Genomic DNA, 72,089 nt, shown 5'->3' with positions numbered 1-72,089 from the left:
GACAGCACTCCACACCAAATTGCAGAGCAAAAGACCAGGATAGGGGCATGGGGCACCCTGGTCCTACCTGGACAGGGGTGCTGGGTGCCCTGGTCCCTGGGACAGAGGCGCTGGGTGCCCTGGTCCTCCTGATAGACAGCATTTTCGATAGTTTTCCAGAGTGCAAAACGGCAATTTCAGGTGTAGTTTCTGGGATAGAATCAGGACAGTGGCGCCTGCGCCCCCGTCCCAAACATTTTCAATCAAATTTTGACTCCGAGTATGCATCTGCATTCTTGTCTTGTCCTTGTGTTTGTAGCTTTCCATTGTTTAAGTTCAATTCTGCAATCTTATTATTAGTTCATACTTGCATTTTAGGGTTAGGAATTGAACTTGCATAATCTTACCTTTCAATTACAACAAAGGAATAGAAATCCTAATAGGTAGCCCATGGCTCTCTCTTTCACAAAAAGAAGTAGCCAATTGTGTGATACCTCTAGGCTCTTTCATATTCCGTAATGTGTGTCAAAAGGTAGGATTAGGGCATGTTAACCTAGTCTTCATTTTCTCCCACACAAAAAGTAATACAAATTGACAATGTCTTTGCACTTACAAAAAATATTCAAGATTCCTATTTTCCAATATGTCTCATTTCCTCCAAGAGAATTCTAATTCATCTCACTTTCAAGAGCCACAATTCCTCCTTTAATACATGTTCATATACTAATTTGGGGTTAACAAAATTGTTTCCCCAAATATTTCCCTTATCCTCCAAATTACGCCTTTAAACCTATTTAAAACCCTTTTGTACAATGTAAATATTTCAAAAATCCTTTTAAAATTTTTGGCCTTAATATTTCATGGCCCTCAAAGTCTCAAGCCCCTCTATAATCCCTTAAAAATCTGTGTGTTTTATGTCTTAAGACTTTTGAATGGCTCGGAATGCATGTATAAAGGTTTTAATGTTATTTGAGGGGTTTGGGCTAAGCCTGAGTCCCTTTGCAATTGGGACACTATTTGTTCACCATAAAACAAAATTGTATCCACCTTATATCCCAAAATCCATGCTTAGTGCATTGGTGGAAATCAATGTGTGGAATGTGGGGGTAGAGGGTTCGAACCACCTGACCCCCAAAATTGGAAATTTTCAAATTCAAATATAACACATGCCCAATATAGCATAAAGAGAATCGTGTGGCGTGCTGGTGAGAAGAAAATATAGGAAAGGTGAGGTTGGGGGGCTTGATTCCCCCAACCAACACTTTGATCAAACCAACCAAGCCACCTGCCATATGGGCTTCCATAGGGGTGCCACGTGGTGTCATTCTTTACCAGTGACATGTGTCAACCTGCTATTGGTCCAAATCAATAACTGTGTCAAGTCAATTTGTGATGACACATGGCACTTTGAGATATGTCCATATTAGTATGTTGTTCACCTGCCAACTGTACATGCCACATCATTATGCTGACATTAGCACATGTACTTGGTCAACCCATCTTTTGGAAACTTTGATTGGTCATAGCTCTCTCATATGGACTCCATTTGATGTGATTAAAGTTGCATTGGGATCATGTCGGCAAGCTTTATCCAATGATGTTGGTTTCATCGGATTCTGAGACTAAATTTTTAAGGTCTTCTAGATCCTCTTGAATCATCATCTCTTACATTTAAATTAATAGGATATGAGAATGTCCTATTTGGTGGGGATATTCAACTACTACATGGTCACCCATTTCTTCTTCTTGTTGCTCAAACTTCTCTTGTTGTTCTTCTTGATCTTCAAATAGTTCAAAATATCTCTCCTTATCAACACTAAGGCTTCAAACTTTGGTAGCTTGATTTTTTAATCCTTGACAACTGCACCAAAAATGATGGGTGAGGTCATTGATGTCACAACTTGCATCATTTAATTTCTCATTTATCAAACTGAGTGTGTCTTAGAGATGTATGTGATAAGGATGTATTCAAGTTGGGAGGTTTTGCACTAAAACTAGTGACTCACACTTTGATCATGCTCAGTTAGGAGCTCTCGAGATCCACTTCTTACAACTAAATTCTTCACTTAAGAAACTATTGTAACCTGATAGAGATTGAAACTTAATATGTAGAACCTATTCTAAAAGAAACCTTGGTGGTTTCAGTACGAGACAAGTAGAACTCAATTAAGTTCAATTCATGGAATCTCCTAGCTAATACTGAAACTAAATTGAATCTACAACACATGAATTCAAATTGTACTCTACTTTGTTGTAAATGAAATCTATTTTACGCTTGCAGAGAATCAAAATTCTATTCTAAAGAACATTCAAAGTAAACTAGATCCCATGAATTAACTTGATAAATCTTTTGTCTAATCACTACTTCCATCACCATTGTCACTCACTATTAAAATCAGAAACTAAATTGAATTTATTGATTAATCTTTTCTGTCAGTTCAAATTTAGCTAGATAAAAACATAAATCTAAACATCCATAAAGAATTAATTTAAAAGTACTATTGGAAATGATTTACGAATGAGAGCTACTAATTAGAAAGGATTTTCTATTTTCAATTTCACATATGAATTTGCAGCAGAAAAGTTAATTGAAAAACAACTAACAGACAAATAGAAATAAATAAACAACCTAGGGTCACCTCCCTTCAACTAAGTGGGACCTACTCTTCCTCTAGTGGGATCCTTCAACATTGAGATTATAAATTAACTTCGAACTTACATTAAAACTAGCTCCTAGAAGGGAGTAAAATAAAGTTTTGGAAATTAAAAAATAAATTGACAAGACTCACAAAACCGATGACAGACTAACTATCTTTATATTGAGAACTGAGGGATATATAGGCATATCCTTATTTGAATTCAAATGATGTGTTACCCACCTAGTTAAGTAACAACCATTAACTGAACTATAGAAAACTTAATGTCTTCAATTGCAATGTTTTATTTCTTTGTTGATAAAACTAGAAGTTTCATGAACAATCGATGAAGTTTGAACTTGGAGAGAACCGTTGCATCACCTAGCTCGATTGATCAAGAGTATGACCAAACATTCCACATTGTTGGATAGAGAGTTCATGGCTCCATGCCTTAAAACAACTTTACAAAATATATGAAACCATATCTAGTGTAAAGCGGAAAAATCGAACCCTAGTTGTTCTCCCCTCCCCAACTCCAAGGAGAGAGAAGGGAGAGTCACTAGGGTTGATGGTTTTCACTTAGGGGAGACTTTACATTCAAAAGAGGGGTTGAAACCCACAAGATCCAATCCCACGCAATGCAAGATTGGATTCTATATGAGTTTCAAGGGTTAAGACATCAAGGATACCCTCTTTTGTAAATAATGTAGATAGAAAGATTGAACTAGGAATGCATGTAAAGTAGGAAAGATTCGCTTATAAACAGAGATAGGGATATGGGATGAAGCTGCGGACCTAGAATTAGCAGTAAAATGTCGAGACGGTGCTGTTCTGCAAATTTGAGTGAAAGTTGACAGGACGATGGCGCCCGGCGTGCACACGGTCCTCCGATAAATCCGCGAAATGAAGGGGGATCTTTTCGTCTCTGCACAAGGATTCCAGATCTTCAATTACAGTCGCGTACCTGCAACCTACAAGAGAGGATGATTGGGGGGTTAGGGATGAGGGGTTTGCCTTTAGGTCAAACCCCGGTTTTGGAATTAACCAAGAAATGAGAATGTTGTAAATGTAAATGTTTGTAATGTAAACAAGTACTGATACCTTGTTGTAAGAATGTTTGTATTCTTACATGCGAAGGTGTAATGTATGTAGTATGTTGTATGTTGTATGTGATCTCCTCTTCAATGGTTGAATCCTTGTCTTAAATGCAACACTTAGCCTTGAATGGAGACTTGGAATGCTTGAATGCTTGAATGCTTGAATATCGTTTTCGCCTTTTTTCCATCTTCCTCAAATGGGAGAGGAAATGTAGTTTATATACTTGTCAATTAGGGTTGATAGACTGATTTTCCCGACCTTAGGCCAACCAGGAAATATTATTTTCCAATTTGCAAACATAAAGACTCAAGACCCAAAAGAGGCCAGGCCCAAAAATAGGGCCAGGGACCAGGGTGTTGGGCGCCATGGTCCCACCTCTAGGGGCAGCAGGGTGCAAGGAGGATCAGGCCAAGGTGCTGAAAAATGCAGTTTTTGATGTCATGAACAAGTTTCGGGGTCTCCATTTAGGTTTCGTGTTGCATCGCCATCGTGAAGACCCAAATTCAGTCAAAATTGCAAGTGTCGCAATTTTAGGATGCAACATTTAGCCCCCACTTTAGCAGGAGTATAAGCGTACGCTCATACTTTCAGTAAAGTACAAGGAAACAACATTGAAAAAATTTCACCATGTCAAGGAGGCAAGATACACCAAGCCCCCAGTGGACTAAGGATCTTATGACTTCGATTGACAAAAGAAAAGGGAAGATCACGAGGGAGAACCATGACTATCAGTAGTAAGGTTCTGTCACTATGAGTCATGCAAGAAAGATATCAAAAATTTTCAAGGCAAAGCTAAATTTGTCAAGAAATTTTCAAATATCTTGAAAAGATATGAACGGGATGTATGCCCCCCTATGTTAAAGCGATCGCACACGCCTCACCGGGCATGATTTCTTTAAGGTAGTGATACATATAAGAAATGAGAAAGGAGCACGTTATCACAAGGATTTAGCCCCCAAGTGTGAGAAAAGCCGAAGGATAATAGACACAAAACACGAAGCACAAGGTGACTTCACTTTTCCTCGGGGTCAGTATGCTGTATGATAATTCATGTATATCATATGTATGTATGCATAATTGTTCTTCATTCCCCAATCAAGGAAGGTCACCTAGAAGAAGGGAACACATGTGTCTTTTGAGTCAACATGAGAGAGACCAAAAGAGATCTCAATGTTTTGCATCGTCCTCAAGTAGACAACACTAAGGACAATGAATAGAAGAATGAGAATAACACATAGAAGAAGTAACAAAAGAGAGGAGGAGAGAGTCTGCTATGCTAATGAACTAGTCTAGCATGTCATCTACCCCCCAATCTTGCTGATCAATATTTTGGGAAGGTAGGAAACACGCTAGAGGAGGAACATCCAACACAGCAAATGGAGCTATCACAAGATCCAAACAAGGGCTATGTTCATGTCCCAAGCCACGTTGTTCTTGTCTAGGAGCTAGGATAAGTGCTTTAGAAAATGCGTTAGATAAATGGTTATCAACATCAACATATTCATATTCACTATCAAAATGAACAGGAGTAACATTTTCATCATGAATAACATTTTCATCTATATCATCATCAAGATTTATAAAAATAGGATCTTTAAATCGCACAGGATCAAGACCATCATGCATCTTATGTTTAGGAGATTTCGGCTCAATCGTCGGCTGAGAGAAAATGGAATAATACTGGCTGAAGGTGTTTTTGGGGATTGCAAATTTTGAGCTCTAAGACGACGCTTTCGTCGGCGTTCACGTGCAGAACGATTCCGTCTAGTCTTCGTAGGAAGTTGAGAAGATTGAGGAGGAGGAATGTTCTCATCCTTATCACTTGGGTGTTTAGGTTGTGGTCTCTTAGGTTGAATAATAGGAGAAGAGGAAGGTCTCTTCTCTCCATAAGAGGAAGGAGGAGAAACTGCTCCATATAAGGGAGGAATATTTGGTTTAGGAAGGAGACCAAGTCCATCATGACGAGGAGGTATAGGTCTACTTTTAGGAAGTTTATTAGATATAGGCATAGTCACATTCATAGGAATGGGTTGGGAATCTTCTTGAGGAAAGACATTAGTTTTATCTTTCAAAGGAAGAACTTCCTTCTCAAGAATGATAGGAATGTCAAGTTTGGGTGTTCTAGGTTCACTTAGAGATAGGATCATATCTTTTTTCCACTTTTGATAAGATTTAAAAAGATGATCACTTCGCGGAGGAAGAGATTGGAATTGTTTAGGCCAAAAGTAATCAATAGGAATGCTAGAAGTTCTTTCAGCTGGTTTAAAGAGACTATGATTGACAGTAACAACTTCACCATTATGGGGAAATTTCAAACACTTATGAATAGGAGAAGCAATAGCTTTCATGGAAGACAGCCAAGGATAGCCTAGCTTCACACGAAATTGTTCGGATGATGGAATAATAGCAAAGTCCACATCAAGGGATTTGTTATGGACCTCAATAGGTAATGTAATAGAACCAATTGCAGGAGAAGAAAATGCATCAAATAGTTTCACAACCACATTTGTTTCATCATAGATCACTTGATTCAATTGCAAAGTAAAAAGAAATTCTTCAGTAATGATATTAACCATACAAGAAGGATCAATAAGCACTCCACGGCAAGGTGTATTCTTGACTTTTGCAACTATATATAAAGGACCATCAGGTGCCCTGATAGTTTCACTAGAATCAAAGGTGATGGAAAGTTCTTTAGGGATTTTCTGCTGCTCTACAAAGTTAATCACATTCGGAGTCATGGACACAAGATCATCAGGTGAGACAGAGGAATCAGTAGTATCAATCGCATTAGAGGTATGAGAAGGTAATGGATCAGTAAAAATCTGAAGATTTTGGTTAGGAGGAGCTACAGATGTGTTGCCTTTATCATTCACACCAGAAACAGAGATAGTATTATTATCAATCAAATCTTGAATTTTACCTTTTAAAGCAAAACGTTTTTCAGTATCATGTCCAGGATGACGATGAAATTGACAAAAAGATTTGTTATCAAAATAGGGTGAATTAATCTTTGCAGGATCTATTTGCCTTATAGGAGGAAGAGTAAGCACATTTTGTTCCAATAACTTATTCATAATACTATGCAATGATTCATTCAAAGGAGTGAACTTTCTTTCTTTCTTGAAAAACTTAGAAATAGGAGGCACACCTGATGCTACATTCACATTGTTGTTGATGATGTGTTCATTGAATTTAATGGACTCTCTGTTCGGTTTAAACTTCCCAAATGGTTGTTGACTACTATCACCCTTATCACTCGGAGCCATAGGATTTGCTTATTCCATTTGACTCACAGTCAGTTGATAATTGTGAAGAGTTGCGCACAACTGTTGGAAAGAAGTAAACTTAGAAAATAGGAGTTTTTCTCTAATATCTTTTTGTAAATTAGAAATAAAGATTCTTTGAATATCATTGTCAGGCACTGGAAAAGAAATTTGAGCATACAAATGCTTATATCTACCAATGAAATCAGTCACTTTTTCTTTAACACCTTGTTTACAATGCATTAAATCAATCAAAGTAACTTTAGGACTTATATTGTTTTGAAATTGTTGAATAAAAGCATTTGCAAGTTGTTTGAAAGAAGAAATAGAATAGGAAGGCAACGAGCAATACCATTTTAGGGCTTTATCTCTTAATGTTCTAGTAAACAGTTTTGCAAGCAACCTTTGGTCATAAGCAAAATCAATGCATATTGTTTGAAAGGTCTTAACATGTGTTAGAGGATCACCCTTACCATTATAAAGCTCCAAATACGGAATTTCAACATGTTTAGGGGGGATAGCTCAAACAATATCAAGAGAAAGTGGGCTCGCAACATCAAATGTGGGCACACTAAACTTAGATTGATTCATAGAGGCAATTTGTTGCTGTAAAGAAGAGACAGTTTGTGCAAGATTGTTAATGGTCGCTTCAGTCGAAGAGTTCATATTAGACGTGTTAGATTGTGATGGATGTGTTATGTTATTGAAAGAAGGTAGAGAGTAAGGTGGTGGGACACTATGATAGTTAGTCATAGGAGATGATTGGAAAGGAGGAACACTACAAGGAGGAATGGAATGGTTAAATGAATTGCCCCCTTGCGTCATGTTCATTTGTGGAGATATAATAGGAACACTCATTGAAGGAATGAATGAAGAAGTTGGATTGAATGAAGGAAGAGGGTTGATTGAAGAAGAGGGATTGTCCCCATGACTGGTGATCATAGGAGGAATGTCTTGTATTGAAGTAGTCATTATGTTTGATGTAAAAGTAGGTATACTAGCAATAGGAGTTGTCAAAGGAATAGAATGATTAACTTGAGTAGAAGGTTGTGTATAACCTAAAGTTTCAGCACAACTCTTCATAGGCATCACATTCGAATCCACAATGTGTGCAATACCACACAAAATATCAATTCCATTCTTATCACTTTGAACCATACGTTTTAGACCCTCAATTAATGAAAGAGCTTCACTATCAGGGTATTCTTGAGACATCCATTGTCGAAAATCATCAAATTGGTTATCCAATTTTGAAAGTTATTCTACAGAAACCTCATGGAGAGCTTCTTCATCATTAAGAGGATTAGAGGAATTACCCATGTCCTCGTTAAAAAGGCCATTCAAATTAGGTTCCATCTCCTTGGTAATTACACCTTGGAAAGACTTAATTCTAAGGCTTCGTCTAACGGGAATAGTGTAAGTAGGACTTATTGTTGTAAAACTCATGCACTAAAGAGAGAGAGAAGATTTTGAATTTTAGAGGTAGCAAATTTCAATAAAATCAGCCAATCTCCTAGATTTAAGCTGTTAAATGCAATCAGGAGAATCTCCCGAAATTTCGGAAAAAATGTCCGGGACTGTGGCGAACGGAGTGCACATGGTCCTCGCAACTTTTTTTGAAATTTTCAGGGATGACAATTATGATGATTTTAAAGCTAATCTGAAAAAATTGAGTGATTTTACGATCTGTAGATAGGACAAATTAAAGTTGCAATTTCAAAATTGAACCCTACCAAGATTGTTGAAAAATGTAAAATTTGAATTTTGAAAAAGAGAGGAAAACTGAAATTTTGAATTTTATGATTTTTAGAAGGAATACTGAAAGCAATGCAAGTTTTGAAATTTAAAAGTTGACTCGATTTCAAGCAAAATTCAATTTTGAAAGTGGAAATCAAAGTTGTTGCAATTAAACACTTAATTTCAAAAGTCACAAATGCTAACACACTTTTCAGATTTAGGACTGTAAGAAACACAATTTTGATACAAATTTAAATTTCAACAATTTTTGAATGATTAGAAGCCTCAATCCGAGCAATCGCTAGACCAACTTCGACTTTAATTTTGAAAGTGTTAGAATTGATAAAATCAGCCAAAATTCTAGATTTTAGCAAAAAAATACAGTAAGATCTAGCTCCCAAAATTTTGGAAAAAATGTCGGGGACGATGGTGCTCAGGGTGCACACGGTCCAAAGTTACAGCCGATTTGGAGGTGTTTTGATTAGTGAAATTATCAGTCAAAGGTTGAATCAAGAAGGTCTTAAAAATTAGGGTTTTGACATTTAACCACTTAATTTTCAAAATTAAAGCACAAATATGAATTGACAATTTGCAATAGAAGGGTAGATCTAAAACAGGAATTAACAATTAAACGTTTCACAAGTTTAATTACTTAAAAGAAAATTTTAGGGTTTTTATGCAATCAACCTCTAAAATTTGCAAAAGATCAAACATGGAAATATAATTAGGAAAGCAAAATTTTCAGATCTAACCATGAATAATCAGAATGAGGATGTTCACGTCGGGTTCACCAAAATGTAAAGCGGAAAAATCGAACCCTAGTTGTTCTCCCCTCCCCAACTCCAAGGAGAGAGAAGGGAGAGTCACTAGGGTTGATGGTTTTCACTTAGGGGAGACTTTACATTCAAAAGAGGGGTTGAAACCCACAAGATCCAATCCCACGCAATGCAAGATTGGATTCTATATGAGTTTCAAGGGTTAAGACATCAAGGATACCCTCTTTTGTAAAGAATGTAGATAGAAAGATTGAACTAGGAATGCATGTAAAGTAGGAAAGATTCGCTTATAAATAGAGATAGGGATATGGGATGAAGTTGCGGACCTGGAATTAGCAGTAAAATGTCGAGACGGTGCTGTTCTGCAAATTTGAGTGAAAGTTGACAGGACGATGGTGCCCGGCGTGCACACGGTCCTCCGATAAATCCGCGAAACGAAGGGGGCTCTGTTCGTCTCTGCACAAGGATTCCAGATCTTCAATTACAGCCGCGTACCTACAACCTACACACATAAAAGAGAGGACGATTGGGGGGTTAGGGATGAGGGGTTTGCCTTTAGGTCAAACCCCGGTTTTGGAATTAACCAAGAAATGAGAATGTTGTAAATGTAAATGTTTGTAATGTAAACAAGTACTGATACCTTGTTGTAAGAATGTTTGTATTCTTACATGCGAAGGTGTAATGTATGTAGTATGTTGTATGTTGTATGTGATCTCCTCTTCAATGGTTGAATCCTTGTCTTGAATGCAACACTTAGCCTTGAATGGAGACTTGGAATGCTTGAATGCTTGAATGCTTGAATATCGTTTTCGCCTTTTTTCCATCTTCCTCAAATGGGAGAGGAAATGTAGTTTATATACTTGTCAATTAGGGTTGATAGACTGATTTTCCTGACCTTAGGCCGACCAGGAAATATTATTTTCCAATTTGCAAACATAAAGACCTGAGACCCAAAAGAGGTCGGGCCCAAAAATAGGGCTAGGGACCAGGGACCAGGGCGCTGGGCGCCATGGTCCCACCTCCAGGGGCAACAGGGTGCAAGGAGGATCAGGCCAGGGTGCTGAAAAATGCAGTTTTTGATGTCATGAACAAGTTTCGGGGTCTCCATTCAGGTTCCGTGTTGCATCACCATCGTGAAGACCCAAATGCAGTCGAAATTGCAAGTGTCGCAATTTTAGGATGCTACATCTAGGAAAATAGGACAAGACATAACAAAAAAGATTCTGGATAATAGTTGTTTCTTCATTAATTTAACCATTCAAGTAATGCATTCAACACAAAATATCATTTCTAATATATACCTTCTAATTAGTAAAGTATAAAAGAAAAAGAAGTAAACATGTAAGCATATAGTCTACAGTCAAACACATTAATTAACAAAATATACAAAGTTTTTAAGTATAAACTATGATTTAAAATGTTATTTTTGATCACTCATCAACCTCCCACTTTGGTCCCGAGAATTTTGCCCGATCTTCTAGTAGTGGATTCGATGTGTCTCCCTGATCCAAAAAATATCATGTTTGCCTATTTTAAAGTTGTAGGACCAAGATGACTTACCACCCTGGTCCTAACAATTCGGCCTAGATTTTTAGCTATGGGTCCTAATTCACTTCCTCTTCTTAGGTATTTGTTTGTGGCTTTGTTTGAAATCTAGAAAAATCTATTATTATTGTTTTAATCCAATTCTCTTTTTCTAGAACTTTACAATTCAAATATAATTTCAACTCTAAAAAGGGAAGCAAACAAACAAGTAAATCTAATTAGTATCTCAACCCTTTTGCTAACTAAATTATGGCTAGATCTATTGGATTTGCACCCCCCTTTTTAATGTATGGTTGATATTGTGAAATTAGTGGTCTTACTATCTTACTTGGTGAAAAAGTAATTTCACCACCTTACAACAACAAGAAGTTCATCAACCTCAAGAGTGGAACGATGGATCAATCAAATTTGGAGATGAAGGCTCTGCATAGATTTGTGGAAAGGGTACAATAATCATTCATGGAAATAATAAGATAGAGGGCGTTCTCTATGTCAAAGAATTGAAGCATAATTTACTTAGTGTCAATCAAATGTGTAGTAAAGGATATAATCTCACATTTCATTACAAAGGATGTGAAATTAGGAAGGCAAACTGTGGAAGATTAGTTACAAGAGGATCTAGGAATAAATATAATGTTTATCACCTAAGAAAGGCCAATAAGATCAAACTAGTGACATCTAGTTGTTGTACAAGAGGATGGAGCACATTAACTTTGAAAAACTTGTGAAGATCAACACTACACATGTGATAAGAGACATGCCAATGATTATCAAGTCTACTAACATCTTGTGTAAGGAATGTCAAATGGCAAAATAGACAAGGACAATTTTCAAGAACAAGTACTCTTTTACAAAATATTTGGAGTTGATACACATTGACTTGTGTGGACTTACCAGTACTCAAAGTCTAAAATTTGAAAAATATTGTATGTTGCTTATTAATGATTACTTTAGGATGACATGGGTTTCATTTTTATTTTTTAAACTAGAAGCACTTAACAATATTCTCAAGTCTATGGTTGAGAATGAAATGAATGATAAAATCAAATGTCTAAGATCTAATAAAAGAGGTGAATTTACTTCAAATGTGTTTGAGAAGTTTTGTGAAGGTTATGGAATTAGGAGACATTTGTCTACTCCTAGAACACCTCAATAGAATGGGGTAGTGGAAAAGAAGAATAGAGCTATCCAATAAATGGCTAGGACAATTTTGAAGGATGCAAATATGCCTAATATATATTGGAAAGAGGTGGTTCATACTTTTTTCTATGTTCTTAACAAAGGACAACTAATGGTCATCAACACTAAGACCCCTTATGAACTATGGAATGGAAAACCTATTACTGTCTAGTACTTCAAAAAAATTGGTAGCAGATGTTACATCAAGAAGATGAAGAGGACTTGGGAAAGTTTGATTCAAGATCTGATGAAGGGATATTTCTTGGTTACTCAACTAGAAGCAAGGCGTATAGATGCTACAACAAAAGGTTGAGGAAGATAGTTGAAAGAGAAAATGTTAAGGTTAAAGAAGAAATAAGTGAAAATACACAAGAACGAAAGGAATACGGATTAGATGAAACTTCCTCCATAGAAGAAGAGGAAGAAGAGACAGAAGAGAAGGAACACAAATTAGAATAGGCCTCTAGGTTTCCAACCAAGTATGTCTAGATGAATCATTTAGAAGATCACATTATTAGAGATAAGAATCAAGGAGTGTAGACAAGGAGAAGACTTGTAAAATAAAGTGAGCAAATGAATCTATATTCTATCAAAGTAGATCCTAAGACCTTTGTTGATGTCGGCAAGGATGAAGGATGGATACATGTAATGGAAGAAAAACTCAATCAGATTGAGAAAAATTAGACATGGGTGATGGTTCCTAGACCTATTGATAAAAATATGAGAGGAATAAAATGGGTATTTCAAAAAAAATTAAAATAAGATGGGGAAGTGATAAGAAATTGTAGTGTCATAAATTATCACTAGTCCAATTTACACCTCATATTTGTGCCCCTACTTTAGCATGTCCTATCCTCATCCCCTTTCTAGGTTTGTTTGTGTGTATTCTCCAATTTTGAGGCCATGAACAACCTTTTGTGGGTCCTATGATGGGATACCCACCCCATTTTAGCATTATTTTGGTCTTGATTATGATGGGACCAAGGTGTGGAGCACCTTGTTCTGGATCATGGCAGCCCAAAATGCCATGGTCTTGCTCAATCATGCCCCAATTTGAAATGGGATAGGGGCTATATCTCATCGATAATATTTGATCCTTGTGGCTCTGTATGACTATTGGAGATCGACCTAATTGGTAATTTACCTAGAAGCCCCTATATAAAGACATTTTATCAACCTATTTTCATCTAACAATCTAAGCAATTGGTGCAGGAACACCTTGTAGGATTTGAGGATCATTTGAGCCATGAAGGCTCTTAGAAGTGTTTATAGGTTCTTTGAATTCTTTTGAGTTGTAATAAGGTCTTTCAAGACCATTCATTTTGTTTTGATAAGCCATGTAAAGCTTTGATGTCATTTTTGTAGTGTGAACTTCCTAGGACCTATTTAGTCAACCATGGTCAAATGAAATCCAACATGCCTAAATGAGGAAAGAAATGTATTTTGACTTCTATGTGGCCTATTTTTCAGGTTTATGATGTGTCCTAATAGGTTAGATAGGCAAAAGTAACATAGATTGTGAAGTTTGTGCAAAGTTGTCAAGTTTGATGACAACTTTTGTTGTCAATTTGTTGTCACTTTGTAACTAATCTCCCTCCAATGGCTAACTAATTAAAATTTCAGTTGGAGTCAGTTGAGGAGGTTGGATAAACCTTTTTTAAAGCCTTGGAGTTCAAAAATAATTATGATGATGAAGTTTGGATGAAAACAGTGATCAAATTTCAATAAACACTCAAAAATTTCCTTAATTTGTTGTAAAAGTGTCATGTATGGTTATTGTACAGATTCCATGTGTAGTCTAAATCATTTATTTGGATAGGCATATAATTTTTTTTTCTTTTGGTTTTTACTTTCTCAAAGAAGACTGAATAACAAATGAGATATCTGCATTTTGGTGACAAGCGGTCTGAAAACCATCCAAAACCAAGGTTTATAAGGAAATGTCTTCTTAACCCCACATTCCTCTGGCCAAATTGGCTCAAATTATGAGGAATGGTAGGGGATAAAATTTAATTTAATATTATTTATGTTTCTGCATGGGTCATTGAATTGGTGGAGTTTGGGATCAAGCCCTAGGCTAGGCATCCTCATGTGACTAGTCTCTTTTAACTGCTAAAAATTGTGCAAGGGTAAAACTAAGTCTGTTGGACCCTATATGACTGTGGATTTGGATTTTTTGGATGTGTGAATATCTTTTCCATTAATTTATGTCTTTGGATCAGATCTTTGGATTGTAGTTTCTTTGTAAAAGTGGCCTAAAAGCCCTATCAGGTCTCTTGTAGTAGCAGTGTTTGACCAAGTTTTAATGCAAGAGTTGGGTTCTAAGTTTTGGAAGAGTTTTGTGTTATCAATGGAGGCATAAAAAAGTTTCAATATTTTGTGGTTTCATTAGGAATATTTCTTATTTCTACCTTAAAAGTTTAAAACAGGGCTACTAGGAGTAAGCGTCTTGTAGAGGGCAGTCACCTTGATTGCATCTATACAAACAAAAGGGTGTTGTTTTGGTTGTAGTCAATATTTCTAGGGTTAGACAAAAGGTTCTATAGGGTCCATACCTTTTCTAAAATTTTGGTTGTGTTGTAATCCAAGTTATCCATAGGTGGCTATAGGAGAGTTTGTGTCAATAATAGACTTGATGTGAGAAGTTGTATCTCCATGAGTTGTTCATGGGTATAGTGGGGTCCCATTGAGCAAAGGGGAGTGTAGAGGAATCCTTTCATGTTGTTGTCAGGATTGTCCATGAATCCATGTGAATGTTGAGACCTTAGTTGAGGGTCTAGTGGATCTAGTCTGTGTGAAGAGCTTGTGTTCCTTGGGGCTCCACTATACCCATGAACAACTCGTGGAGATACAACTTCTCACATCAAGTCTATTCTTGACACCAACTCTCTTGTAGCCACCTATGGCTAACTTGGATTACAAAACAACCAACATTGCAGAACAGGTATGGACCCTATATAACCTTTTGTCTAACCCTAGAAATATTGACTACAACCAAAACAACACCCTTTTGTTTGTACAGATGCAATCAAGGTGACTGCCCTCTACAAGACGCCTACTCCTAGTAGCCCTATTTTGAACTTTTAAGGCAGAACTCAGAAATATTCCTAATGATACCATAGACTCTTGACACTTTTTGATTCCTCCATTGATAACACAAAACTCTTCCAAAACTTAGAACCCAACACTTGCATTAACTAGGTCAAACGTTGCTACTACAAGAGACCTGATAAGGCTTTTAGGCCACTTTTACAAAGAAACCACACTTAAAGGATCTAATCCGAAGACACCAATGGATGGAAAAAATTTTCAAACATCCAAAAACACCAAATCCACAGTCATATAGTGTCTAGCACACTTAGTTTTACCCCTGCACAATTTTAAGTAGTTAAAACAGGTCAGTCACATGAGGATGCCTAGCCTAGGGCTTGATCCCAAACTCCACCAATTCAAAGGCCAAATTAGAAACCTAAATAATCTTAAATTAAATTTTCTCCCCTACCATTCCTCATAATTTGAGCCAATTTGGCCCGAGCAATGTGGGGTTAAGAAGACATTTCCTCAGAAACCTTGGTTTTGGAGGGTTTTCAGACCGTCTGTCACCAAAATGCAAATATCTCACTTGTTATTCAGTCTTCTTTGACAAAATCAAAACCAAAAGAACATAAATTTATATTCCTATCCAAATCAATGATTTATAATTCACATGAATCCGTACAATAACCGTACAAGACACCGTTACGGCAAATTTAAGGAAATTTCTTAGTGTTTATTGAAATTTGATTATTGTTTTCATCCAAAATTCATCATCATCATTCTTCTCAACCTCCAAGGCTTTAAAAAAGGTTTCTCCAACCTCTTCAATTGAATCCAACTGAAATTTGAATTAGGTAGCCGTTGGAGGGAGATTAGACAACAAAATTTGTCATCAAACTTGACAACTTTGCACAAACTTCACAATCTATGACTTTTGCCTATGTAACCTATTAGGACACATCATAAACTTGACAAATAGTCCACATAGAAGCCAAAATGCATTGTGTGCCTCATTTAGGCATATTGGATGTCATTTGACCATGGTTGACCAAATAGGTCCTAGGAAGTTCACACTACAAAATTGGCATCAAAGCCTTACATGGCTAATCAAAACAAAATGAAAGGTCTTGAAAGACCTTATTACAACTCAAAAACATTCAAATAACCTATAAAAATTTCTAATAGCCCTCATTTCTCAAATGATTCTCAAATCCTGCAAGGTGCTCCTGCACCAGCAATCTAAGACTCGTGCATCCGTGAAGCATTCATCAAGCATTCTTAGAGATCTTCATGGCTGATTAGTTTTTTGTCATGTTCATGTCATTTAATACAGCATTTGTGATTACATTCAAAGAGAAAAGCATCATCATCAATAATTTCATATCTAAGATATATCTATTGAGCATTTGTTTGAGTATTTGAATTATTTCGTTCAAGGTTAATTCCTAAATCAAGGTTTGACTTAGGCAAACCCCTATTCCCAACAATTTCCCCTTTCTTTCTATGTGTAGGAAACAAGTACAAAGCTACGTTTAGGAGGATCGACATAATTCATGGAGACAAATAGGTTCATCATTTGACGGCGACAAATCTAAAAGATCATGGAAAATTGATACTACCTGGTTGCAAAAAATCAGGTCGAACTTCTATGAACAAAGCCATGACATCTTATTTTGCCTAGATCCATGTTAGTGTCTTCGTACGACAACTGTAGCTCACCATTTCTGCTCGAATGCTTCAATAATCACCTATTTTTCCCTAATATTTTACAATTCAAATCCATTCAACTTAAGGAGGAGAAAGCCCTATCCAAGGAGCCTGAAATGTGATTAGAATCTTGGTCTTACAAGGCTAGATCTATTGGATTTCTTTACTCCCTAATGTAATGGTGAATTAGGTTATTTAGTGGTTTTATTATCTTAATTTAACCCTAACCCTAATTTTCCACCATCACATTTTGGTGAACCCAACTCCTTACACCACTATTTCTGATTTTTTTATTTTTAAGTTTACACTCATAGATTATATTTTTATTCAAAATTACATAGATTTAGAGGTTAAATTCATTAAAAAAACCCTAATTTATTATGGTTAACTTGATTTGTGGATTGCATAATTTGTAACTTTTTTTTTCAGGTCTGATCTTAGACATTCATAATAGAACTTAATGGATCTAATTTATTTTCCATTTCACATATTATTACATTGCTTTTCACTTGGATTTATCATAATCAAGTGTTGGATAATGGTTTTTTTCACTTTACATTACTTCTTTTCATTCACAGCACTTTGGCATATTGCATTTTTAGAATTTCCAAAATGTTTTCTATTAATCAATCAAATCTCAAAGCTTTTATCCATGATGCATGTTTTTTTATGGTGATATTTTTAAGAAAAATCATTACATATGTAGATCGCATAAAAGCTTTTGTAGATCATAATCCTAGAGACGCTAATGAAAAACCTTACACTTGTACCTCTCCTAGGGTATCTCATGTGAATGAAGAAAGATCTAATACTCCTATCAATAATCTCTCTAATGGAGAGAAATCATTGAAGATCAACACAACACCATCTTCTTCCCATACATGTATCCTAGCGCAAGGGGGGCAAGGTCAAAATATTGGTGTTTCAATCTCTGTAGATCCCCCTTATTCTCCTAGAGCTTATCTTATCCATCAAAACATTTGTAGAGAAGATGATGTTATGAATTTCATTCATGATCTATTTGTAACCTTTTTTTTCAGATCTGATCTTAGACATTCATAATGGAACTTAATAGATCTAATTTATTTTCCATTTGACATATGATTACATTGCTTTTCACTTATATTTATCATAATCAAGTGTTGGATAATGGTTTTTTTCACTTTACATTGCTTCTTTTCATTCATAGCACTTTGGCATATTGCATTTTTAGAATTTCCAAAATGTTTTCTATTAATCAATCAAATCTCAAATCTTTTATCCATGATGAATTTTTTTTTATGGTGATATTTTTAAGAAAATTCATTACATATGTAGATCACATAAAAGATTTTGTAGATCATAATCCTAGAGAAGCTAATGAAAAACCTAACACTTGTACCTCTCCTATGGTATCTCATATGAATGAAGAAAGAGCTAATACTCCTATCATTGATATCTCTAATGGAGAGAAAGCATTGAAGAGAAACACAACACCATCTTCTTTGCTTACACATACCCTAGCGCAAGGGCGGCAAGGTAAAAATATTAGTCTTTCAATCTCTCTAGATCCTCCTTATTCTCCTAGAGCTTATCTTATCCATCAAAATATGTGTAGAGAAGATGGTGTCATGAATTTAATTCATGATCTATCTCCCCATACAACATTAATTAAAGATGATGCCTTAGATGATAAGGATCTTCCTTCCCAACCTATCAAAGAGGATATGCATAGTGATAGAAAAGAGAATTTTCCTACAAAGGATATTCCTTCTTCATCTACTTCTCCCTTTATTCCTTATAGATATACTTACACTAAAAATTTTAAATAAGTTCATTATAATACTCCTTCTCAATTAAAAAGCTCTTATTGGAGTAGCTATAACATAATATCTAAACAAGGTTATAGAGAACAAGGACTTGGAAAATTTGAACAAGGAATCAAAGTCACTATAAAATCTCCTTCGCAAGCTAGTACCAAAGGACTAGGATATTCTCATCATTCACCTATGGATGATCTCCTTAGGGTTCAAAAAATTAAGGAGTATCTTGCAATACATATAAATTATCATCCATTTAAAGGTGCTTCTTCCTCAAACACTCTTTTTTGCTCACATCATCAAACTAATGATCATGATACCAATGATTGTCCGAATTTTTAATATGAAATGCAAGGACTCATTGATAATGGCATGGTTAAAATCATAAAAAATAATTCATCTTCTCCTTAGAGGTTGTGTAATTCTTCTCATTGTCCCTACACTTGGAGAGCATTGATATTTCTTATCCTTTCTAAGGATCCACTTTTCCAATGTTGAGTGTTGTTTGCTTATGATTTGATGCCATTCCTTATGTGAAGTTGTTTTTTTCTCAAGGATAATCTCTTATGCAAGAGGTGTGTGTCCTTGACTACAACCTCTTTTAAACTTGGCAATGCATATATGTTATAAACATAACCTTTCTCTTTGGGTCAAAAGTGTGTCATCCTTCATCAAGAATCTGTTTTACCTAGCAATAGGAGGAAGCTAAGAATTCTTGTTCCCCTTCCTTTCTTTTGGTAGAATATGTTATGTTTGTTTAAAGAAAATCCTCTTGGAGGTAGATGTATTTTGAGAAAAGATATTTTCTCCTCCATGGATTCCCGTTACACGTGATACAAGATATCTCTTTTTCAAATACCTTATCCTTGCTTGTAAGAGTATTGCCTCTTTAAATTGGATTTATGAACATTGTTGCCTAAAAGGATATCTCCTTGGAGTTGAAGGTGGGTATGCTTATTTTTTAGCTTCCTTAAGACATCAACATAGGACTATGTTGACATCTTAAGGGGGGAAGAGCATATCGGAAACAAGGTGTTCATTCTCAAAACTAGAGAAAACACACTCTTACATGAGATGATTCATGTCTGAAACCATATGTTGTTTCAAGGTGTGTGTCCTTGGTCTCCTTGTGCTATGCAGCGTAGTGCTCAAGTTTGTGACATGGCTTAACTGCCTCCTGTGGATTCTATAAGTCTAGTGGTTGTATCGGGCATTAGCAATTCGATCTTTTGGTGCAATGACAATCACACATGTAACAAGTGGTATCAAAGCTTGGTCACAAGCTCAAACCCCTCACTTGTGCTTAGGGTGGATTGTTTCAAGATGTGTGCCCTTTGTCTCCTTGTGTTGTGTAGGACAATGCAAGGAGACCAAGGGTGGTGTTCATTCTCAAAACTAGAGAAAACACACTCTTACATGAGATGCTTCATATCTGAAACCATATGCAACATTTATACATGTCTTAGACAGGGTGCACATTCTCAAAACCATATGAAACAAACTCTTACATGAGATGTCCTCAAAGCCACACATATATTTGTCTTATATGAGGTTACACATTCTCAAAACTAGAGCAAACAAACTCTTATATGAGATGTTCCCAAAACTAGACACACAATTGCATTTTTATTTCATGTCTTACATAGGTTGTTACATGCTTGAAACTAGAGAAAAAAAACTCTTATATGAGATACTTAACACCTGAAACTAGATAGTTGCATACACAAAAGGATGAGTGGAACTAGCAAAACATAGCTAGATTATTCCTACTTTCCTCCCCAACATGGATCACCTAGTAAAACACAACTAGAATGTGGCATCCATGTCTTCTCTAGCTCATCTTCTCATGGATCGCCTAGAAAAACACAACTAGAATGTGTATCCATGTCTTCTCTTTTCTTCTCATCGTGAGCTCATAGCTTTGCTATTTGTAGTTCATGATTTGATATGTGCTCTTTCTCTTTTTATGTGATCGTTTGTGTCCTTGTGATAGCATTTTCAAGAATGATATTAGTGGTTGAGACATTTTGATTATCAATGTCTCTTTGGATAGTTTATTTGAGGTCTTGTTTTGGTTTTTAGCTTTTGTGTTCTGTGTCCTTTTTACTTTTATCTTTGTTTTCCTTTGTTTTCCTTTTCTTTGTTTTGTTTTTTGTGACCTTGCATGTGATTGTGTGAGTTAAGATCCTAAGATTGGGGGCTTGGTTCCTCAAAATTAGTGATGTCTTATACTCCTTGTGATCTCACTCCTAATTGCTCCTCTCTTTCATCTTTCATCTACTTTACCACGAGTATTTGCATAGACTCATACTCTCATTAAAGTGGGGGCTAAAAATAGCATCGTAAATTATCACTAGTCTAATTTACACCTCATTTATGTGCCTCTACTTTAGTGTGTCTTATCCTCATCCCCTTTCTAGGTCTTCTTGTGCCTATTCTCTAGCTTTGAGGTCATGAACAGCCATGTGTGGGTCTTAACATGGGATACACACCCCATTTTAGCATTATTTTGGTCCTGGTTGTGGTGGGACTAGGGTGTGGAGTGCCCTGGTCTAGACCATGGCACCCCAAAACGCCATGGTCCCGCTCAATCAGGCCTCAATTTGAAATGGGGTAGGGGCTATACCTCATCGATAAGATTTGATCTGTATGGCTTTGCATGACCGTTGGAGGTCAGCCTAATCAATAATTTACCTAAAACCCCCTATATAAAGACATTTTATCAACATATTTTAATCTAACAATCTAAGCAATCTAAGACTCACGCATCCATGAAGCATTTATTCATCAAGTATTTTTCAGAGATCTTCAAGGCTACATATTCATCATCAAGTATTGTGGAGCAAAGTCATGTAAATTCTTATTCAAGCATGTGTGTGTGATTAGGGTTTTGTCACATTCATGCCATTTCATACAACATTTGTGATTACATTCAAAGAGAAAAGCATAATCATCAACAATTGTAGATCTGAGGTATATATATTCAACATTTATTTTAATATTTGCATTATTTCATTCAAGTTTAATTCCTAAACTGGGGTTTGACTTAGGCAAACCCCTATTCCCAACAATTTCCCCTTTTTTCTATGTGCAGGATATAGGTATAGAGCTGTATTTGAGAGGATCGACATAATTCATAAGGGCGACCAAGTTTAGCTTTTGACGGTGATATATCCAGAGGACCATGGTGAATTGATACTACCTAGTCTCAAAAAATTAGGTCAAACTTGTGGGAACAGATCCATGACATCTTATTTTTCCCAAATCCAGGTTGGTGTCTCTGTATGATGATTGTACCTCACTGTTTCTTCCCAAATACTTCAATAATCACTTATTTTTCCTTAATATTCTACAATTCAATTCAATTAAACTCAAGGACGAGAAAGCTCTATCCAAGGAGCCTGGAATATGATCAAAATATTGGTCTTACAAGGATAGATCTATTGGATTTCTTTCATCCCCAATGTAATGGTGAATTAAGTTATTTAGTGGTTTTATTATCTAAATTCAACCCTATCCCTAATTTTCCACCATTACAAAAATAAAGCAAGGTTGGTTTACAAAGGCTACTTGCAAGTTGAAGGAATTGATATTGAGGAGAATTTTGCTCTAGTGGCTAGAATGAAGGCAATTAAAATGTTTCTTGCTTTTGATGCTCACAAGAAATTCAAATCTTATTAGATGGATGTCAAATCTACTTTCTTGAATGGAGACCTAGAAGAAGAATTCTACATAGAGTAGCCTAATGGGTTTCAGTTATTAGAGGATCCGAATATGGTTTGCAATCTAAAGAAAGAATTGTTAGGCCTCAAGCAAGCTCTTAGGGCTTGGTATGCTAGATTGGACAAGTATCTAATTCGGCAAGGTTTCAAGAAAGGTGCCACAAATAGCAATATTTATATTAAATTTGATGAAGAAAGAATTTGTAAAGTTTTTGTATATGTTGATATCATTTTTGGTGGAGACGATGGAATGGGTAAGGATTTTGTTGAGGAAATGCAAAAGGGATTAAAGATGTCTATGTTAGGTGAATTGTCTTTCTTTCTTCGACTTTAAATTGCTTAGCTAAATGGTGGTATTTGTATCTCTCAAACTAAGTATGTTAAGGAGATGCTAAATAAATATGGTATGGGAGACAACTAGTAAGTTCTCCCATGACAACCAACTGCAAATTGAGCAAGAATGATAAGTTACCTTTGGCATATCAGACTTTGTGTAGATCTATCATAGGAGGTTTACTATACTTCACTACATCTAGACCAAACATTATGCATGCGGTGTGTCTAGTTGCAAGGTTTTAGGTTGTACCAAGATAAAAATCATGTGAAGATAGTAAAAAGTATCTTCAATTATTTGCAAGGAACTTCAGACCATTGATTGTGGTATCAAAAGGAAAATGACTTTTCATTGACTGCATACACTGATGTTGATTAGGTAGGTTGTGTTGATGATAGGAGAAGCACAAGTGGCAAAGCATTATTTTAGTGAAAAAGGATTGTCTCATGGCTTAGCAAGAAGTGGGATTACGTTTCTCTTTCAATTGCAGAAGTAGAACATATTGTTGCAACATCTTTTTGCACTCAAGTGTTCTGGATGAAGTGGACCTTGAAGGACATCAAGGTGGTATATGATGAGCCCATTCTTATTTTATTTGACAACACAAGTGTCATCAATTTATCAAATAATTTTGTGATACATTCAAGAACCAAGCATATATTTATTGGATATCACTTTTTGAGGGAGAAGGTTGCATATTAGGAAGTGAAATTGAAGTATGTACCCACAAAGGACCAAGATGCTAACATCTTTATAAAGGTACTTTCAAAGGATGCATTAGAATATCTCAGACAACACTCAAAATTGGTCATCACTCCTACATCGCTAACCTAGTTTTTAACATGTCTTCTATGTTGCATTTGATCTTCATCATATGTTGACATTGTTTCATTTCTCTAGTTTTAGTTCATTTCAAATCCAACCCTAATTAATCTTGTTCATTTGCATTTGGTCCTAAATCATTATGATTGGCATTTTTATCATTTTCAAATCATTCGAATTGGTCTCATCTTGACAATTAGACTTAATTCCCTCTTTGTTGATAATTAATCAATCATTAATTATCAACCTCTTTATCAGTCAATTTCAATCAGTTCTCTGTGACACTCTATCAGCCTTTCATGGCACTTTATCAATCGATCTTATCAAGTCATTATCAATTGATCTTATCAATCTTATCAGTCTCTTATCAAAATCATTATCAATCTTGGGTCTTTTTCGATCCTTTGTCCTATTTTGTTGTCAACCTCAATCAATTGTCATTAATTTTTATTAATTATTAGTCAATCAATCATCATTATTGGGACCTAATTCGTCATTCGGATGAGTATCTTAAATTATTCAAATCATTTTCCCTAGGTTGATTAATTAAATAATTAATCAACTCCTTTGTTAACATGTCCCTTTTTGAACAAATAAATTTATATCTATTTATTCACCCTCTTTGTCCATGTCACAATTAATATTTTTTATGTATTAATTGGCTAATTTGAGTTATGAGTGGAATTAATAATTTTTAATTATTAATTTCACCTCATTTCTCCCTCTCCTATTTTCTCTCCTCTTGTTATAGTTCATGTCATAGTCTTCTATGATGCTTAGTCGAGTTTAAATGGCATGTTTGGAGTGCAAATAAAAGCTTCCATTTGCTTTTGTTGTTAACTCCTTTTTCCCTTCACTTCTAATTGCAATTTCTCTTTTAACTCATCCTTGCACGAAATCTCAACCGTCAGATTGAGTTGATCTTGTCTATTCAATGTGGTTTTAAAAGTCTATAAATTGGGCTCTTGTCTCCTCATTTGACATCTTATGAGTTTACATTTATGCTATCATTCTCTTGAGTTCATATACTTTCAAATATTCAAGTATTCTCGCCTATCATGCTTTTTTCCCTTGCTTCATATGAGTTGCACAATGGATTGAGCCAACATACCAGCATAATTAGAGAAGAAAGAAGGAGCAGCGAGGCCTTCATCAAAGGAGCTTGGATGGTTTGATTGTTCATTTATTTATTTCGTTTAAACTTTGTTTTATGACCTTCTTGTGAATGTGCCAAACTTTACATGGTTTCATGTATTTTATTGCCCACAAGGGGTTGTTGCTCCTCCTTCTAAATAGATGAATAGATGATGCATGAATCTAGGAGGAGTAATTCAAGACTTATATTTATCCCTGGATTGATGGAAGCTACCACTCAAAGGGAGTTAGTAGATGGTGGTTGTTATTGATAGGGGGAGCATGTGAAATGATGCAGATTCAAAAAGGGATCTTTTTCCCTTTGCCCTTGATGTCAAAGGGGGAGAGAGAGTGGAATGTGTGTTGCCATCAATGTCAAAGGGGGAGATTGTTGTAGATATCATGTTAGCATACTATGTTGTCATTGATGTCAACCTTTAATGTGGTGTGATATATTTGATGCTTTCACTTGTATGTTGATGATGTGCAATGATGATACTAAATCTCAAGGTTGGTGTCATGCCTTGTTTACTAAGGTGGTATCATGTATATATGTTGTCAGCAAAAGTAATCATATTAAGACAAGGATTAGAAGTATTAAGATAAGGATTAAAAGTATCATGATGACATATTAAGATGAGGATTAGAAGTAAGATGATGAATTGGATATATTGTTGAGCATGATGTAAATTGTTGTTATATCTCTTATTTTCCCTTGAGTAAGGAATTGATGTTACAAAGACATTCTGGTCTCTGTATATTGTTGAAAGTATGAGAATGCAAGAAGTTATATTGCTAACAATCTCAGAGAATGCTCTGCATTTCTCTTTAGTTGAAGATATGGACTTGAGGTTTGGAAATTAGCTTGCATGTTCTCTAAATGATGTTTATTTCTCTCTTGAAGACACTATAGTTGTCGCAGATGGTTCTGGTATTTGCAGTATGTAGACCATTGATTGTATGTTAGACCAGTTTGAGGAATGTTTTGTATTTCTTTGCATTTCTAGGTTTGCTCCTATGGTTGGTTGGACGTACTTATGTTGTCTATGCAATATCTCAATTCAAGTTTTAAGTGTTGAAGTGTACCGCAATTATGATTATCAAAGTTCTATCTCAAGAATGTATTTTATGGCTTACCGAGAATGTAGTGTACTATATTTGTTTACTTGTGACAACTCATTTGAATGTGATAGTATGAAAGAATGGTATAAAATTAATGTTGAAATATATATGATAGTTTTTAGTGCTCCACATTGTTGTTCCCAATCGTTCCTGGATTGTTTGGTAACTGGATTGGATGTGTTGGAAGGATAAGTGGCTATTTTGCCAACCTAGGATACTTGTGCTTATGAATTGTAGTTCATGCCAACATGGAGAGTTGTGCTAAGGCGATTTGGGTCCAGTCTATCTCTTGCCTCGATCTGCATCTACTTCCCTTCCACCAAATAAGTTTTGGGGGCCAACCTCCTTGAAGGATACATGTTTCATGCCTACACGTTTCATCCTAGCTGACTTGGAGTAGGTGTGCCACTGCTATAATATTTTGCAAGCATGGAGATATGTTTCTAAGATTGAATTAGGACATATGTATCATTTGGATTGGATCATAGTTTATCTCCTTTCTTTGATAATGTTCTTGAGGCTGACCTCTTGGATAATGCACATTTCATCATACTTGGCTGACCTGGAGAAGTGAAGTAGACACCGGTTATGAGGGACCTTAAAGAGATCAATCTAGACCAGTCAGCAAGAGTAAACACAACGGAAACATAGGGACATGATGGAGGAAATGCAGAACAGATTTAATTATATCATGAAAACTGATTACAACCAATCGGTAACAACCAGGTTACAGAAACCGGCTCACATGCCTGCTAAAACATGCTCAAAGTACAGAACAGGTCACAATCGAGACCTCAAATCTTACGATTTATCTTCTATGCTCAGTCTCAATTCTTGGTTACATTCTAATGCTCTATTGCAATGATTTATACAATCCAAGGGGATCTGATCGGTCCAAAAAAGGATCAAAACCCGAAGAACAAGACCTAATTTGCAAAACCAACAAGGTTGGCCTCCGCCAAATAAATTCCTCCGAAAAATCCAAAGGATGAAATGTAGATCACGGGAAAAGGTCAGCCACAAGCTAAGGAACATCAAAATCAACGCTCAGGGATCCACAAGCTACAGAAGGGATCCAGTAGATCACCAATGCAAATAGGTCTAGGCAACCAGTAACAAAAAAACTGTCTCGAAAATTGATAGCGATCTTACCGAAAAATGATCCAAATGATCCTCATTTTAGGAATAAGGAATATGATCAAGGCTTCAATAAAAATCCAACTCCACAGGTTCCGGTGAGCCAAATATGGGACACATAGAAAGAAATGTTGAAACTGCAAATAGAAAGGAAATATTTTTGGTTGATGCAAGATTGCTATGAACTGGGGATGCTCCTGCATCAGACATCCAGGGTTGTTAAAAAAAAAGTGAGTCTCGCACTTTGCTGGGGTCAAAGGAAAACCAAGGCGGTCTACCTCTACCTAAGAAATCCAAGATGAATCTTCAACTGGTTTGTCCTTCCACTTCACAAGATACTCCTTATACTGACTGCTCCAGGTACTACACCCAATCCTACTGTCCAAAATGTCTTCAATCTGATCCGGTTCCTTCTGGGGAAAATGTTTCTCCAATTCTACAATACTATCCTCACTAAATTTTGATTCATGATCCTGATGCAGATCTGCAATGTTGAACACAGGTGAAATACTATCTGGTAACTCCACTTCATATATATTCCCAGAACTGAACTTTCTCAAGATCCTACAAGGTCCAAACTTTCTCATCTGCAACTTGTTATAAGTTCCAACCGGGAATCTTTCTTTTCTCAGGTGCACCATCACTTAATCGCCAACTTCAACTTCCTTGTCTCCTCTTCTCATCTTCCTTCTCCTTATACTTGTTGTTCATGTTCTCCAGATGTTTCTTAACTTGAATATGTAAGTCCTTCATGTGATCTGCAAATTCTTTTGCTTTTGAACTTCTCTGGTCTTCACTGCTAATATCTTAATTTTGATATACCTCTAGGATGTATTCTAGTAATAATCTCAAAAGGTGTTCTTCCAGTACTCTTGTTTACTGAATTATTGTAGGCAAACTCTTCATGTGCAAGAATCAAGTCCCAACTTTCGGTTTTATCTCCAACTAAACATCTTAAAAAAATTCCCAAGCTTCGGTTAACTACTTATGTCTGTCCATCAGTCTATGGATGAAAAGTAGAACTGAACTTCAAATTTGTCTTCATCTTCTTCCATAGTGTTCTCCAAAAATAGCCAACAAACTTAGTGTCTCCGTCTGAAACTATGATCTTAGGTAATCCATGCAATCTCACTACTTCCTTGAAAAATAGGTCTACTATATGTAATGCATCTGATGTCTTCTTGCAAGGTATGAAATAAGCAATCTTCGAGAATATATCCACTACCACAAATATAGAATCATTCCCTCTCAGTGTTTTAGGCAATCCAAGTATGAAATCCATTCTTATATCCTCCCAAGGTCTTACCAGTACTGTCAAAGGTTTATACAATCCCAAATCCTGACTACTACCCTTTGCAACTTGACAAACTCCATAACTTTGCACATATTTCCTAAAATCCTTATGTATCTGGGGCCAAAAGTAGTGCTCACTCACCAATGTTACTATTTTGTCAATACCAAAATGTTTGGCTAATCCTCCACTGTGTTTCTCCTTTATCAGATTCTCCCTCATAGAACTCTTAGGTATGCACAACTGAACTCCTTTGAATAACATCCCATCCTGAATGAAGTAATCCAACCACTTGCTTCTATCTACCATAACCAGTTCTCTACATGCTCTCCAAGGTTCTGCAAAATCCGGGTCATCATCATACAAGGTCTTTGATTCCTCAAATCCTAATACTGTCGCTCTCATCTTTGTCAGCAAATTCCTTCTCCTACTCAATGCATCAGCAACTTTGTTATATTTCCCACTTTTATGCTTCAACACAAAGGTGTAACTCTGCAAAAATTCTACCCATCTCATATGTCTCTGATTCAACTTACTCTAACTATTCAAATACTGCAAGGCTTGATGGTCTGTATACAACACAAACACCTTAGGCAACAGGTAATGTCTCCACTTCTTCAAGGCTTGAACTATGGCATAAAACTCTTGATCATACACTGAATATCTCCTCTGGGCATTATTCAATTTCTTAATGAAATAAGCTACTACTCTCCCCTCCTAACTCAAGACTGCTCCTATTGTTGTTCCACTTGCAGCACAATCCACTTGAAATACTTTATTGAAATTCGGTAAAGCTAACACATGCTACTCAGTCACTTTCTGTTTCAACAATTCAAAACTTTTGTTTTCTCTGGTGGTCCACTTGAATTCCTTCCGATCTCCCCTCCTGGTCTTAGTCATAGGGTCACAAACTGAACTAAAATTTCTGATGAACTTCTGGTAGAAACTAGCCAATCCATGAAATGATCTAGCCTCTCCAATGCTTTCTAGTGTAGGCCACTCAATAATTGTTTTTACTTTCTCAGGGTTCATCTTCAAACCATCCTCAGATATCACAAATCCCAAATAGACTAATTCATCTTTCATGAAAGTACACTTCTTAAGATTTATCAGCAACTTTTCTTCCCTCAACCTCTACAAAACTTGTCTCAAATGCAACAAATGCTCCTCTTTTGTCTTACTGAAAATGAGAATGTCATCCAAATATACAATAACAAACTTACCCAAGAATCTCTTCAGTACCTCATTCATCAGCCTCATGAAAGTACTCGGTGCATTAGTTAACTCAAAAGGCATCACCAACCATTCATGCAGTCCTTCATTTGTCTTGAATGTTGTCTTCCACTCATCTCCTTCTATGATCCTGATCTAATGATATCCACTCTTCAAGTCTATCTTTGTAAAGTATTTGGCTCCACTCAAACAGTCCATTATGATATCCATCCTAGGCAAAGGAAATAGGTATTTCACTGTAATCTTGTTTATTCCTCTGGAATCGGTACACGTTCTCCATTCTCCATTATTCTTAGGTGCTAATATTGTTGGTAGTGCACAAGGGCTCAGACTTTCTCTAATCAAACATTTCTTCAACAGCTCCTACACTTGTCTATTGAGATCTTCATTCTCTATCGGTGTCATCCGATGTGTAGTTTTGTTAGGCAAACTAGCTCTGGGAACCAGATCCATTCAATGACTAATACTTCTCACAGGTGGCAATCCATCAGGTACATTATTAGAAATGATGTCTTCATATTCTATCAACAAATATTTTATCTCTTCTGGTTGTTCTTCTTCATGCTTCGAATTCTCAGTCTTCTTAGGAACTAAGGCAAAACACACATTCTCATGTCTCAATCCATCCAAGAATTTCCTTCCATCCACCAAACAGATTCTAGCATTCGTATAGACTTCATTCTTCAAAGGTTCCTCCAAGAGAAACAAGGTTTGCTTCATCCCATTGGCCACAATAGTGTATGTATTCTTCCTCCCATCATGTATTTCCTGACTGTCAAACTGCCAAGGTTTACCCAACAAAAGATGACAAATATCCATAGGCATAATATCACACAAGACTTCATCATGATAATTCCCAATTTTTAATTTCACCAAACATTGCTCACTTACTAACAACTTATGTTCATCATGAATCCATGCTATCTGATAAGGCTTAGGGTGCTTCAATCTTTCCAAATTCAACGTATTCACCATCTCTTATGAAACAAGATTATATGAACTACCACTATCAATAACAACTTTACAGCACTTATCGGATACCTTACGTCTGGTCTTGAACAAATTCTTTCTCTACAAGGGCTCTTCATCTCTCCTAGTATGACACAAAGCTCTCCTCATCATCAACAGTTCTCCATCTTCTGGTTTGTTATCTGATCCGTTGGGGTTTTCTTCCACCACTATTTCTCTTTCGGTATTCTGTCTTCTTACACTCGAAAGAACGATGTTCTTCTCCTCCACACTTATAGCAAGTTCATCTAAATACCCTCTTGTCTTGTCTTTTGTCATCTCTTCCAAAATTATCATTCTGGTAGCCATCCGGTTCTCTCCTCTGGTAGAAATTTCTATCTTCTTTCCGATATGAATTGTCTTCTTTGCTCACTTCTTTGTCCTTTTTTTTATCTGCATAGGTTAATCCTCTACCTCCGATATATCCTCTTCCTCCTTGAAATCTTCCTCTGGAAAACCTTCCACCTCTGCCTCTCTGCCTCTGCTCATGTCTTTTCTTTAGCTTCTCTTCTACCTTCAGGGCATACTAGTAAGCCTCTTCAACACTTTGTAATTTGGTCAAACTGAGATCATCTTGTATAGACACCCGCAATCCATTCAAATATCTTGCAACTTGTTCAAATTCATCATCAACATGTCTGGATCTGATATTCAACTTATGAAATGCTTCGGTGTATTCCTCCACACTAGATTCCTTCTATCTCAAATTCTACAACTTCCGGAACAAATTCACTTGATAATCAGTTGGCATAAATTTTGATTTCAACTTAGCAACCATATGATCCCATGTCTTGATCTTCTCTTTACCTCTTCTTTGTCTATCAACCTGCAAATGCTCCAACCAAAGAGATGCATGACCTTTCAACCGGGTACAGGCATATTTCACCTTCCTTTCTTCTGCAGTGTTTTCAAAATCAAAATATTTCTCCATCTCCGAGATCCAATCCATCAATTCATCTGAATCCAACTTTCCATCATATTTCGATGGGGTAAAATGAAGTTTAGTATTCGCCCTACTCAAAACCCTCAAAAACCTTTCCTCATCTGGATCAACCGCCGATGGGTTTACTTTTTCTGTCGGGGCTTCTTCTCCTTCATCTTCACTTACATCTTCAATGTGTCGGCCTCTTCTCTGGGTTGTCTCCACGACTTCCAACCAGGCTGCTATTCCTCACAACATTTCCATCACAGTAGGGTCTGCATTCCCACACGCTCCACCATTCCTAGTTCCTCTTCGCACCATCTTTACGATAGTCCTCTGTAGCTGCAGGTCGGATCCACAGTCTGCCACCCTGCAACAAAATTCTCAAGACAACGCAATCTTTGAAATGAAAGCTCGCTCTGATACCACTTGAAGCAGTCACTAGCTAGGAGGGACCTCAAAGAGATCAGTCCAGACTGATCAGCAAGATTAAACACAACGAAAACACATGGACATGATGGAGGCAATGCAGAACAGATTGAGTTATATCATGAAAACTGATTACAACCAACGGATAACAACTAGGTTACAGAAACCGACTCACAGGCCTATTAAAACATGCTCAAAATATAGAACAGGTCACAACCGGGACCTCAAATCTTAAGATCGGTCTTCTATGCTCAATCTCACTTCTTGGTTACATTCTAATGCTCTATTATAATGATTTATACGATCCAAGGGGATCCGGTCGGCCCAAAAAGGATCAAAACTGAAGAACAAGACCTAACGTGCAAAACCAACAAGGTCAGCCTCCGCCAAAGAAATTCCTCCGAAAAATCCAAAGGATGAAGTGTAGATCATGGGAAAAGGTCGGCCACATGCTAAGGAACATCAAAATCAACGCTCAGGGCTCCGCAAGCTACAGAAGGGATCTGGTAGATCACCAATGCAAATAGGTCTAGGCAACCGATAACAGAAAATTGTCTCGGAAACCAGTAGCGATAACTTGTTGGGAAATTATCCAAATGCTCCACGTTTTGGGAATAAGGAAGATGATCAGGTTTTCAAGCAAAATCCAACTCCACGTGTTCTGATGAGACAAATCCGGGACACATAGAAAGAAATGTTGAAACTGCAGACAAAAAGCAAAACAAAAAGGAAATATTTTTGGTTGATGCAAGATTGCTATGAACCAGGGATGCTCCTGAGAAGGTTATTGATGCTTGTGGAGGATATAAATGAAAGATCAAGTTAGTTGTAAAGTGTGGCTTTTGTGGCAGCTGTCAAGTGTGTGCAGAAATTCTTTAAGCATACCAGAAGTGAGTTGAAGGTATCTACATTCAGATGAGTCCAAAAATGCTAGAGGCAGTGAGATGAAGGCAACTAATAGTGCACAAGTGTTGCAATGGAAACTCATCTATTATTCATGATATTATGAGGTTGTTGCCTCCTCTATAAGTGTGTGATATTCATGGAGTAGTGAACTTCCTTTGGTTGTAATCATAAAACTATATTTTTAGGGAGTTGTAGCTTCCTTGGGTTGTATCCTTCAAGCCAAGTTGTAAATCTGTTTTATTTTGTGAGGCTAGATTTGGATAGTTGCTCCATGAAGTTTTTCACATCATGGTTTTTCCCCTGTGGGTTTTTCCACATATATTTGGTGTTCTCTTGTGCACTAGTGTTCGATACTTTATCTTTCTTTGGTGTTGACTAGTTTAAAGATTTAAATGATAGTTGGAGCATAAAATTTTAATTTTTAAGGAATACTAATTCATCCCCCCTCCCTCCGCTCAATATATGTGCTTAACAAGTGTGAGTTGGAAAGGTAGAAGTGAAGACTTAATTAGCCTTAAATAATTAAAAATTATTTAATTGAGTACATAAAAGAATAAAATAAAGAAAATTATTTATTTTTAGAAGAGATATATTTTAAAAAGTGAATAATTAAATAGATTAAAGAATTAAAGAAGACTAGAAAAAAAAATTAATTAAAAAATATATATATTTAATTAATGTGCATGAGAAAAGAATTAGAAAAAAATAAATATATAAATTATTTAATTCATATGTAAGTGGGAAATAAATAAAATAAGAATCTTATTTATTACTAGAAGAAATATATTTAAGAAATGGATAATTAAATATATTATAGGAAAAGTGCAAGAAAAAGATTAAATTAAACAACTAAAATTATTTAATTAATGTGCATGGTGAAAAAAATTAGAATATTTAAATTATATTTATTTTAAAAATATTGAAAGAAAATTAGAAAATTAAATTATTAAAAATTATTTAATTATGAGAAAAGAGGAAAATAATAAAATAATAAAGATTATTTAGTTATTGAGCAAAAAATAATTAATTAAATAATAAAAATTACTTAATTAATGTTGGAAGCAATTAATATAATTAATTAAAAATATTTAATAATAATGGAGAGAAATTTAAAATTTGAATTAGAAGAATAATGCCAGCTTAATTAAATAATAAAATTACAAATGTTGTCTTTTTTGATGCTATTCATGTTGATATATCTTATATGAGATATTGTTTTATCTTAGTACATCATTCACCTCCTAGTAATCTCCTTCAACGAGAGTATATAAGAGGCGTGGGTATTGATTATAATCATTCTATGCTGAGAAATCAATACACAAGTGGGGTCACTTAATTAATGTTGGAAGCAATTAATATAATTAATTAAAAATATTTAATAATAATGGAGAGAAATTTAAAATTTGAATTAGAAGAATAATGTCAGCGTAATTAAATAATAAAATTACAAATGTTTTCTTTTTTTTATGCTATTCATGTTGATATATATGTTGTCTTATATGAGATATTGTTTTATCTTAATACATCATTCACCTCCTAGCAATCTCCTTCAACAAGAGTATATAGGAGGCATGGGTATTGATTATAATCATGGGATGCTGAGAAATCAATACACAAGTGGGGTCACTACTTAAAATCTAAGGCGATACCTCCAACACGTTTATGGCAGTTCTACCAAATTATCTGTTTTGGTTATAGCAGAATGATGGGGTGTAATGGAAAACTGAAAAGTATATATTCTAATTGATTGCTATAAATGGATTGAAAAAGCAAGATATTTGTTCAAAATGAGTCCAATTTTTTCTTGGAAAGATGTTAGTGTAAGTTGCAATAATATATATTAAAATAAGATATGATCTTTGATATTTTATTTTTAATAAATTTAAATATTTTAATAAGATATTGTAAAAAAATTGGAAAATTTAAATTTATATGATGCTAATTATTGAAAGTTTATATAAAGATTTTTTAATTTATTATTGATAATAAATTTAAAATATCTACTTTTAAGATTTATTGAAGTATTTATTTTAAAACTAAAAGTTTGTTTGCATATACTCAAAGATTTAAAAAGAAGACTTGTCATTTCTCTTATAAAAAAATCTCTAAAATATATTTAAAGATTATTCTAAATATGAGATCTAATATTTTAAATACAGAGCTTACAAAAAGCCCAGTCACAAAAAGGAACTGTAATACAGAGCTTACAAAAAGCCCAGTTGCAAGGAGGAACTGATGTTACGCCTAGAACCAAGTATCACCTCTTTCATAGATTACCCTATTCAAAACTACAGGCTCAAATTTGGATAGAAACTTCCTTCTGCAGCGCCATATAATCTGAAACTAAAACCTGCAGATGTGCACAAGAAGCTATATTTCCAGATTTCTATGATCCAGACTTGGACAAGGGCAACGCATAAGAAAATGATCACTTCCAGACATTTTAATGGGAATCTACAAAGTCTTTCACTATTTGCACAACCAGTAAAGACTTCATTAAGATTACTTCAAACATGGAACATGCCAGAGGAGATAGAGCTTCTAGAAATGCTCGAATATGATCTAAAATATCTATTTTTTGAAGTGAGAAAATAGCTTTAATGACATACGAGAACTATCTTTTCAAAAAAAAAAAATTAGCACTGAATTTCCTCCGTAATGATAGCAGTGATATTTTCATAATCTTATATTTGGTCTTTTGCAAGTTTTGGCTTCATCAAAAACTTGTAACAAGCAAACAGTTCTATGCTATTGTAAATGGTTTTATTGTTTTAAAGGTTAATAGAAAACATTAGGAGATAGCACATTTCAACCCACCAATAACATGTTCTGCACAGACAGGATTGTTTAAGCTTTATCCATGAGCTCAGATTGGCTGGGCAAAATCCGGGTTATACTTTATTTCTGTATTCTGGGATTTGAGAACCTTTAGCATGTGAATTCATAGCAAGGGAACAAAGAGGCAATTTGGAGTTACAAAAGCGCAAGGTATGACCTTTCATAGGAAAGAAAATGATAGTATTTGAATTCATAGCAAGAAAATGAAGAACCGTTATGGAGTTCAGAAAGCTAAGGTATAATCTTTCATAGGAATTCAGATAATTACCAAGATTGAGTTTCCTGCTCTTCCTGTGATGCTCATTGCTAGGGCATTTGCTTCATGGTCTAATTGAAATAGACACGTCTGATGTCTCAAAAGAACTATATAAAGTTGAATAGACTACTGACCCACTCCTGACCCCCATATCAGTGTTCTATTTTTCTTTTGATGGAAGTTGAAATAAAGGTGGACATATGTCTTTTCTGGGCCACATAATACATATTTCAAGTGGCCTTTTTTGTGTAGAAGATTTTTCTTCAGGCCTACTTTTGCTTACTAATTGTGATCAACTGAATCGATGAAGCATGTCTTTTTTATTGTACTTCAGGTTTTCATTTTAGAAGATGATTGGCAAAGATATTTGTTGCCCTGACATTTGGGCCCACTGTGTTATCTTAATTTGTAATTCCTCTTTACTGGTGTAGTTAGTTATGCATGTCCAATACACTCCAAGGTTCCCTCTGGTAAGCTGCCAATTATCTGTGAGCTTACTCAGGTTATTTTTTAAATTATAGGAAACATATAACTATCAGCTGATTGTTTTATGCTATTTTGCTGTCGACAACCCTGACCTCTTAGAATTTAATAATGACCCTGTCATGTATTCTTCTTCTAGAGATTTGTCACACTTGTTGCCAAATTATTAAGGACACCAACCAAAATCTCCAAGCAACTATCGAAAAAATGAATTGAATTCAGATTATGTCCTTAATACATTCTGGCATTCTTGTCACAAAGCTCTGTTATCTGTTCTCGAATACTGGTGCACTTTAAATGATTTGCTCACAACAATTGAAAATTTTGGCAAGACAGTTCAGTCCACAAGTTCCTCGACATCTCTAAAGCCTCTCATATGGATAGGATGTGCAACGCTACAAAACTTCGAGAAAAGAAGTTTGTAAGAAGTATCATAAGGACTTTGCTGTCATTAATATTTATTAACACGTCATAGTTGACTCTTTTAGACATAAATTGCTTGATCAAACATATAGGTTGAGGACCTTTATAAAGCCAAACCATTCCTAATATAGACAAGAGAACCAAAGCTTGTAGCCATTCCTAAAATAGACAAAAGAACCAAAGCTCGCAGCCATTAACATGGACTAAATAATTTTGAACAGGCTGTTTTGACCTGGAAATGAGCAGTGGTGGCAGTCTTTTAGCAGTGGGTGATGGAGTTGATGACTAGAAAGGTGTCTCTTTATCAGTTTTAGGTATGCTCAATCAAGCACACATTCCATTTCAGCTTTTGCGACATAAGTAAACAATTTAGTTTTCTTTTTAATTTGGACTGGGAACAGATTACAAAAGGCTCATCAGACTACCTTGCACACTTCAGTCATCTAATTTGTTGGAAATAAACAATTTGTGCCTAACTAACTTCAGTACTATTATTCTCTTTGAAATAAATTTCCAAGAATGCATAATTGTGGACTTCATTTTCTCATGATCTGGTATCCTTGTTTGATTGCAAAAGTATGTAATATGCAACCTCTTTGATGTTCGGCAATTCTGTACATATTCTCCAAGTGACCACACAAAATGTTTGGAAACAAGATGCTCTGCATTGATGTAAGATATTGATATATAAATTGCTATTGGAATTTTTCTCACTTACATTACTATGTTCAGATGTACTCTTCATTTGCCTTATTTAACATATAATGACTGCTTCATCCAAACATAATCGACATCAACCCTAGACTAAAGAAGCTAACTACCAGTTTGGCACATATAATTGTGCCAAAAAAACTTAGACCACAAGAATTTTAGCAGTTGCTTCAATTATGTGTTCTGATGAGTCCACATGCAAATCAAGCTTTCTAGATGAAAGTGTCTTCATCATTTTACTAAATTTTTGGCACACAACTGTAGGTCTGCAACAGTATAATCAAGTAAACATACCATATAAAATTGAAGACAGAATGAACTTGAAAATCATAGAAAAGGGACACCTAGGATCTCGATGATAAGAAAGCACTGAGTACAAACTTGGAATCTCCTCTCCTTTGAAGAAAGCAAAGAAAATGATAGAAATATTTAATATTATAAGTTGTCGAGGTGATGACCTTTATTTTCAGGTGAGGAATCTTCAAATCTGATCTAATTATTTAAAATCCACATCAAGATTAATGATACCCAGGACAAACAATAGCAGCTGTCATGCGACATCTTTACAAAGTTTACATGTGAAAAATATGAAATATCATCAAATAATAATGAATCGCCCTCTTAAATTTGGCACATAAATATATACATAACTCAGAAAACATCTTGATACCACTCATCTTTCCTTCTTAGCCGACAGAAAAAGTCCAAATCTCATGATTCATGAAAAACTCAAGATATAATTACAGAGTACATAAAAAAGAATTATAGAACATGACATTGACATATTTTCTTCAAAATGGCATCCACATTAGTAAGAAAATTCATGTCCCTTTAGAGAGATGTACTTCTTCACCCAAATAGCAATATCTTCAGCACATGCTTCTGCCTGTCGAGATTTTAGTAGGATATCAAGTGTTGCAAATTCATGAACTGCGTCCTTGTACTCAAGTACTGGGGCATCAATCTTCACTTTTCTCAATGCCTCTGAATAGGCAATTGCACGATCTCTCATCCAATCAAGTTCTGCAACAACTGTCAATGTTGGGGGCATTAGCTTCAAAGGTGGTTCCCTTCCAGGAACAAGAGGGTTGGCAGCAACATGGTCCAAACTGAACTCTCCTTCGGGTAGAAATAATTTCCATGCCATAATACATGTATCTTTATCATAGAAATATGAATTAGCTAGTTTGATCTCTGAGTGTGTAGGTGTACTTCCAATGAAAAATGGATACAAGAGAACTTGAGCAACCACTTTCACAGGTTCCAAAAGCTTGCCAGATTGAAGTATTCTTCGAGCTACATAGTCAGCAATGTTTGCACCACTGCTTACTCCAAGAAGCACACACCTTCAAGATAATTAAAGGCAGAATCAAGAAAAGCATTAGATAAAACGTAAAAATTTATTTCAATCAATTAAAAAATCATGAATCTCAATACAAATGTTTTAATTCCTTGTTCTTGATCTTTGGAGATATTTGGATCAAAGAAAAGAGTTGTAGGAAATAAATTAAAACTTTATATATACAATATGACAAATAAGCAACCGATTGACAAAAAGAAACAAAGCTCCAACTCAGCATATTTCATTTGGTTGAAAGCTCAGCAGGACATGCTGAAACATAAAATACATCCAATTATCACGACTGCACCCAGATGTTCAATATTAACCAAGGTTACCAGGAGACAGGGGTACTTGGAGGCTCCGGAGATTGGTACCGGTACTGGAACAACTAATTTTCAAAAATAGGAGACGGGTACTTGGAGACGCCAATTTTTTTTTTAAATAATTTAATAATTTCCAAAACATATCATGCCAGAGAACTTTGAAAACAATAACAGTGGTAAAGTTTAATATTAACTTTAAAATTGAACAATAATTGAAATTAAAATTGCTTATATTGCTGATACCATAGCCAGTCTAAATTGCTAAGTGAAAGTAAGGTAATATAGATGTTGAGCACACTCAATATTGTCGGCTAAATAGTAAAGGCAATTTCTCTTTAGGCTATTACAATGATAAAAAATCAGTCCTCCCAAAAACTCTACATTGTCAATAGATCCAATCACTATAACTTTGCATGGATTTTTGTCTTCTTGTGAAATGGTTTCATTATTAGTCATTTCCCTACGACTTTGCTTTGCTGCAAGCTTATCTTATTTGTTTGCTTTATTTTTTTTGCCTTTTTACTGCATTTTGCCCTAAGTTTTCTAGGAGGAGACGTCAATTTTTGGTCGAGAGACTTCGGAGACGGCAGGAGACAGCAGCCAAAGCACCTTATGCGTCAAGAAGTTTCCAGAGACGTCTGTGGTACCAGTACGGGTCTCCTGGTAACTATGATATTAACAATTATTCATAAACATTACTTACTACATGTATACATGCCCAGAAAACTATGGATATTTTTATGCTATATTATTTACAACATACTTATTTGACCCAGCGTTAAAAAGCATAATTAAATAAGAACATTTCAACCACAAAAAAATAGCCAACAAACTAAGATCACTAACTAATATCACTAAAGCCCTCGCTTTCTCTTGCCAAGCATAAGTTCTATAAAATGTCAATCTCTTTTATGTTAAGCTAATAAGAAATCATGAAGAGCATCCTCAAGTTCTTTTGTCAAGTGTGTACACACTAATGATTTTTCTGCTGTTGAGATGTGGAAGGCCTTAACGATGGATCTCAAAATTTTGTTGCACCACACTAACACCAGACCAATACTTATGTATAATTCTGAATCAATGTTCATTACTGATCTGCTTGGTGATGTCAAGGGGAAGAAAAATAGATAAGGAAATCAGATTATTTGTGTATAGAAACAAATTTGCTTAAAGTTAAAAATGAATTTGAAAACATAAAAAATTAATATTATGTGATATCAAATGTAAGACAAATAAGGATGAGAGGAATGCACCAGCCAGGGAGCTAAGCTTGACCCCAGAAAAGATGGCAAAAGATTGTTAAAAAAAATGCTGGTCTCTTGTAAAGATTTACGATAAGAATCAAGATCTCTAGACATTACAGGTTTTGAAATGAACTCTTGAGCTTAAACCAATATATCCTAAAGAATGTCCCAGATGCTTTTAAAGGAATATTATGTCCTCTTGTATATAGAGGGGAAAATTTTGTCTAAAATCTAGAATCTTCAGCTTTGATCAAATCTAGAAATTGCTGTTCTCAAGAAAAGCTCAGATGAAAAACTGTATTTCAGAAATAAAAAAGACCTGAACTTTTACAATAGGAAACTTGAGTTCTAAACACAGAAAACTGAGGCAACTATAGAATTATATAATCAAAATGCAATAAAAATACCCAACATAATGTCTTATATCTGTTACTAAAGAAATCTAAGACATCTGAGAAACTGTAATAAACTGTTGAAAATAGAAAACAAAATCTGCAGCTATAATATGTCCAAAAATAACAGAGATGCTGCATATAGATGAAAGGAGACTTTCTTAATTAGGTATGGAAGACAACTCAGGCCAAAAGGTTTCCAAAAACAGTATAGGCGCTGAACTTGACTAAATACAGTCCTGTATATATACAAAAATAAACAATTTACATCTAAAGACTCAATACTTTTCAAGGCCTACGAATATTTTGAATTTAAAACTACTTTTGATCAATGACTTGCTCACTCTGACATCAATAATTACTTTTTCACCTTCGTATCCAAGCTGTTTTTTAAATTTTTAGAACATTGGAAATATAAAATTTTCATCATAGTAGACAAACCCAGCATCTACATGAAAGAACACATGATAAGTTTGGGTATGAAATCATGCGCTCAAACTAGTATTTATTTCTTAAGGATGTCTAATCTATCAGCAGCCTGATATTATGGCTGGGAAACTTTGCCCTAAAATCTGCAGGTCTGATAAAAACTGGATATTGCTAATGTTTCTAAAAGAACTCGCATATGAAAAACTTGATTTTTGAAAAAAATAGATCTAAAGTGATTCTAAACCATTGCAGTAGAAAGCTTAGTTTGTGAAAACTGAAAACTGAGACAATTGCAGAAACATGAGAGCTAATGTAATCTCAGAAATCTGTGACATGACTAAAATCTCAAATTTCTGAGAAAATGAAATTAATTGTTGAAAATAAAACTGGAAACTGTGGCTCTAGTATTTCCAAAAATAAAATAGACAGTACTTGCAAGAGAGAAAAACTTTCTTGATGAGATAGGGATGACAAATGAGGACAAAACATTTCTAAAAAAAGTATTAGCACTGTAGTTGGCTAAATACAGTCACATAGATGCATACAAATAATTGAATAAATAATTTTTATTCAAAAACACAAATAAAACTTTAACTTGTAGGCCTAGAGGTCTATTAAATATTTATAACTAGCTTCCATCTAAGACTTGTTCACTTTACACATGGATAATTCATAGTTGTTTTTTCACTTTTTAAATCTTGGCTGTATTATAAAACACTAGTAATATAAACCCGAGTCCACATGAAAGAACAAGTGACAGGTTTTGGTATGAACTCATGGGCTAGAACTATATATCCTTATGGATGTCCTAGATTCTTTGAAAGAATATTATGTACATAATACAAGCCTGCTGATATAACTGAGAAAACTTTGCCCTAAAACCTGAAATCTGCAGGCTTTGATAAACTCCGAAAAACACTCATGTTTTAAAAAACAGCTCAGATGTGAAACACTGAACGTTCAGGAAAGAGAGATCCGAAATTTTGCAATAGAAAGCTGTATAGCTGTGGGAATATGGAACTACAATGCTATAAAATCTTAACTGATACACGTCCAAGCAATCAAGCCATGGTACCATTAACTTCTCACTTGGGGATCATCCTACATACAAATCCTGAAACCTAGTCTAAGATTCAAGGACATCAACATTTGAAGTAGTTGATCTTCTTAGTCTCTTTCTCGAGTGTTTAATTAACATCTTCAATACTTGGTACACAGTGTTGTGCCCCACTATTTTTAATAATTGTTGAATAGAATTTAATTGATTTTGTTAATTAATTATTAACTATACTTAACCAGCCATTTATGGGGAATCCTGGAATAGTTCATGATTACTATATAATTTATTAATTATTACTTCAAGGATTTGTAGTCAATTAAGAATGATGAATATATCTGATTATAGGTTATAATGACTAGCTGTTAGATACTGATTGTCATTAAACAATTGAATCTACTACTGCTAATATACCGTTGCGTGACATTTTGCGAGGTATACCCTAGTCACTTTTAGAAATCATTGAGGAATCTTCTTGATTGTCAATTGTGCTTCTCCACTTCATTTCATCTGCCAATGACTAGCCAGACTAGGTTTGTTAATAACACAATAAACCATGCATTTCACATCTACAATAAACAAAATAAGCAGTGGCATGATCACTTCCTACCATTCAACACAACAAGTGGGCCTTCTCGTTTTGAAGTTGGTAGAAACCTACCAGCCTTCAGAAACTTATGAGATAATGGTTGCCCTTTCAAATTACAATAGGTCTCCCCAAAAGAATAAACAAGAGAAAGCTTCCTTCTATGTGCAAGATTTGGCCATGTTTCACACGAAAATAAGATATTCTCCAACAAACTCAGGCCAAATTCAAAGCACTTCATATGATCAACATCATATGCCTTTCATTTTTGTAGTCATTTTTAACTTCACCTACACAAGCAAAGGTTTAAAAACAAACATGCAAGCCAAAACCAAACGAGACATATGCTACTGTCAAAGCAATTAGACCCAATTCTTTTCACAATGATCTTCCATCTCGGCTTAACATGCATGGTGTTTACAAGATTAGCCAACTCAAGTTATACAACTCTTGCTTAGAGTTGATTTCCATCACTCATTCTAAAGCTGCCAATCCATGGCTCCAAGAAACATTGGCTGAGGATATTTTGATGTTAGGACTCAACCACCAATCATAATAAGCAAATCAACACTTACCTAGTTGACCACATAGGCACTCTGCCAACAACGGCCAAGTGGTTCTTCAAGTTAGATTTAGGCTTTTAGCAAAGAAGTTTCCTAATCTCATACAAAACAAAATCAAAATTCCTCTCAACAGGAAGGAAATGATCTGAATCATCTCGTAACTATCTATAGTTCTATACCATCATGAGGCCTCATTCATAGACTCTAAGAAGGATCAAATAATTAGTAATGATGTCAACTCAAGGGAAGAATTACCTTCCCACATCAATAAATATGGATGAATTTAATGCCACTTCCCATGAGAAGAATATGCTGCAAAAATAGTACATAATAATGCTTATTAATTACACTACATTTTATGCAGTGGCCAGGACGGGGAGAGATCGGCCAACACACATGGCATGGTAAATATTTAAAGATGCCACCTCACATATTCAGAACTTACCATAAACTTAAAGAGAAGTAAGATGCCCAATGGAGTAATCTAGAAACTAAATGCATACGTATGATGCAACTGTCCACTATCGGAAATTACAACAAAATGGATACAAGTGTTCGTTCAACCAGCGACACCCACCAAATGGCATTTCTAGATATAATATCTGAATTGTGTCTTAAAAAGGTTTTCACAACCTAGTCAAGCCTCTTGCTGTTTTCCATTCAATAGATCATCCGGGAGGGATTCCTTGTTATGTATCATAGGTATTGAGTGAATTATGACATTTCTTCCATGTTCCTGGGTGTGCAACTGGACTTGGATGAGGATAATGACATGGCGGGCACCATGGCCAACTTGATGATTAATAAGAACTTGCTCAGAGATCTCAAAAATACTCTTCAAGTTGTACTTCTCTGTTTGGGCCTAACTTAGGGGAAAGGGGCACCAGTGGCCAATGGGTCTTTGACAGTTCAGTGGAGACCATTCATCCTTTCCAACAACTCATTGTTGGAACCCAGAAGGAAGCATAAGGCAAAGAAAATAGATTAATATATATACTATTAAGCTAGTTAATAGCTCATAAGCTAATAAAAATTCTGGGCATTTTATTTATAAGCCCATAGACCCAGTCCAGTTAAAGTTGGAAAACATTGTATTATTTGATGTTTTAATGAAAGGGGGCAATCCTCTAGATCGCAGTTTACCCAACTAAAAGTATTATCTGTATCATCATGAATATCCTACATGTACACTGTATCTAATTCAAACATCACTGACTGCGTAAAAGTTAGACTGGATGGGGTACACATGCCAAGCTTTTATGAAGTTGCATTTGCTTGTCCTTACCCACCAGCACACATTCTCATCCTTGTAAACCTATTTGACCTAAACTACCAGAGAATGTAAACCACACAGTTCCACGGAGATTTTAAAATGGGGGAAAGAGAGGATGGGTTTCAGGGGTGAGGGACCAAGGACCTGTATCTCCAATATTCAGATTTTACCATCTTCCCAGACAATAATAAGAAACAAAAGGAAGAAAAGGAGCAGTTTCAGGTTTCTCCCACTAATTTCCTTAAGTTTTTTTTTTAATTTTAGATTTTCAGTTTGCAGCAGTCTCCAATACTGCTTGAATCTTTCCGGCAGTTAAAAAAATTTCTGCTAATTTCTGTATGTCAGGTTTAGATTTTCAATTTGTAGCAGTCTCCAATATTCAGATTTTACCATTTCCCCAGATAAAATAAGAAACACAAGGGAAAAAAGTGTAGCTTCAGTATCCTCCCACTAATTTCCTTAATTCTGTTTTTTTTAAGTATAAAATTTTCAGTTTTAAATATTAAGATTTTGCATCAACTTCAAAATTTCCAGCTGTAAATTCTCATATGTTTTAACAGTTTAATCTTGTTGTTCAAGTTTCAGATTCCTTTCAATTTTCACTTTCAGATTTCGTAAGGTTAGAAAAACAACATTGTGATTTTAGCAGGGCACATAACAAAATAAAAATTCAACTCCCATTAACAGTTCCATAGGAGGATCGTCTTCATCTCAAAGTAAAAATTAGAATTAGCATCAAGAAATGAATGATGATTGTGCACTCAGTATGGTTAAATTATACAATAAAAGTTGTAAACATCGGCATCCCCAATAATAAATTGATTTGGCAAGACCAAGGACGGTGCACATGAAGAAACCAGAGAAGCAAGGTCTTTCATCATGGTATCTGGCTGTTCATGACATGTTTGGCCACCAATTTAGCATGTTTTCAAAGATGAAAACTTCTCTGACATCAGAGTGCACATGGCCATTCAGCTTTGGCTCTACATTTTCCCAGTTTCTAACGTTGTTCTTCTAGATTTTATATACCCTGTGTACCATCCTGTTAATGTTTGGGCTAAAGGGTCTCCTGTTGGTAGTCATATGTATGTTATGGGCTATTAAGGTGATCACCTCTTGTAAACAGATAGGATTTCATATAATATTCTTGTAATGGTATGAGATGAAATTTGTTTTAGCATATGATCATGAGAATTCTACTTTCTTTTTAATCGAATAAATTTTGGGTATATAAAAATGTATCATCTAGCGGCCAGAAGAAAAGTGAAAGGTTTTGTAGCTTCCACAGTGCATAAAGATATATGGTAGATTTCTGGATTAAACATTTGTTCCCTTATCTGTGCACAGAGATGAAATTCTAAAATGTATCCTTAGTTACAATAAACATAAAATGTAAGCTTTTGTAGCTTCCACTGTCCATGAACATATATAGTAGATTTCTGGATTAAACTTTTTTTCCCTTGACATTTCGGATATCATGATCTGAAACATTGAGGAAAAAATTTCACACACAATTTAATCCAGAAATCTACTACATAGTAAGGTTTCATTCAAGATGGGCATTGATCTGAGAATATAGTTTTTGTTCAAGATACATCCACACAGCCAATTCTAAAATTAAAATCAATATTCATAACTTTATGTGGTTATATTCAAGATGCACATATGACCGATGATATGGATTTTGTTCAAGACACCATCCACACAACCAATTCTAAAATTAAAATCAAAATTTATTACTTTATATATGGCCGATACTATTAACCTAATCGTACTTATATAAACAATCGGGTGGCAAAGTGCCTTCAAGGGTCTTTGATTTTCACCTTGAATTAAGATCAGAACCACACGATCTTTACCATCTTCAGGGTAGTGGGGCAAGGTTGGCTATATTCTCAACCTTATACATTCTTATGACTAAGGCTTTTAAATGATACACTGAAAGATGAACTCAGGATATGCCTTATCTGTGCACAGAGAACAACTCGGTAGAGAGTAATCAGGCAGAATTTTCAAATGATGCCCTTCTTATTCACGGAGTACCAATACACGCAGCTCAACAGTTTCAGAAAGTTCTGGATACTTTTCTTCTGGCCTCTAGATGATACAGGATAAGGGTTTTCACATTTCCATTCAAACAAAGGGGTTGAAAAAGCATACTAATGTTGTGGATGATCTTATCAAATCATGGTTATAATTTGGTATCTGTATATTAAAGAACTTTGTAAATTAATGGAGCTATCATTTGACACAACAAAAATACAATGAAAACAAGCAGAAGGAAATTAATGAGACAAACCTGGAAGGATCTCCATGAGCTGCTAGCCATGGCTCTACAACAGAGGCTCCAAAACTGTCAACAATTTGGCGATGTCCATCTCCTTTGTAAGCACCTTTCGGAACATTCACAAGAGATTTGCTGCACTCGGCTAGATTAGCCTGTTTAGCCAACCACTTAACAGCCTCAAAACCATCTTCGAAGGCTGCTGGGTACCTGTTCTCCGGAGCGAGCCTATATCCTACAGCAATAACTATCGCATCCAGCAGTTTAACCATTCTGCGGCAAAAGAAATCATTGGCGGCAGAATCCTTGCTGCCAGCCACAAACCCTCCACCGTGGAACTGAAAAATAATGGGCAGCTTCCTGTGCAAGGGTTGTGAATTTGCAGGCAAATAACCTCTGTAATTAGGAACGCCTACTCTCTTCTCGTTACCTGATGCCTCAATCCCATTGGTGAGTGGCGTTGTGTCGCGCATAAAACCCCGTTCTTTATCACCAGTGCCACCATAGCTGCTCCTCCTGTTGCTATCGATTCCCTCATGGCTTGGTTCGATTGCCCCCGCATAGCTGCTTCTCCGATTGTAGTTTATACTGGCGTCCAAATCCTCTGTTCCTTCCGCATCTTTTACTGGATTTCCAAATAAACCAGATGGGGAGGGATTGGATGCCTGTTTCGGTGGCAGAGATGACTCTGGAAGAAAAATCCTGATTGATAGATTGGTAAGGGTATTAATGTGTATGTCCTTGGTGGCAATCCCATCGACGAATGCAGCACTTGCAGGCACAGAACCCGATCCAGATCTTGATGTAACTGCAAGTCCATGACCATGCCCATCATGATCTGTGACTTGGGCCTGGTTATATAACCTATGTTTCAGTAATAGCTTGAAGATAACACTGTAGAGCTTCACACCCACGCTGGGCATTTTCGGCAGATCTACCTACTCCTCTCTCAACGTAAACACAGAATTTGATTTGGGAGATCTGAGATGATACAAGTGATTTTACCTGATCTTGCATGTTTTCTGTCCATCACAATTGGAGATACCCCATGGGTATACGCTTTAATGAGGGAAAATCCAAAGTAGGGCAGCCTTTTATAGCAGGAAAACCAAGGTGGGCAACCTTTAAAATCCTTGCAGATTAGCAGAACAAAACCAATATGAGCTCGCACACAGATGAGGCGTTAGATTAAAAGTGGCAAAGTTGCGGCAAGCAACAAACTTATCGGAGATGAATGTGGCAAATGTCAGATGACAAATACCTATTTAATTGTAAAAGGGTGAGCTCATTTCTTTTCTCTTCCCTGCGTGCCTGCGTTGAATCGGAACAAAGAAAAGGACAACAATTTGAACGTGAAGGCTTCTAGATTCAATTCCTCCGACTTATTCAATCAAGGCCCTCTAAAGGATTATAGCAGCTACTGCATCCAACTCATCATCTCTGAGCTCACGCGTTCATTAGTGATGTTCCAGCTTGCCAACATTGAACATGATTATGGAGGAATTTGTTTATTAACATTAACAAGCGCTTTGTTTATTAATGTCGTCCACGAAAGAATTCTGCTCAAAATTGGTTAGGACATAGGGTTGTGTTGGGCAATGGGCAGTACAATATTATTAGGTAATTTAATAACTCCTCTATTCTCGCATTATTTCAAATCTAGTAGTATACGTCACCTAGTTTTTACATACCTACAGTACTTTTTACATTAAAATGGTAAAAAAATTATTCATATATATATGAAATATGAAACTTATTTAGGGCACAATCTTGGTTGCATCCTTTTTCTTCAAATATTCAAAAGCAATTCTTCCAACGCATCTTTTGATAGATCTTTAATATATTTAATATATTAGTTTAAAACTATTTAACTTTAATATTGACTAAAAATCTTCTTACAATAAATACATATTTCTATGTTATTAACAACTGAAACAATAAGAAGTTAGAATTAAAATAGTTTGACCAAATTTTATAATATCTATTTTTTTCAAATTTCGTTTTAGATATCAAAATTAATATATCAACTAAACTATTTTATTGGAGGAAAGTTGTGAAGAGTTATTAGTGTGATGTAAGCTATATAAGCTATAGGATACTTTTATTATTATTATTGTAGAAAAGTTAATAGTGCAAAATAGGTTTCATGTCATTATTTATTTTTCTATTTGATAAATCACATTATTTTTATTTAAAGTTTGTGGGCCAATGAATACAATTTATTTATTTTAGCATATTTAAGTCAATTTTAATTCATTGAAAATGTGACATAAAGGAAGTATGAGAAATTGTGATTAAATAATTAATAATAATAATAACAAAACTTAAAATTTACATCTATTATCTTAAAACATTTTTAAAATTAACAGTAAGAAATACAATAATTAATAAAGGTTAATGAATAATTATATGTTTCAGTATATATTTTTAATCTTTTTTTTATATCTAATTGTAATTCTTGTTGAGGATGAATACTAATGCATCTAATTCATTCAATTTATTTTATTAGTTTAGTGAATGAGCATATAGAATTAAAAAAATTGAGCAACAATACTATAGTCTACATTTGATTTTCTATTTTAAATAATTGTAAATACGTCATTCATCTTTCCTTCTATTGGTTCATGTTGGGAATAGTCAATGTAAAAATCATTTTATTTTTTTAAATTTTGTAAAATACATGTCTAATTCAATGCATTTAATTCATTAAATCAAATTTCAAGTCTATTAATGATTCTAATGACATGAGAACAATTATATTTATTTTGTCTCCTTAAATGATATTTCTAACATCACTCAATCTATTACACAACAAAATTCATTATACTCACTACAACATGACAAGAATCTATGTAATGTGTTTCTTGTTTTTTATATCTTAGTAAGTTTATGTTTTAATATAATAATAAATATATTGATTTTATGATAAGCATATAAAATAAGGTGTAGGTGAGAAAATAAGTGTAGTAATTTAGTGGTAGGAGGGCATACAAGGAAGACATTACTACAAATTTTGTGCAAGAATAATGAGGATAGTGATGAGGATGGGAATCCACATGGTTCTTCTCCTTCTTTGATCAATGTGTATGCAAAGAAAAGGTTAGCTCAACGGGTATTGGTGTTAAGACAAATTTAGTTCCAAGATACGAGATTTACTAATTTGCCTTCTCCTCTTAAGGAAGGGAAGTAATTGTAGTCAAAGGTGTGTACAAGTGAGTACACAATCCCCAACCTATTCATATCCTCTTGAAGTAGTTTTAGATAAAGAAGGTATCTTCGTATATGTCCCTAATTCAATGGTAGATAGGTCCTTCATTGAACTTGAAAACGCTTAATAGAGAATATTTTTGGCTCTTGACATAACATTAATATTCTTAGGAGTTGGGCATTGACAAGGTAGAATTCTCGTGGTCAAGTAGAGATTTTGGCAATGGCTAAGGTATTTTTCCTTATCTCTTTCTCAAGTTGGGAGGGTTGTGTTTGGACCCTAGTTGATGGTCCCTAGTTTTTTGGCAAATCAAGTTTCTTCTTAAGGAAGCAGAAGCTAGGTTTTGATCATGATAAAGAGATTATTAATGTGATCTCTAGTTGTATTAGACTTCCTAGCATCCCTCTAGAATATTGGGAGGAGAAAGTATTGATTTACATATCTAGCCAAATCCTTTTCCAACTAATAAAACTAATAATAATTGATGTAGCAACAAATTTTAAAAAGGGCCTTAATGTATACTAGATTCTATGTAAATATTGAAGCAAAGAAAGATCTATAGACCTTTATCAAATTATCCTCCAAATATAGCAACTATGTTTAAAGATTATTTAAGAGAACTCTTTATTTATTTGTCAATCTTGTCAAAAACCAGGGCACTTTTTCTAAGCAATGTTTGTTGAAAAATAAATGCTTAGAGCTTTGGAGAAAAAAAAGAGGGAGTTACCTCTAGCTTCCCTCAAAATGACAAGGTTGGACGTTAATAGCAAGAAAAAATGAATTAAAATATTATTCAAGGAGAAGAAATTAAAGAAAATGAATGTACGTATAAAAATATTAGGAGGTCTACTTTTTGAAGGAAAAGAATGTCATAGATGGTAGAAAGGAAGGAAGAGACACCTTAAGCCCATGGCCAAGAAAAGGAGGACAATCATCACACTTTTTCAAAGTAAGGAAGACTTAAGAGGTGCCTCACAAAGTTCATCAATCCACTCCCTTGATATTAAGGCTTCCTGCATAGTGAAAGAGGATCAATATTTAACCCTCCCTCTATTACCTTGGAATAAAATTAGATTAAAGTTCCCAGCTAGTACAACATTTCTAAGGATGAGGAGTTTGCTCCATGTTCTATGTCTTAATAATTAGAGGCTAAGTCCCCACCATTTTCAATCTTGAAGAAGAATGTGGATCTTTCTAATCTCAAGGCCTTTATAAACTCAAAAAAAATGTAGAAGTTGGTTTGGATGTGAAGATAAGAGGATCGAGTACAAAATATACTCACTTGAAGAAGTCAATGGAGGATCCAATGGGAGTCAAATTACCATGTAGTTAAGAAACTCCCAAAAAACCTTGAAAATAAAAATAATGGAGGGTTTAATGGTACAAACAAATAGCAAGTTGTAGGGAATTTTAAACTAGATCACATGCCTTATTCTCTCCTATTATAGGAAGTCAAGATGACAAATACTAGTTTTACAATAATAGAAATTAAAATATAGGATAATGTTGATTTCAAACTAATATTGATAAGGGGGAGTTTCTACTGAAGAGAAAACATTACTTGGCTAGATATCATGTTCACTGGTAGGAAGGATAATTATGTTTAAAATATATAACATTTATGCTCCTAATTCTAGAGTTGACACGATTATTCTTAGGAAATATTTATTAGAGTTTAGAAGGTCATGTAAATATTTAAAATTGATAATTGTAGGGGACTTTAAGACTTCTTTTACCCCAAGTGAAAAAAAAAATTGACATGGAAGAATTCACAAGCTTTAATTGACATATGTTGAGCTAAGAGGATCTAAATTCATGTGGTCAAATAGAAGATTGGGTAACAAACTTATACATGTCAATCTTGGTAGGTTTTTGGTTTCAACAAATTGGATGCTCACCTAGAATTATTGCCTTTCTTTAACACCAAGAATAGTCTCTAGCCATAATCCACTCTTATTAAGCTTTGATGTGGATATGAGGAAGGGGAAATGCCATTTTTGTAGCAGTTGCAGACTCTAGGATTGTCTGCAAAAATAAAGATGTCTTCCACAAGAGAATATGCAAGAAAAAGCTTTCTTGAATATTGAGATATAAGATATGATCAAATGATGATCAATGGGGATATGTTACAAATATACAATGACCTTGTTTATATAGACATGTTGTGATACATATTATGATCAACTAACATGACACAAATGTTAAATGACCTAGGACAAGTAGTAAATAAAAGCTAAAAAGATAAGATATGAATAAGATCTTATCTAGACAACCAAGACTTCTAGAAATGGAACCTAGGACCTAAGTTAATTTAACATGTGAATAAGTCCTCACTAGGAATTTACTAAGTACAAGACATTATTCACACTAACACACCCCCTTAAGTGTAACTTAGGGAAAAGGGATTATAATGAAAATAATGCAAGATTCAAGGATGCATCTCCACTAAATGGCCATTTTAGGTACCCATGTACAAATGATGTCTCACAAATGGAGTAAAAGAGAAAAACTGCATGAGAAAAATCCCCTCTTCAAAAGAGAGAAACCAAATTAACAATTTGTTGGCTTGATGATAATTTTTGTATTGGATGACTTTATGTGTTGTCAATGATGGAAAACATACACACACACACACACACATATGTTCATATTGTCATAGTCATCTTAGTTTAGTCAAACTGGTACTATTCCTAAGTCTTCATATTGTAAACCGATATCATATGTATAGAGTAAGTCCAACCGATATGAAGGTGTTTAAACCAGTATATGTAGACAACCGGTATATGTAGGAAAGACAATTGATTTTTGGTCAATTCCATTGTTGCCAACATCAAGATGTAGCAAAGAGAAACAAGGAGGCGAATGGAGACAATCGGTATATGAGTTTGATGTGGTGAACACTAAACCGGTTTCACAGATGGTGTGATGAGTTATCATCGGTCGTGATGTGTTATCTCTAATTGACATTTTTGGTGATGATTCGTGATGTGTTATGTAAGATTGCCTAGATACACTGAACCTAGGAAATTGTGTTGAGGTTCTTGAAGCCGACATGAAATCTAATGTCTATAAAGAGGCATTGTGATGAGTTATTTTGATATGCAAGATACGAGTTGTGTTATGAGTTAGAGTTGATGTGATTTATTGAAGGAGTTGCAGAGTATGTCGGTGATACAATATTGAGTGAGCAGAAAAGGATCTATACAAGCAAGATATGTTATTTCTAGATCATACCACCTATTGTTCTCTAATCACTACAACAATTAAATCCCCTAACTGGGTAAGCTCTAACAAGTTTCATTATACAAATCCTCTAACAAGGTGATTCATTAACTTGGATCTAAATCCTCCACTGAGGTTACCTTTAACCAAGTATAGCTCCTAACAAGGCTTTGGGATCTTTAACAGGATTCGCTCCTAACAAAGCACTTTGTAGACCTTAACCGATCAGTTACCTATCACTGTAGATAGTTAACTTGTGATTCCCATCTCACTGTGGTTTTTCCCAGTTGGGTTTTCCGCATATAAACACTTATGTTATGGTGAATGTTTTACTTACTGTGAATTTTGTTATAACACTTTTGATTGCATGCAAAGTCTTAAGTAAACTGGTTAATTGTTTTTACTAGTCTGGGTTTAAAGTGTTATTGTTTTTGCTATCACTGATTCACCCCCCCCCCCCCTCTCAGTGCTTTATAAGTCTATCAATTGGTATCAGAGCCTAACTTCCTTAAGGCCTAACCACTTGGAAAGAAACCCTAAAGTCAGTGTGGGGGATATGAGTTATAGAGAGATGGCTAGAGTACTTGATGCAACTAGGGATGAGCTAGAAACTCTGAGAGGTAGATTCAAAGCCTCACAAGTAAAGAGGAGAGAATTGACTGAACAGTTATTGGAGATCTCTTACAACAACTCTTCAGATGAGGCCAACATTGATGCACTGGCTGAAGAAGTGGAGAAACTAAATGGTGAAAAACTTAACTTGAGGAGAGAACTTGAAGCTCTAACAATCTGTATGAGTCAAGAACTTGAAGCAAAGAGGGCAACTGAAGACCTGATCAAAGAGAGAGATCATGAGATTTCTAAGATCAAGCAAGAGAATGCAGCTTTGCATGAACATTGGCTTGAGGAGAAGGAAGAGAAGGAAGCATTATAGTTAGATCTTGAGATGGTAATGTCTGTTAGAGATACTTTTACAAAGCATAATGAAGATCTTACCAAAGAGCTTACTGAGGCAAATGGGAAACTTGACAAATTCAACAAGAGCTCCTCTATGTTGGATGAACAGGTCCAATCTCAAAGAATGAAAGGTGACACATCTGGATTAGGATTCAATACATCTAAGAAAGGAGAATCTTCTGGTACCAAGAGAAACATGCATGAAGGTAAAACTGCTCCTAAGGCTAAGAAGCCTACTGGTAAGAAAGCTTACAAACCTAATTGTTTTATCTGTGAATAAAGATCTATTGAGAACTGATATAAAAAAAGGAGGTAAAATTTTGGCTAATATATCTAAAGTTTCTTTTTTCTATTCTGATTTGAAACAAAAGTGTGAAGAAACAGAGAAAGAAATAGAGCAGATAAGTGATGCATATAACCCTATACATGATTCGGGTTTAAATTTTGGCAAATCGGTTAATGTTTTGCAACATCTGTTAGATGTTTATGATTTTGAATAGGTTAAGTGAATCAGATCCTTGAAAGAACTAAAGAACCAGTTGATCCCAAAACTTGAAATTATATAGAGGACATAAGGATTCTGGAGCAGTTTTGGCTACACCAGAGATGAGCACAGTGGATTCTATGGATGAATTTACTGCACAAGTTTTGACAAATGTTGAGATCATTGAAACATTGTTAGAGAGATTAGATAATGATCTCAAGCAACTAAAGTTTAATTTCTATGACATTTTCTTAAGACTTCTATTGTAAAAACTCTTATATTTATATATGCAGTTTTTGACAATAAATTTGGATGTAATATATATGTATTTTACTTTTCAATTTGGCATTGTTGTCAAAGGGGGAGTAGAAATATGTATGTGTTTGAAAATTTTGTATGTATTGTTAAGAGGGAGTCTGTACATTTTTGTAAGCACACTTAGTTGTCTCAAAAAATTTCGAAGTGTTGCCATCAATGCCAAAGGGGGAGGTTGTTGGCTTAATGATGATTTTTGTATTGGATGACTTTATGTGTTGTCATTGATTACACACATATACACACACACACATATGTTCATATTGTCATAGTCATCTTAATTTAGTCAAACTGGTACTACTCCTAAGTCTTCATATTGTAAATCGGTATCATATGTATAGAGTAAGTCCAACTGGTATATACAGGAAAGACAATCGATTTTTGGTCAATTTCATTGTTACCAGTTTCGAGATGCAGCGAAGAGAGACAAGGAGGCAAATGGAGACAATCGGTATATGAGTTTGATGTGGTGAACACTAAACCGGTATTAGTGTTCAAACTGGTTTCATAGATTGTGTGATGAGTTTTGGTGATGATTTGTGATGTGTTATGAAAGATTGAACCTAGGAAATTGTGTTGAGGTTCTTGAAGATGACATGAAATCTAATGTCTATAAAGAGGCATTGTGATGAGTTATTTTGATATGCAAGATATGAGTTGTGTTATGAGTTAGAGTTGATGTGATTTATTGAAGGATTTGTAGAGTATGTCAGTGATGCAGTATTGAGTGAGCATAAAAGGATCTATACAAGCAAGATGTGTTATTTCTAGATCATACCACCTGTTGTTTTCTAATCACTACAGCAGTTAAATCCCCTAACCGGGTAATCTCTAAGAAGATTCACTGTACAAATCCTCTAACAAGGTGATTCATTAACTTGGATCTAAATCCTCCACTGAGGTTACCTTTAACCGGGTATAGCTCCTAACAGGGCTTTGGGATCTTTAACAGGATTCGCTCCTAATAGAGCACTTTGTAGACCTTAACCGGTCAGTTACCTATTACTGCAGATAATTAACTTGTGAGTCCCATATCACTGTGGTTTTTCCTAGTTGGGTTTTCCACGTATAAACACTTGTGTTATGGTGAATGTTTTACTTACTATGAATTTTGTTATAACACTTTGGATTGCATGCAAAGTCTTAAGTAAACTGGGTAATTGTTTTTACCGGTCTGGGTTTAAAGTGTTATTGTTTTTGCTATCACTGATTCACCCCCCCCCTCTCAGTGCTTTATAAGTCTATCACAATCATGTACAAGTGATAGAATGAGTGATGTATGAAGGAATCATCAATACCCCTAAGAACTACATCCATCACAAAGATGCAATTGATATCCCCCATAAAAGGAGAAAAAAGAGACTATGTAGTGCCCCCATAATGAATAATCTCTTACAAAAATGATAAGTATATGAAGACAAAAAATGGTGGACAATATTTACAAACAACTTATTTCCCCTTTAGAAGAAACAAAATAGTTACAAATGCATTAATGCTTCCCACTTTGGATAGCAATTGTAAGATAAAAGCATGAAGAATTATGATGATGTCTCTAAAATTCACTCACATGTCTCCTTGTCCACAAAGGATGAAGATACCACAATCTAATTAGGAACATACCCAATAAAAGAAGAAGGTGGCAAACCAAGACTCTGCATAAATTGATATCGAATAAGCTCCAAATATGATTACATGATTTGACAAAATGAGTGTAATTGTTGTCATCAAATAAGAGAGTTAACCCCACAAATATGTCCTCCAAATTTGAAAGTCAAAGATGGTCTTGTGAAACAAGAACATGATGAATTATCAATAAATGACTTGACACAAGGAATCACTGAAGGTGCAGGATGAACAACTATCTTTGAAGGAGAACCATGAACCTCTAAAGCAACCTTATCCTCATCTTTTGAAGTTTCAAAGTACTCCAAAGAATAAAGTCTCAAATAATATCATAGTCATAAAGTATGTTTCTAAAAAGTGAAGAGGCACAAGACAATTTAAAAAAAGATCATTCGGGAATGGTTGAGTATTATGATCTCAATATATCTCCCAAATTTTAGTTTAAAGAGCATGAGGACACTCAAAACCAAGAATAGACTTCAAAATATCACTATCGACATGCATAGAAATGATTGCTAATACATGATCCTAGAAGGAGAACAAAACCATACAAATGTGGCAACAAATGAAGCCAACTAAGATTTTTTATGATGCCATCTCTTTATAGTTTATAATTTTTCCTTTTCGAGACGATCAAAGAAGTATGAAATGAAAAATCCTTTATCAACTATGACATTTCTCCAAAATTAGAAAGACAAAAAACTCCAACATAAAAATAACAACTCTTAAATATGCTCAGCACTATAAATGAATCAAGATACCCAAGTAATTCGCCACAATGACATATGGTAAAAAAACTAAATAAAATATACATGGGGCTGAATCTGAAAAAAGTGCATGAACATAATGGTAGAGATTCTCAATACCTTTCCAATGTCACAAAAATCATGAAAATTGGAGATCATGGCAAAAGGTTATGAGCTCGGAGGTCCAAAATGGAAGATATGATTTCAGTAAGCAATAAAATTCAATTATAATGAAACTTGGAAAAATAGTTTCACCATTGTGAAGTATGCAAAACTATATTTCCTTCAACATCTCATTTCCAAAATCTTGATATCTTAGCAAAAAGTTATGTCTATTTTTTTAATTTTTTTTTCTGCCTATTTTGGTACTTGGAGGGTAAAATTGTGGCCTCGAGTGCTAGTGAGAGATCTTCCATATGATCAAGGGTGATAAATTTCTTTAAAAAAATATGACATTGGAAACGATCATGGAAATCAATGGAGAGTTGGTGGTGAGTTCTCACACCACTTGTGGAGGCTTATCCCATGATTTTAATATGATCACTTGTTTAATAAAAGGCACAACAAAAAACATTAAACATGTTTGTAGTGTTGTAAATTGTAACCCTTTACAATTTTACTCCTTTTTTGTGCCCTTACCTTAGTGTGTGTCCTCCTAGCTCTTTTCCAAGCATATTTTTGGCTCTACACTACAAAATCAATGTCTTATAATGATATGGTGATCTAGGTCTCTATCCCGAGCCTAAGTACATTTGAGCCACCTTTGTTTCACCCCTTTCTAGGTGGAGTAGGATGTTAGGTTCCATGGTCCCCCAGAATGGGCCCATTTTTAAATAGGTTGGTATATCGGTTCCCGCTTGTTGACTCCCAATCTCGATATTTTAATATGACCATTGGAGATCACTCTAATTTATTAAATACCTTGGGAACCCTATATAAGAGCATCTTTCCTAATTCATTTTCATATATTTCATCCCATCATATCTTCTCACATCCTACATCATTCAAGAGCAAGTATCATTGGTGAAATTCTTTAGGTTTGAGCATTATGGAGTAGCAAGTTGCAACATTCTTCATGAAAGTATGTTTTCATGATTGAATCTTGTATGTCGTATCATATCATGTTGTTGCATCAACATTTATAGGTCTTATTCAAAGATCGTTGCATTATCATCACCATCAACAACATCAAGCTTGAGGTATAATACTGTGAATCCAACATTTTACTTCAAAGCTTTCATTTATATATCTATTTCATTAAGGGTTCATTCCAAACTTGGGATTTGATTAAGGTGAACCCTCATCAACCCAACACCATTTTTCCCATTTTGTGTGTGTAGGTTATAGGTTCAGAAGAGAAAGAATACATATCCAAAAGGTACATACTAAGACAAATGAAACTAGATTTTTAAGAACCAAAAAATCCTAAACACTGGCAATCGACAAATAGTGTTTGACACTTTTTCAGCAAAAATTTAGGAGATTTTGAGCAACATCCTAATCCCAAAATTGTTTCTGATATCTAAATTTGACATCTTCAAGACTTGGTCACCTATCCCCATAGTCTAACAATTTTGAACTCAAATTTCATATATAGGTTCCTCTTTGTTTCCTATTTCTAGATTTGTACCCAGATTTTGCATATATTTTTTGAAACTCTTTGTTTATGCTAATTTTCCATGATTAGCCTTAGCTTTCACATCATTTACAATATCAAATTCAATTCAACTAAATATGATAATAATCAATAATGCCCCATCAGCTCTATTGAATCTTCTTAATGTATTAAGGTGGTAAATGTGTTTGATTCCTAGTTTTCATAATTAGACTAGTGGATCCTGTAGTCACATAAATTTGTCCACTTAATTAAATGAATATTTAGTATTTATTTGATTATTTAACCATCAATCAATAATTAATTAAATTAATATTTAATTAATTCATCTTAACCCTCTTCTCCTATTAATTAAATAAATTATTCAGTTTATTTGATTTAATTCACTTAACCAAATTCAGACCATTAATTAAATAAATAAATCATATTTGTTTAATTAAATCTTCTCTCACATTTAAATAAATTAATATTTATTTAAAACCCCCAAAATCCCATCTCTCACATTTAAATAAATTAAAATTTATTTAAATCACCTTTATCCTCCACCCACTTGTATGTTCCTACAAATGCAAGTTGCACAACTATTTTAAATAAATCATTTATTTAAATCACCTTTATCCTCCACCCACTTGCATTTTCCTACAAATGCAAGTTGCACAACTATTGTAAATAAATTATTTATTTAAAATCCTATTTATCCTCACCCACTTGAAACCTTTAATGGTTTCCCTTAAAGTCTTCAAATTTAATGGCTTCCTTCTAGAGTCTTCTCAAACCTTTAATGGCATTTAATGCTTTATCTTCCTTTTTCTCATTTAAATAAATTAATATTTATTTGAATATTTACCCAAATGCAAATTACACCATTTAATTGAAATAAATGATTTTATTTTAATTGAAAATCCCAAAATTCCTCCCACTTGCATTCTCCTACAAAACCCACTTGCAATCCTAACCCACTTCTAGATTCTTCTAACCCCTTCCTAATTATCCTAATCCTATCCCAAGCATTGTCACATTCCTAAATAAAAGGAAGTCACTTCTCAAAAACCTCCAAAGTCTTCAATAACCATTAAAGGCTTTATATCTTCAAATGGTTAACCTCTAAAGTCTTCCAAACCATTAAAGGCTCTTACACAACCATTTATGGTTAACTCACCTTTTACCTTTGGTTAGAGACTTTCCTCTAACTTAACCATCCTTTTGACTCATGGGTCTCTTCAAAGCATTTATTTCTTTGACTAAGGTAACCATTTAGCCCTTGCACATTCATTTATCCCTTGGATAAAAGTAATATCCATTAACCTAACCCTAACCCAACCCCCTAGGGTAACCATCATGTCCCCTCAAGCATTCAATGCTCCTTATCTCTCATCTCAAGCCTCCTCATGGTGACACTTGTCAACATGGGATTGGGTTGAAAGTCTCACATGGATTGAATATCTTTCAATCCTAACCCTTGTTAAGATTTCTCAATCTTAACCTTTCATTTCCCTATTTCTTCTATAAATAGAACCCTTCTCCTCAAGCAAAGAAGGAAGAATTAGAGTATTGTTGTTATACTGGTATTAGCATAGAGATTTTTCATAGCATCACTATCTACACTTGCATAGCATTTATTTATCATTTTCAATCATCTTGAATCTCCATATGGCATCCATGGCTAGTGCTAAAAGCTTAGAGCTACACTCATGTGGAACTTGGAGAGGAGAGGAACAAGGGAGGAGCAACTATGAGCATCTTGATTAGCATTTGGAGGAGTATAGTTTATCTATTATATGTTTGTATGCTTTCTATTTCATGCTTAATCTCTCTCTTGATATGCCTGTTTAGGATAATCTTTTGCTGCTAACACTAATGTTTGTTTCTTGTGCTCTTGTGTGTGTTGCCATCAAACAGATTTTCTAATCCTTTTTGCAGAGCATCAGATCCCATTTACACCACCCTAAACAACGTCAAAAGAAAATATAATTTAAAAAAAAAAAGTTAACATGTACCAACTATGACACATACTGCATAGGATGATATAAAAGATGACAAAAATATGTTATAGATACCAGCTAATGTAGGGAATAACCATCAAGACAAAATATTCTACAGACTAGATTGTACTTTAGAATAACGTGCTAGTAGAGTTGTATTGTACTAACCATACAACCAAGTTGGAATGAACCATATGATTGAAAAAATGGTTAAAAAACCTTTGATGCCCCAAATGACTGATGCATTTTGATTATTTTCCAACTTTCCTAGGCTTTTTGGGCCTTCTAGGAACAATGGAAGAGTCTGTTTTGGCCCAATGTGCTTTGAAGATTCAACTACTCCCTAGATTTGGCAATCTCCTACAGCTTGAAACCCTTGTACCTCTGACAAAAAATATCATGTTTTAATGAAACATAAGTCAATTCTAACTTTATTCGATGTCCTAGACTCAATGGCTCATATTTCCTCCAACATGTGCCAAAATAACCTATAATAGAAACCCACAAAGAGGCAAACCCCAAATCTAGTATTTTTTTAAAGCTTTCTTGATTCTCCAGGTCACCATATGATGCAAGAGGAGAGAATACTCAAATTTACTAAAATCAACAAAGATTTATCATCTTGCAATAGCTCTACCCTCAAATATAAGAAGGATTTTGCATGGTCATGACTCTGATACCATGCAAGAGTTGGAGACTCTAAGATCACTTGCAAACACAAAGATGCCTTCCAACAAGAGAGTATACAAGAAATGAGCTTGCTTGAATATTAAGATATGAGATAACATTAAATGAATGGGGATATATTACACACTTACAATGAGCTTATTTATGTAGACAAGGTGTGATGTAGTATGATAAACTAACATGACATAAATATTAAATGACCTAGGACAAGAAGTAAATATAAGTTAAAAATATAAGATATGGAGAAGATATTATCTAGAAAAATAAGACTTCTATAAATAACATCTATGACCTAAGTTAACTTAACATGTGAATAAATCCCCACTATAATTTTTTTAGGTAAAAGACATTATTCACCCTAACAGTTTCAAATTTTAGAATAGGTGGCTTCTCTTGTTAAATATCCTGGCAGCGAAGGGGGGGTGGGGGGGGGCGTGAATTGATTGTCAACTCTTTAACTTCTTCTTCAATTATTTTACACACCTGAAATAACCAACAAAATTAACTAATGCAGATATAACATAAAAATACATACACACAATAGATCACACATTGAACACCAGATACGACCTGGAAAACCCAAGAAGGGAAAAATCATAGAGAATGTTAGTTCTCAATATATAACACCGGTTAAGGTGACATCGATTAAGGAAATTTTTACAAAGGGTGGCTCATTGCCATAATGCTCACTCGCGAAGGAAGAAAGAAAGAAAGATAATCCACCACTGTAACACAATCTGTAATATTGTAACTGTTTATGGTGCCTCAACAATAATACATTTCGCATATAATCAACAATCAGATATTTCCTTTTCAATCTCACATATCTTCCATACAAATGCCACACACACTTTCCAAAGAAATTTATTCAGATCATCCTCATATATATACTATCTCTAAGAAACATAATCTTGTAAGTCGACCAATACAAAGATCTAAAATAGGTCAATACTAAACATTTTGGTGGTGGTAAGGAATGAGAAGTAGACCATACCACAACACACATCAATGACCATATTGACAGGTTACATCCATCACATATTTCGGACCCAAATCAAGACTTACATGCTACACCAATGTCGTTACTCATCTTTGAATTTTGAACTTAATTTGGACCCCAAAAAAGCACTACCCAACTGTTGGTGTAATTTATGTCTCATATTTACACTTTACTTAAGTTGACTTAGGGTAATGCATTTCGTAGTAGTTTGCATATGAGGCACTTAGGGAAGTGTGCACATAGGGATGATGTTTGTAGGAGAAATTCTACTTTTTGTGGTCTTATCTTGTTGTTACATTCCACCTTCGATGGGTGATCCACCTCTTGTGGAATATTTTATTATTTCTCCTACCTACCCTCGCATACCCTTGTTTCTCATTGAGCCACATGTCATGATTGTGTGCTCACATATCCATATGGCCTTGCCTTTATAAGCAGGCTCATCTACATTATATATAATTATAATGATCCAGTTGATCTTATTTTGCATCTTGATTAAGAAATAGTTCATTCTTATCAAAGTTTTTGTCTCTCTTTTGTGCTATTCACTATGCTCTAAATCTTGGCTATATTTGACAAATTCTTACATGGTATTAGATCCATTGGGGCTTCAATGAATAGTCTTTGTTGAGAGAATTTGGAGCATTCATTTTTTGGATCTAGGGAGCTACACATTTTGGGAGCATCCTATGGTGATTTTGACTTCACTGTTGAGTCTGGGGGGCCATTTCCATGAGAATCAAGTATAAATTTACCTATATTTGGTGAAATTTGTATTTTGGGACTTGGAGGAATTTTTTAGCCAATTTGGCTATACAGTACGGATTCTTTCAAAAAAAAATATTTTCTGCAAATTTATTTTAATATTTATTTTTATTAATTCATAGTTTTTTTAATATTGTAAACATTATTTCTTAAATTTTTTTTTTAATAAATATATATATATATATATATATATATATATATTGGGGGGTTCCCACCCCTTGACCTCGTACTGGCAGTGCCGCGGAGTTTTTGCAGGCACCATACTCATCTCCCAGCAGCCACTCATCTCCCGATGGCATCTGCACTTCCCAGTGGCACTCATCTTTCGACGCCTCCTGCTCTCCTTGGGGCCACCCCAGTCATGCCCCACCCTATCTCCACCGTGCGCCACCTGCTACATGTCGGTCACCGCCTGACACTGAATTCTCTACTCCGATCGACTGCTACTTCTCGGTCATGCCCACAACTTCTTCTCTCTCTAGTTACCACTATAGCGACCTCTATCCCTGCACCGCTTTGCCACCATCATTCTTGGCGAACATAGTTAGCCAAACCCTTTCCACGTGGCAATATAGCATTGGGCCTCACCGACAACCTAAGCCACCACACTGTATTCCAGAATTCGTCAGGGTTGCACACTCATTAGACACATGGCGGTTTTTTATTAGGCCACGTGGGAGTACGGATTCTGCCCAATCACCTCTCCACATCATCTATATGGTACACAGTCGACATTGCCACATCAACCATATGATCAGCAACGCAACCCGCCAACTCATAATCTGTACAACACGTGTTGCAATGCAATTAGTCCATGCTGCATGTCTGTATTGTATGTATGTCCACGCAAATAGGGAGGTGAAGTTCTTGCGATGGCTAGACAACCATCAAATTTAACCCCGTGATGTGTTGATTGTAATACCCTAAAAAATGGTCATCTAAACCATGGGCCCCTAATCTCGACAACATCACCAAAGTCCTAACCAAAGGCAATTAAATCAATCTTGAGCACATTATTAATTCTTCAATCATCAAAAATCACTTGACAAATCAATTACTCAATATTGATTAAATATTTATTTAATTAATTGAATCATTTCCAAGAATATCATTTTGATCAATTATCTTATTTAATTTATTAAATATCTTTGCATATTTAATTAATTAATAAAATTGCCATTTAATCATGCAAAAGTAATTAATTTATTACAAAAGAGGAATTAATTACAAAACAAGAGTTGAATTGAAATTAAAATAAAAGAATTGAATTGAGAGAGAAATCAAACTTGAGATATTATTTCTTGTTCTAAATTTAGAACTTGAAATCAGAAAAGCAATTAATTGAATTATTGAATTATTCTTTAAAATTGAAACTAAAAGCTTTTCAGAAAAAGAAGTTCATTTGCATTGAAAAGACTCTTTTAATAAAAGAATTATCTATTTTTATCACAAATGCATGGAATTAATTTATTATTATTTCCAATGCAACTTGGACTTCCAATTTGAATGCATTTCAATTAAACTATAATTGGAATCTATCTCAAGGTTAACTAAACCTGATTTCTCAATTATTTTCAATTAATCCTAAATTGAGCTTTTTTTTAGCTTTTCTCTTGAGGATTCTCTATAAATTCAGTCTTCAGCTCTCATTCCAATTCACCCCAGAGATTTGTGAGAACACACTTGGAGATTATTATCACACTAATTTCGCTCTGGAGTCATTGAAGATCATTGTGTTTTTTAGATTATTTGCATCCATCATTGCTTGAATCCATATTGCTTGAATTCGTTATTTGCTTGAATTATTCATCCATTTTGCATCCATATAGTTAATATCATATAGATTAAATCCTTTGTCTTGGTGTAGTCTAGTCACTGGTATTGCTTGTAAAATTCTGAGAGCAATCTTATACTCACATCTTTTAGAAGGCAATTAGTCGCTTTGTTATGGTTTATTACTTATTGATTATTGATTTACTAACCATGCATATAATGAATTAATTGAAGTGTTGTGCTTGCAGCTACAGAGCCTTTTTCACACACACATCTTTGGCGCCCACCGTGGGGCCGAAGACTACATTTTTCGGCCTCCAAGACTGACTGCTTATTTTTTTTTGTTATTTTCCAGATTTTGGATTTTTCGGATTTTCATTCGTACATCTCGTATGACATTTACCACAGGCTGAAACGACAAACTGCAGGTGTCATACGAACTGGAGTCCTGTCTCGTACGAGTTGGAATCCTGTATAGTACAAATTTTCATTCTGTCGTATGACTCTGTATTTTCTGGTAAAATTTTTTTAAAAGAGGTAAAATTTCATGATTTTTTATTGATTATTCTGACGACTGACCCTGACTGTTTATCTGTCTATCTCAGAATTTTTCACAGCCTAATCAGTTTTTGCAAAACGCTTGTCAAAGAATATGCTTGTCGCACAAAGACAATATGACTACTGATTCGTTGTCTTTGCAGGTTGCCTAAGGAGAATCGACTAAACATCGTGTATTCTTTAAATTCATTTTTAGGAACCTAACTTTCTATTTGGTTAAAGAATAAATCTGTCTTTCATGTTTTTAGAAGATTCTAAGAGGTAGGAGAGTATACTCTTGTCTTTTTCTAGACAATCAGACATCTAGACCCTTGAGGCTTTTTCTTTGTTTGAGATTTGTACATCTTTAGCAGGCCTGCCCTTCTGAGGGGTTGAAAAACGCTTAAAGCCGCTACGGCCAGTGTGAGGGGAACGACCCAAGTAGGAATGACTAAACGCCAAGTACTCCAACCCACTATAAAATAAATGTGATTTGATTAAAATCAAGTCAATGGCAGTGCTCGGGAATAGCTCTCCTCCGTACCTTCGGGTATATTAAACCTTGGTTTTCAAGGTTGGGAGACCTCTTAATTGAGTTTATACCTCGACGCGCCGAACGGATCCCTTACTAGTTCCAATTAAAATTAGAAGCTACCTGGTTCATCTCCGAAAGGGAGATAATCTTTGTGCAAGAGAGATAGTAACTCTCCCAAGATACTTGTCATTTCGTGCCCCCATTAGCATTTGGAGTCGGATAATACGACATTGAGAATCCATTGCATGAGACTCAGCGGCCGTATTCTGATTAGCTATTGGGTGTGTACCTGAGTCTACAAGCAAAAGTTTTCTTTCCTCACCAAATTCCTTAGGGTTTGCATGTTGTGATTGGAGTCACTATACATACTACTTGTTTTCATCCCTGAAACAAAAACTGAAATACCAAAATTGGAGAAGACAAGAAACCAACTCAGTGATTAGAAACTCTATCCATGTCAGAAACTAGTCCATCCTAAGTCGAAACTCTGTCTGTGTTAGAAACTAGTCCATTCCAAGTCGAAACTCTGTCCATGTTAGAAACTAGTCCATCCTAAGTCGAAACTCTGTCCATGTCAAAAACTAGTCCATCCTAAGTCGAAACTCTATCCGTGTCAGAAACTAGTCCATCCTAAGTCGAAACTCTGTCTGTGTCAGAAGCTAGTACATTCCAAGTCGAAACTCTGTTCATGTTAGAAACTAGTCCATCCTAAGTCAAAACTCTATCCATGTCAGAAACTAGTCCATCCTAAGTCGAAACTATGTCCGTGTCAGAAACTAGTCCATCCTAAGTTGAAACTCTGTCTGTGTCAAAACTTGTCCATCCTAAGTCAAAATTTTGTTCAAAACTAGTCTATCCTGGTCAAAAATCAGTCCATCTCAGAATTGGTCATACTTAGTGGTCATACTCAGCAATCGAAAAAAACTCAGAATTTCTAGGCTCTGTCCTGAGAACAGTCGTACGAGTTTGATAAGTTATCGTGCTGCACATGATCTTGTGTCGTACGAGTCTTCTTATTTGTCATCCTAGACCCGATCCTATGTCATACAAGTTGTTTTCATCTGTTGTCTAGCTCTTTATCCTGTGTCATACGAAACAGAATTGCACTATATCTTTTGTCATCCTACACATACCCATCTGTCGTACGGTACGAGGCAGTAACTCATATGAAACATAATTGTTATCGTCCTGTACCTGCTAAATTATCATCCGGTTCATAAAATTTTGTTGTACGAGTCTCTGGTTTTGTCAGAACATAACAATCAAACTTGCCTAAAAATAGTCTACAACGAACATAATACTGGTTATCATCATCGTAAGCATAAACAGATCAAGACAGTGTACCTTTTCCATTTGCATTGCACGATTTGGTCGATCATCTTTCAGCTAGTTCAATCAACTACTTATCAAATGTAAGTCACTTAGATAACGTCTTATACAGGATAGATCATTCTTGAAACTAGACCGAATCTTACACTACTCTTAGAATCAACTTAGATAGACGTCTTATATAGGATAGATCTTTCCTGAAACCAGACTGAATCTCAGTTGTTTCTCTCAAACAATACTTTAACAGAACAACTAGCTCTGAAATTGATCTTGACCTCTGCATCACAAACAACTTTAGGTCGCACTAATCCATAAAAATGCCTACACAAACCAGGAGTTCTCGTAAGAAAGAAGCCAAAGGCAAAGGAATACCCTTTTCATACACCGACAATTCATTTTACGAAGGGGATCTGTTGGCATTATGTGAATCGGTATGAGGACATGATGACATTGTATGTTGTCATTGATGTCAATATGATGAAGAGGAGAAAACCGGTATATGTGAGAATCAGTATGTTACCAAGAACCAGCATATGTGAGAACCGGTATAACACTATGAACCTGTATATGTGCCAAAGTGATGTCAATATGTTGAAGAGGAGAACACCGGTATATGTGAGAACTAGTATGTTACCAAGAACCGATATATGTGAGAACCGGTATAACACTGTGAATTGGTATATGTGCCAAAGTGAAGCGGTGTGTTTGTTTAGGGTGAACCGGCATGTGGTTATGGGAACTGGCACATGGAAGCTTTGTATGACTACTGGTTGGTAGTCTCAACTTTAGGGTTTCTGATTGAAGTGTCTCAAGCCTGTGTGACTCAGTCGATGACTTTGTGTGATGAGTTAGCATTGTAACGAAGAACAGATCGTGTTGCCATGTCAGCCTTGTGTGCGTGAAGGATCTTGCATGAAGGAGAGTGTCCTTATCTACCTCGAGAATGTGTGAAGTCTGTAAACGGTGATAACATGTGATGGGTTATCAACTGCCATGAAATCAATGGAAAATGAACGATGAAAAATGTCTTGAGATTGGCTCAAGATTGTTGCATTTAATGCAATGTGCTCAATGGTCAATATCGAACCATTTGAATTGCTTAACCTAACAGGTTTAGGGTTTAGGGTTTATGCTACTGACCTATCTGTTTCCTATAAGGTCGATGTTGTGTTTCTTTTTGAGGTTGTTGGCAAAAGTTGTGTGTGTGTATCCAAGAGAAGAGATACGTGATTCTTGCCAGACCATAAGAGAGAAGTGATACCTGCAGAGTGTAAGTGCAGAAGGTGAAGAGGAGCTAGAGAGGATCTGCATTAGCATTGAGTGTTGTTACCAGATCATTGTAATACATGTTGATCTCTAACCACCTCAACAGTTGGGAAATCCCTTAACAGGGTAGCTTTAACCGGCTTGTTGTAAATCCTTTAACAGGGTGACTCAAAACTATTGAGTTCTTGAAATCCTCTAACAAGGTAACCTTTAATAGGGTTTAATCCTTAATCGGGTATTCTAGCTATCCCTTAACCAGGTGATCCCTAATAGGATCGGTTCCTGACAGAACCTATTGTATGAGTCCTTAACCGGACAAGGCTCCTAACAGAGCAGACTTCTAAAGAGTTCAAAAATAGCTTGTGGGTATTCATCCCCACCGTGGTTTTTCCCAGCTGGGTTTCCACGTGAAAAATCTGTGTGTCATGTGTGATGTTATTCATGTGATGGTTTGAGTAATTTGTGTCTGAAGGTAAATCACATTGATCTAGATGTTTATATATATATATATATATATATATATATATCTTTGATGATAGATTACCTGTTCATGCACTAGGGTGAAATGGAATGATGTATTAGACTGTATGAAAAGATAAGTGTCAACTGGTTTATGATTGTCTCAGTTATTCTGAGTTTTTTCGGTTGTACTCTGCTTAAGACTGGTGTTACTATTTGTCTGTGAAAGCACAGTGTCTGTTGACAAGCCGGTTTAGGATTGTGTTTTTGTCTATACTGATTCACCCCCCCCTCTCAGTACTAGTTAGGTACTATCTGTTCATCATTGAGTTATCAGGATCCACTCACTGATGTACCATCGTCATCAGGCAGACCAATTTTTGATGAGCCTAAATCTCCCACTATGTATGAGACAGAGCACAATGATGGAAACAATGACGATAATAACATTCCCGAAAATGATAATGATTCTTCATCGTCAAATGAGACTGATGAAGACACTGAATCTCCAGAAAAAGAAATTTGTGACTGTCAAAAGGAGAAAGACTTTAGAAAAATGATGAAAGCTATCATGACCCGAGAGAAGGAAGACTATTTCTTAGAACTAGCAAAATAAGGTGCCAAACTTCCTACTGGATATGATGTTTGGATGCTCGTTACTTAAAAGAAAGAATCACCTATACTCATGGTACACAAACAATTACAAGCCTTACGAATGGAGGTCATAGAACTGAAGAATAAAGATAAGTCCCCAAAACAATATTCTCTGGAAACAATATGTCCCTTTCCATTTGACAAGAATCTATACATGCCTCCATTTCCCTCACGAGTGGAGATCCCAAAATTTGACAAATATGATGGTACCTCAAATCCTCAAGATCATGTCAGAGAGTTTTGTGCCACCTGTATGGAGTTCATGCCAAACGTACCTCATGCGCCTTTTCCCGAGGAGTTTAGGGGGTCAAGCAATGGAATGGTTCTCAACTCTACCCAAGGGAATAAAAATGTTCGAAGAATTAATCCAACTATTTTTGCAACAATACTCATACAACATTCGACATCCTGTGACTATGATCGATCTTTGCAATACTAAACAGAAAACAGGGGAACCTCTTCTTACTTTCCTCCAACGCTGGAGAAAGATGTTCTCTAGGTATCCACGACCTATCCTGGACTCTGAGAAAATGGATATATTTGTCAATAACTTGGTTCCCGAACTAGAATATAGCATACAAATGCAAGTACACCTATCATTTAACAAAATGGTAGATAATGCCATTCGAATGGAAGATGTGCTCATAAAGAAGGGAGATATCTCACCTTGGAAAGAAACACAACCAAGATCTAGCTCTAAAGAGAAGAACAAGTATTGGAAATTTGGCAAAGACAACAACAAGAATGTTATTAATGATGGAGTAGTAGACACTATCAAAGCTAACTCAAAGCCCACAATATTCAACTTGGCTAGTGGTACACAAGCACTTAAAGCTACTGAGACTGCAGCGGAAAATCCACCAAAGAAAACAAAAAAATGGTTCAAAGAAAAGCCTTGGCTCTCTAAACCTAAGCGTGATTTTACTCCTCTCGAAGAATCATATGAATCCGCTTTCAAAAATCTGTTGGCAAACAACTTGATAACACTACCAGATAACTCAAGACCATATAATCCAAAAGTCAAACCAAGATGGTGGAGAGAAAATGAATACTATGACTTCCATCAGAATAAAGGTCATAACATAAACAATTGCATGAATCTAAAACATGAGATTCAAGATCTCATAGATGCTAGTAAAGTTGTTGTTGGGAATCATCCGACCAATGCAGATCATAAAGCATTTAAGGACCCTTTGCCTGTTTATGAACAAGGTGAATCTTCAAAGACCAAAGGAGGTGCCAAGGTAAATTATACTTATACCAGTCAGGACAACATTATCAACATGATTGAGCCTTCCCACTCGAAATATTGCAATGTGATTATAGTCCAAGATAAACCAAATGAATCACGATATGCAAGAGCTCTGACCTGATCTCAAAAGAAAGTCACCCTCCAAGGAGCTAGTTCTTCCAACCTGACTCAAGCAACATCAAACCCACCAACCTTGCCAAACAAACAAAAAGAATCAATCTTGGACAAATTTAAAAGATTAACTTCATCATCATCTTCTGGATATAGTGTCGTTGGACAATTGAAGAGGACAAATGCTCAAATATCAATCTTTGAATTGCTAAAACTCTCATATGCTCACAAAGAGATCCTAGACAAAGCATTTCTCACCACCAATGTTCCAAAAGATTTAGATATTGATCAATTTCAGTCTATGGTGGGTCATCTGACTTCACCTCACTATCTGACCTTCTCCGAAGAAGATGACAACTCACTAAATCATCCACATAACCAGCCATTGCATATTAAAGCCATGATCCATAAACACAGAGTCAAATGTGTTTTGATAGATGGAGGCGTGGGCTTGAATATTTTTAGTTATAGTCTGCTTACACAACTAGGATTCTCTAAAAAATGTCATTGATCCCGGCAAGAAAATAACAATAAAAACCTATGATGA

The 72,089-nt window shown here is 35.2% G+C and overlaps 1 protein-coding gene across 1 annotated transcript; it reads right to left on the bottom strand.

Annotated features, from left to right (window-relative positions):
* Positions 1–38,119: 38,119 nt before the first annotated feature.
* Positions 38,120–48,604, bottom strand: LOC131037424 (probable carboxylesterase 11). Its single transcript, XM_057969571.2, has 2 exons — positions 47,038–48,604; positions 38,120–38,875 (listed from the first exon to the last, which is right to left on the bottom strand). Exons 1-2 carry the CDS (start codon positions 47,943–47,945, stop codon positions 38,338–38,340), a joined length of 1,446 nt encoding a protein of 481 aa, XP_057825554.2. The 5' UTR covers positions 47,946–48,604; the 3' UTR covers positions 38,120–38,337.
* Positions 48,605–72,089: the final 23,485 nt, after the last annotated feature.

The sequence above is a fragment of the Cryptomeria japonica genome, chromosome 6, assembly GCF_030272615.1.
Source record: "Cryptomeria japonica chromosome 6, Sugi_1.0, whole genome shotgun sequence".
Taxonomy (NCBI): domain Eukaryota; kingdom Viridiplantae; phylum Streptophyta; class Pinopsida; order Cupressales; family Cupressaceae; genus Cryptomeria; species Cryptomeria japonica.
Note: the sequence above shows the minus strand (reverse complement) of the source record. Positions and strands in the feature narration are given on the sequence as shown.

What these genes read in the sequence shown, in the direction of transcription:
- LOC131037424 (XM_057969571.2), bottom strand. Translation starts at nt 47,945, where the DNA reads ATGCCCAGCGTGGGTGTGAAGCTCTACAGTGTTATCTTCAAGCTATTA. An exon ending in GCTCATGGAGATCCTTCCAG is followed by an intron (nt 38,876 to 47,037) that starts GTTTGTCTCATT and finishes ATTATCTTGAAG; the next exon opens with GTGTGTGCTTCTTGGAGTAA.